This window comes from Marmota marmota, unplaced genomic scaffold (assembly GCF_001458135.2).
Source record: "Marmota marmota marmota unplaced genomic scaffold, marMar, whole genome shotgun sequence".
Classification (NCBI taxonomy): Eukaryota; Metazoa; Chordata; class Mammalia; order Rodentia; family Sciuridae; genus Marmota; species Marmota marmota.
Window position 1 is genome coordinate 14,598,233 of NW_025999960.1, and position 72,089 is coordinate 14,670,321.

At 37.8% G+C, this 72,089-nt stretch overlaps 3 protein-coding genes, 1 non-coding gene and 2 pseudogenes across 4 annotated transcripts; 5 read left to right on the top strand and 1 right to left on the bottom strand.

Moving 5' to 3' along the window:
* Positions 1-10,623: 10,623 nt before the first annotated feature.
* Positions 10,624-10,696, top strand: Trnat-agu. Its single transcript has one exon. It is a non-coding gene; the product is annotated as a tRNA-Thr (tRNA).
* A 16,063-nt stretch (positions 10,697-26,759) lies between these two features.
* On the top strand, positions 26,760-27,698 carry LOC107148717 (olfactory receptor 8S1-like). The gene has a single exon (XM_015493450.1). It carries the CDS (start codon positions 26,760-26,762, stop codon positions 27,696-27,698), a length of 939 nt encoding a protein of 312 aa, XP_015348936.1.
* Positions 27,699-30,009: 2,311 nt separating this feature from the next.
* LOC107148718 lies at positions 30,010-33,945 on the top strand (annotated as a pseudogene).
* A 26,962-nt stretch (positions 33,946-60,907) lies between these two features.
* Positions 60,908-64,243, top strand: LOC107148719 (olfactory receptor 8S1). Its single transcript, XM_015493451.1, has 2 exons — positions 60,908-61,680; positions 64,081-64,243. The coding sequence occupies exons 1-2, from the start codon at positions 60,908-60,910 to the stop codon at positions 64,241-64,243; spliced, it is 936 nt and encodes a 311-aa protein (XP_015348937.1).
* Positions 64,244-67,691: 3,448 nt separating this feature from the next.
* On the bottom strand, positions 67,692-69,693 carry Lalba (lactalbumin alpha). The gene is made up of 4 exons (XM_015493585.2): positions 69,561-69,693; positions 69,079-69,237; positions 68,529-68,604; positions 67,692-67,983 (listed from the first exon to the last, which is right to left on the bottom strand). The coding sequence occupies exons 1-4, from the start codon at positions 69,691-69,693 to the stop codon at positions 67,923-67,925; spliced, it is 429 nt and encodes a 142-aa protein (XP_015349071.1). The 3' UTR covers positions 67,692-67,922.
* Positions 69,694-71,070: 1,377 nt separating this feature from the next.
* The window catches only part of LOC107148720, a 12,451-nt pseudogene continuing 11,432 nt past the window's right edge, over positions 71,071-72,089 (top strand).

The following is a 72,089-nucleotide window of genomic DNA, read 5'->3' on the forward strand; positions in this document are numbered from 1 at the left end:
GACTTGTTAATGAAGTGCTCCTAGGCGGCTTTGTTCCCACTCTTGGATCACTTTACCTTTAGTCCACATTTTTGTCACTAGACATGTAAGAATGGGTGGGGGGAGAGCATGCTAAATATTGTGTATAATAATTATATCAAATGGGCCCTTTGTGCTGACCCCCACATGTTTTCTATTCCAAGAAGCAATTTACCTGCAGCCCTGCCTGGCCTCTGAGGACTGTATATGTCACATTACTTAGCAAACTACCAGTTCACTGCAGGTCAAATGCAGGTCCAAAATAATTTTGATAAGAGGAACAAGTTTCCCTGAAGGAGAAGTCTTATGACCAGATCCTGAAACTCTGGGAGATTCTCAAAATAGAGCTACCCTAGTTTTAAAATTAGACTACCTTCTCTAGGCTCTAATAAGACACATTTTCTCCTGTACTCCCCTCATCTGGCAGGAAAAAGGCCAAAAAAATTGTCTCAGTTAATTAGAGTAAAACTACCCCTCATCTGTCCTAGTTCAGGAATCCAAATTTATTTATTTTCTCTAATGGAGATATCACCCAGAGCACTAACAGACTTGCCTCCCACTTCAAATTGAGAAGCATAATATGGTACTAAAAGAGCTAAAAGGTTACTCTCAAGTTCCCCAAGAGTCACCCTCTGAGGGAGTTCAGCTGACTCTTAACAATAAATAGGAACAAGGTTAAATTGACCAGCTTGGTCTTAAACATCTAGCAAAAACAGTTATAATCAAAGTACAGCCATATCTGGGCATTTAAAAGAAAAAACAATAGTTCTTTTAATAGAATTAAAGACATACACTTATGTCAGCCCCACAGCCCTGGTGCCCACCAAATTCTGAGACATCTTTTCCTTAGTGAGGCTCATATTTATCCCTGCCTACCAAAAATTGGACTGGTCTCTGCACCTTTGACTTCCCTACTTCTCAAATTGATGTTTTATCTAACAACCAAAGTTTGTCCTTTCTGATAATGATGCACACCAGACACTAGAGAGCCCTTCAGTTTATTCTCTTACTCATAAGTCTAGAGATATCTGGACTAGAGATATCAAGAGCTACAGGATTAAGAACCTCTCCTTACTCCTTATAAAAAAAATCATCAGTACAAGTCATTGAAGATATCCAACAGGTCACCAATTCAATATTGACTTTACAAAATCAGTTGGAGTCCCTGGTATCTGTCATCCTGCAGAATCATCGGGGCCCATTTATCCTTACTGCCAAACAATATGGCCTGTGCCTCTCCCTCAGGAAAGAACGTTGCTTCCATATCAATCAATCAGGACTGGTAAGGGATATAAAGTTAAACAACTACAGGACCAATTGGAATAGCAGAGATGAGAACTATCTAATTCATAAAATGGCAGATTTTCTGGTTTCTCCCTCTTTTAACCCCTCCAATACTCAGTTTTCTTGTAATAACCTTTTCCCCTGCTTTGTTAACTTTATACAGAAGCAATTTCTTGACAAGGTGACCCGTCCAGCCCAGATCACCTCCCAATAACATGCAAAAGCCATTCTCATCCTAATGAATGACAGTAGAGGGGGTAGAGAGAGAAAAGGGGAGAGGAGGGGAGGGGAGGGGGGATAGTAGAGGATAGGAAAGGCAGCAGAATACAACAGACACTAGTATGGCAATATGTAAATCAGTGGATGTGTAACTGATGTGATTCTGCAATCTGTATACGGGGTAAAAATGGGAGTTCATAACCCACTTGAATCAAAGTGTGAAATATGATATATCAAGAACTATGTAATGTTTTGAACAACCAACAATAAAAATTTTTAAAAAAGCCATTCTCATCCTTCACTCACAAAGTGACTCTCCTGAGACCCATAAGGAAAGAATCACCCATGACAACACTGAAGTTCCCCCTCCCTCTCCACCCCCCTCACGCCACAACCACTAGGACTGTAGAGGAGCCTAAAATACCTCCTACCTCCTTATTCTCTTCCAGATATCTGACAGGGGATCCCCTACTCTTTCCCTCTCCAGCAGGAAATAGCTAGAAGTGATATCACCCAACTCATTATACCCCATTCAGAGTCTGAAATGAAAGATGTGGACAATAGGACCCAAGGCAGAAACTTCCCCTACTGTTCCCCTACCTGTCCTTCTGCCCCATCCTAAATTAATCCCACCACCCAAACTCCTTCCATGACCTGGCCCTGCCCACCAAAAGGCCTGCCAAGAGTAATTAACACCCACCATGACCTGGCTCTGCTAAGGCCCTATAAAACCCAGAGCCTCGTGGTGGCCCACCTCCATTTTCCCCCAAAGATGTGCCCCTTCAGTGCCAAATAAAGCATCACTGGTCCATGAGGTCTCCCTCCATTTCCTTTTTCTCTTTGTATTCTTTTTAATGTGCTTTCAATAAGTAATTTTGAGTATAATTTTTTTCAAATTTTAGGATAGGAATTCTATATGTAGAAATGTTCATGAGATCCTTTATCTCCTATGTATATATGATATCCTTTTATTTGGTATGCACAAGTATTTAAGTTTGGGGTTTAAAATTTTTGAAATTTACCTTTTTTGTTTACAAGTTATTCAACATTTCTAAAATATTATTGCTCATATTTGGCATATGCTTTGCAAAGTTTTATAGCAGAGCTTTGCTTGATATTCATCAGTAGTTAATTACTGAACATCTAAACTACCATAACTTCAGTTTTCCTTTCTTCACACAGCTTCGCTTTTTATCCAGGTCATCTTGTACATGTGAAGTAACAAATTCTGTGATGCCAATGAATATGTACAAGGTTCCACACAAGAAAAAAAAAAGCACTTCTATAACTAATTATGACTTCCTTTCTAAAGATGCAAATTTTACCCAGACATACAGTGGTATTAAAATCATATTCATCATGATAGATTCTTCTATTTGCATGTTCCAGGCTATGGGTTATACAAGCAAGGTTGGGGTAAAAGTCTAGGATCTTTTAAGCCATTGGTGGAAAACAAAAGAGAGTCTGGATGCAAAAGACACCTCATTCTGCAAAGGTTTCAAAAGGGGGCCTGATTTTGGATAAGGGTGACAGATGTGAAGGCACATACAAATTAAAATGTGTATTTTAATAAGAGGCTTAATTCTCCCAGTTGAAAAGAAAGGAAGAGAATTCTCCCCACTCCCTCTCCTTGGAGAATTTACTTTAGAAAATTTGTAAGTTTTTTTTTTAACTCTGAGTCTTTGAACTGTGTAACTCCCTTAAAAATCTAAATAATCCTCTTGCTAGCTTTAGGACCCAGACTTTGGGAGCCATCTCTTTGAAATGTAATCATCAAAAGAAGCAAGAGAATAAAATGTATGACATCCTCCAAAACTACCCCTGTCATAAAGATATGGGGTATTTGTTTTTCCTTTAGATATGAAATACTCTTCCTTGAGGTCAGTCACTATTTATTTTGAGAACATGTATTAATGAGTGCTTGACTATAAAAAGGGGTAAGATTTCCTTCTTCTTTGCCATCTCTCAGCAAACTGCCTGTGATACACATCACATTTGGGATAAATGATTATTCAACAATAAAATTGTTTTCTTTTGCTTCTACCCTTGTGGGGAAGTTCCAGTATGGAAGGAAATGATGAGTTGATCAACAAATTTAATTGAGTACTAGAAATGACTGTCACCATGGCTACAGTTTTGTCCACAAAAATAAGTATTTTATAACAGCTTCAGCAGAAGGTAACATATGACCACTAAGAAACTTTAAGGGTTTATGACTATCTCTTGCCTTACTGTTGCAGTGCACAAAATCATAATGAGAGTCAACATATTACAGAATGTTGAAAAGAATACATATTTGGATGAAGTAGCTCACCTGAGCAGATGCATTCAACACAAAGGAGAATGTTGTTACCTTGTTTTGAAAACAGTCTATATACACAAAATCATTTTGTCAAAGGTATCACATCATGCTCCTCTAGGGTACCAAATTTGTTTTTATTCAGTATTTTTAATAAACTTTAATGTACTTTGTATTTTGATACACACCCCCATATTGGGGATTGAACCCAGGGCTTTGCAAATGATATGCAGGAAAGCTACCACTGAGCTACATCCCTAGCCCAGTACTTTGATACTTTGTAATATGCTTGTATGCTTATGTACACACACACACACACACACACACACACACACACACATATATATATATATATATATATATATATATATATATATGCCATTGTACCAAATAATACATTTAAATGATATTAAGTTGTAAACTCTAGACTTTAAAAGACCCTAATTGAAAATACTATATGATATTATTTAGAGGAAGAGGAAGGGGGAGGAGAGAAAAGGAAATACTGGGGACTGAAATGGAATAAATTACATTCCATGCATGTGTGATTATGTCACAATAAACCCATTAATATGTGTAGATACAATGCACCAATAAAGCAAGCCTCTCTTCCCTCAGTAACACCAATGTGGATCCCGCTGGACCCAAACTTCTCTATGACTATTTCAGTCATATGAGCCAGGCACACTCTGGACCCCATGGCAGGCACTTGCTAGAACAGGCTGGCAATGCTTTTTATAAACTGTCAGGCTCCCAGTGCTCCAAGCTGCCATAGGTCCATTTATGAATGGCTCCCACCTCAATTCTCAGGTCAACAGCTAAGAGATTTGGACCACTTTTCAATCATCAGCTTGCAGAACTGTCTGGGTCTGTTAAAGTCAGCCTCCCTCTCTGTTCCACAGGTTCTCCCATGCCAAATCTATTCGTAGTGCTTTCTTCTCTGTGTTATCCTCTCTGCTATGAACTGGCTGATGACGCCACGCCCATCGCCTCTGCCATCACCAGCAAAGTTGGCATGTCTCTAATGCATTATTTCTTATTCTATATTCAAAGCTCCTTAATTTCCATCTCTATGATTATTTTACTGTCCAACGTTGAATTTCAGTGAATTTCCTCAGTCATCTACCTCACTGAGAAGCAATACTCCCACTGCTTGAATCTCAAGCCTGATAACTGGAAAGTACACCTTTCTCTAATCCACTATCTTCCAATCTATTAAGTTCTGTTGTTTGCTTCTGCTTCAATCTTCTTTTGAAATTGACCTGACTTTATTCTTCTTTTTCTAATTCCTTGACATGTAACATTAGGTTGATTATTTGAGGTCTTTATTCTTGCTAGAAACTTTCCTCTCAAGGCTGTTTTTCTGCCTCACATCACTTTTGATATGTTGTGTTTTCATGTTAATTTATGTTGAGATATTTGTAATTTCCTTTGTAATTTCCTTTTTAGTTTCTTCTTTGATCTATTGGTTGTTCAACAGCATGTTGTTTAATTTTCATGTTAGTGAATTTTCCAACATTCCTCTTATCATAGACCTCTTACCATACACAAGATTAACTCAAAGTGGATCAAAGACTTAAATATAAGATCCAAAACTATGAAACCATTAGGAGAAAATATAGGAAAAACACTTTAGTATATTGATCTTAGCAAAGACATTTTGAACATGATCCCAAAAACAAAAATTGAGAAATTGGATAACAACAAACAAAAAAACTTCTGTACAGCAAAGGAAACTATCAACAAAGTGAAGAGACAATTTATAGAATTGGAGAAAATATTTGCAAAACTATTCACCTGACAAGGAATTAAGTTTTAGAATATGTAAGGACTCAAAAAACTCAACAAAAAATCTGATTGTTTAAATAGGCAAATGACCATAATAGAAATTTCTCAAAAGAAGATATACAAATGGCCAAAAATTCTATGAAAAAAATGCTCAACAGTACTGATTATTAGGGAAATGAAAATCAAAACCACAATGAGATATTATCTCATCCCAGTTAGAATAATAATTATCAAAAATACAATGGTGGAAATGTAAATTAGTTTGACAATTACAGAAAGCAATATGGAAACTCCCCCACACACCACCATCCCCCTCAAAAAACACCATGTGATCTGGCGTTACCCTTATTGGAATTCCAAAGGAAGTAAAATGGTATGTTGAAGACATCTGCACTCACATGTTTATTGCAGCACTATTCACAAAGGCCAAGATACAAAAACCAACCTAGGTATCTATCAACAGGTGAATGTAAAAATAAAGTGTGGTATATATACACAATGGAATATCATTCAATCATAAAAAAGAATGAAATGTTTTCATTAGCCGCAAAATGGATAGAACTGGAGATTATTATGTTAAGTGAAATAAGTCAGACAATGAAGGAGAAATACTGCATGTTCTCTTTCTTATGTGGAAACTAAATATAGTCTACCTGGGCTGGGAGTGTAGCTCAGTGGTAGCCTAGCATGCATGAGTCCTGAGCCCCATTCCCAGTACAGAAAAAAAAAAAAAAGTCAACCTGAATAGTGATTACTAAAAATTGGAAAGGGTGTGGGGAAAGGGTGCAAAATGGTTGGTTGATCGATGAATTCTATATGCATGTATTTAAATATCACTCTACTAATATGTATAATTATACATGACAAAATTTTTTTTAATTTTTTTATTAGTTGTTCAAAACATTACAAAGTTCTTGACATATCATATTTCATACACTTGATTCAAGTGGATTATGAACTCCCATTTTTACCCTATATACATAATGCAGATTCACATTGGTTACACATCCACTTTTTTACCTACTGCCATACTAGTGTATGTTTTTTTTTTAATTTTTATTGTTGGNAATTGATTGTATGCATGACAAAATTTTTAAAAAATTATATTTAGAATTTTTAAAAAGAAGAAATCTCAGACCGTTCCACTAAGGGCATGAAATCATCCCTTTGTCCCATGTATCCACACTGTATACACTACCCATACATTAGTTATTTACTAGCTTACTTGCTTATCAAATCAGGTGTTTGTTATAGTATCACAGTGCTTATATTTAAATAATCCTTGTTTTACTAAATAAGTGCCCCAAAGCACAAGACTAGTGATTCATATATGACAAAGACTAGATATAAATTGCTTCTTTTAAGTTGAAAAGGTGAAAGTCCTAGATTTAATAAGTAAAAAAAAAGAATTATATGCTAAGATTGCTAAGCTCAATGATAGGAATATATCTTATATTCATGAAATTGAAAATTCTATTCATGAAAAATGAAAAACCTTACTCTAGTTTTTCTGTCACTCTTAACCTGCAAAATTTATAGCCACGGAATATGATAAGTACTTAATCATTTACTTCACTCCATCTCCTCACATAGACATGGTATCATCTCACCTTTTCACAAGAAGGGTGAACATAGTACAGTAAGATACTTTGAGAGACCATTTTCACATAACTTTTACTATAGTATATTATTGCAATTGTCCTATTTTATTAATGAGTATTATTTCTATCTTTTATCAAGCCTAAATTATAAGTTTAACTTTATCATAGGTATCATAGGGAAAAATAGTATATACACAGTTCAGCACTATGAGTAGTTTCAGACATCCACTAGGAGACTTAGAATACATCCCCTACAGACAAGTAGAGACTATTATACTTCCCCAGACCAACTATGCTGAAATTGACCCCCAGCTTTTATTCTAGAAGCTATTGGGGAGATGAGAAAGAACTCATCACATGGCATTTTCCTAGGGGAAAGCTTCTGCATGATCTCTCTATTAGTCATGAATCCGGTTATGCTATTGGATCTGCAAGTCTGAATTTTACAAAGCAAGCTGGCAGATTGAAAACCCTGGAAGGTTTCTACACTGCAGTCTTGGGGGAAACTCATTCTTCTTTGGTAAACCTCAATCTTTTCTCAAAGGACTTTTAACTGATTATATGAGTCCCACTCACATGTAAAGAGTAATCTACATTACTCATTGTTTATTGGTTTAAAGGTTAACCAAAGCTATAAAATAGCTGCATAGAAACAGGTGGACTGGTATTTGACCAAAAACAATACTTTATTCTTGCCAAATTAACAAATAAAATAAATCAGCGTCATCAGCAAAGATGAGTTGATATTATCCACCGAGGGCTAGTGGGCCCAATTCTGTGGACTGTTGATGGTTTAAGAGATTCAAGGCTTTCACATACTTCTGTCAAGATATCCCCAACCCAAATCTCAAAGTCCACCAGTTTTCCTATTAGGACCCTGAATTTTGCATAAGAGATTGGCTGAGTATGAGTTCAGCCTTGGTAATTCAGCCACTCATATATGATTCAGCAATCATATACTGGGCTTGATTTTAAGCAGTCTACCTATGGACCCAAGTAGGGAAGACCACCAATAATGCCCTAAAGTCTCCTGGTTCTCACATCATGCCCAAGGTTGCCAGTGAGTTAGCCCGAATTTGTCATCTCATTTCCCTAATTACCAGTTATATTTCAAAACAATAGACCAATTGCACACTTCCTATACTTGTCATGCCCTTATCTACCACTTGCTAAAGAGATTGCATATGCCCACATATTCCCTTCTACCTATTTTCATTCCAAATTCAGAACACACAAGGGTTATATAGTTATGATGCTGATGACCATGAAGGTTATAATAGCAATAGAAAGACCTCAGAAAAAGAAGTTCAAGATAGTATCTGGAATTGGGCCAGTGTGCATTGAGGTGATAAGGATGAGAACATATGGAAAGGTGCCAATAGCATCAGTTATGCTAAAAGAATACATGTGAGAACAATTAGTGTATAAGAATTCCAGAGATGATCAAGTTCAAAATTAGAAGTTAACAAATTATATGACAAAGAAGGTAGATAAATGTAGTGATATGGTAAAGAAAGTATAAGTTCCCTCTATCAACAATCAAAATAAAGATAATTTGAATATGTAGGAAAGAATAACTAAATCTATACAAGAAAGCAATGGCCAAACATAAATCATGTTAAATATAGCATGGCTTTTAGAAGTTGGTGGGATTAAAGAAAATAGTAATTTAAACTTAATTCTTAGAATATTTTCCTACAAGCAACACAAATGTAATGCTATTAACAGATCAAACCATACTACCACTTCTCAGTGTATTCCATTGCTCTCGATTTTCAATTTTTAAATTAATCCATAAACACAAAACATATCATTGAAGTTACAAAACTGAGGGTAAATATTAAAATCCTGAATGATATAAAATAATGAGAAAGCAGAAAAGAAATGATGTAGGAAGGAAAAGAAGAAAAAAAGAGAATACAGGAAATGATTTAATCATAGTTCACAGTAGGGATGAAAGGTAGCCTATCTAAAAGTAAGAAATAGAGATGCACCACATATTATCTCATGATTACTAGCACCATGTCTGCTCTTCTAAAAATTTCCTCAAATATGAGGGCTGGGAGCCTGAACACTCCGTCTCCCAGGTCTTTTCTAAGTGTCTCTCAGTTCAGATTCTGCAATTAGAAGCATCCACATACAGCCAGTAGAAACTGATATCATCATTTCCCTCAGATATTGGCGGGTAGATGTCTGGTGTTTTTGAAGAAAGTAAAGGTTAGTTCTTAAAGTTTCTGGACAAGATTAATAGAATATTAATTTAATTATTAAATAACTAATTTAGCCTGGCAGATCATAGCAAGATTCCTATCTGGACTGTGTTTTTTGGGAACAGGCCCTGTCATGTGAACTCTCTGCTCCCTCCTTCCTGATGGTGATCTTCCTGCTTGTGAAGTCTGCCTTCACATTTTGCAGAGAGCAAGAACTGTGCCTGTGCCTCAACCCTCAATTCAGAGACCCAGGGGGAGCTTCTTAGAAAAGGTATTTTACAGGATACTAAACATTATTCTTTTCTTCCCTGAGATTTGAAGAGAACCCAAATTGGCTAAGTAAATTAAATGAATATGTAAATATGGGGTCAACAAGAAAGTACTCTTTTTTCAAAAACAAGTTCAGGTGCTAGAAAACAAATAGGCTTATAATAATGTTGACATCTCTTCCAATAACCCTTAGTAAACAAACTCTTAAATTTTGGTCAGAATAGAGTCCTCTAACTCAATAATCACCTTCAGTTACACTTTAGAATATGCTGGAAGATCCTTAAAACAAGTCAATCCTTTATTCCAGGATGCATTAATGCAAAACTAAAAGGCCAACCGAAGCCCCAGCCTCTAGCATGGGCGCAAGACCTCAAGCTCTTAGAATTCTTGCCCTTGTGGCCTTCAAAAAGTCTTCCCGACAGCGTAGCATCTGAAAGTCCAAGTAAAGACGGTTGGGTTGGCACACTAGTCAGTAAGTCGTGCAGTACTTCATGATAGATTTTGAAAACAAATCCAAAAAAAATTCATCAGAGAATTAATTTGCTAAAAGGATGATCTAAAGGATTCCTAGCCTTTCTGTGTAACCCTAACTACTCCTGATATCTTCACAAACCTCAGATCCACAGAGGCAAACAAACAAAACCCAAGTCCCCCTTTAAGAATTTTCCTGTTTGGGGTAAGGGCAAACTCAAGAATGAAAAGGAAATAAGCCAGGGAATTGCTGTCTCATTCCCAGTTCAGCCATATCATTCGAACTGTGATACCAGTGGTCTAGGGACAAAATTCAGGGACCTTTCAGAAGACTCTGATTTTTTTCCACCTTAATTTTGATTATTAGATTAGACCTTGACATTGAGTGGTTGGAATAAACAATATTTGAAATTATTTAATTTTGGTATGTTTTCCTTCTGCCCAGAAAGTATCCTCGATGGGCTGGGGTTGTGGCTCAGTGGTAGAGCGCTTGCCTAGTATGCATGAGGCTCTGGGTTCGATCCTCAGCACCACATAAACACAAAATAATGTGTCCACGTAAAACTAAAGATACATAAATAAATAAATATTTAAAAAGAAAGTATCCGCAAACCCCCAAAGAGGAAAAGGTTGAATAGCTGAGATAACATGGCTAGCTATGATATGGTTTCTGTCTCTCCAACCCTTCTCAGTCTTTGGCCAAACCACCAGTCTCTCTCACATGCCCCACTATAGGGCATGAACAGAAAAAGAAGTGGACTTGGACAAAAAAATATGAATAGAGGAGCTGGCATGTCCAAAGCTTGCCCATTCTCCCACCATTCTAAAACTGGCTGTCCTCAATTGCATTTTGTTTGATTTGTGAGTTTTTTTATTTAGTTTGATTTATATCACAAAATTATCAACCACAATCAACACCACTTTCAGCCTTCCCAGCATTGTGAATTTATCTCTTCAGACCATTTTGGAACTTGGTCTGGGAATGTGGCTCAGTGGTAGAGCACTTACCTAACATGTAAGTGCATTGGTTTGATACCCAATACCCCAAAAAGAGAGAGAGAGGAGAGAGAGAGAGACTGAAAACCAGTCTGAAGAGATAAATATTTCCAAAAGAACACTAGAATTTCTTATCTATAAGAAAGGACAAGCTGGGTGCAACGGTGCATGCCTGTAATTTCAGTGACTCAGGAGGTTGAGGAAGGAGGACCACAAATTCAAGCCCAGCCTCAGCAACTTAGTGAGAACCTGTCTCAAAATTAAAAAATAAAAAAGGCTGAGGATGTAGCTCAGAGGTAAAGCACCTCTGGGTCTAATCCGCAGTACAAAAAAAAAAAAAACAAGATTTTACAAAAAAGGCAGTAACAAATAAAACAGAAGGGGCATAAGATTGGCTCACAAAATTTTATGAAGAGTAGGAAAATAAAATGGTATTTACATAATTTTAAATAAATGATAATTGGAGAAATAGAAATGAGCTTCTAGGTGAGTGGCCTGCATATGCATATAACACCTGCATATAACACCTGATATCACCATCTCAGAGCTCTGAGAGGGCCAGGTAACAAAGGACAAATGGATAACAGCCATGAGAGGATGTTATGGAAAGTACTAGTGGAATTGTGATATTTCTTCCCACTCTATGTTTTAGTCACTTATTCCCCAAATCTATTCCCATCTTCCAGCTACTGTGGAATCAGAGAACAAAGACACAAATATTCTTGGTTTCTAAGTTGAAAGACACAAAAATATGTTAGATAAAATATCAACCAACCATTCCCTTGCTAAACTGGGAAGGATAGATGGGAGAAAATTCAGGAGCTTTGGTTGTGAGCATATGGGACTCTGCCATTCTGCCTTTCAACCCATGATCCATATTTTTTGTATTTTTATTGATGCTAAAACTTCCTCCTCTCATTAAGTTTAGAGATGTGGCAGTAATGAAGAGTTGCTTCTTGCTTCCAGGTGTGGCTCATAATAAGAAACATAATAAGAAGATAATTACCCACCCCTAAAAAAATTATCTAACTACCAAAGACCAGGAAAGGTAATATATGGAAGTAGTAGACATTTCTCTTCAATTTCTTTGGCCTTAGAATGGCACAGGAGGACATCTGATCAATTCTGCATCTCTATTTAGAAATGAAAGAATATTAATTTACAGTGATAGAGCAAGTGACCTGCTAAGGGTTCTATGAGTAGAAGACGACACAGTTGAATGAGAAGATTCAGCAAGGCCAGTCTTGCCAGAAAGTGGATAAGAATGAGCCACATCATAATAGAACACTGAGTGCAGGAGAGGGGGCAGGGAAAGAGGGAGAAAGAGAGAACTGAGGTCAAGAAGGGATGATTTAACTATTGGGCAGGAGGTAAGGCAAGATACTATTGAGAAATAAATGCCTCTCCTTACCAATGCCTCAATTGGTGCCAACCCCAACCACAATGAAAGACAAGACAGTGGGGATTGTGATTGGAATAAGATTTACACCTTAAGTGACAGAAATTACTGATTATCACTTCATTTACTGTTTAGTGAGTGAGGTTTCCACATCAAACTTAAATGGTAGCTTGAAAGAAAGAAAGAATTGTCAGCTATAAAAATATATAAATAGGAAAAAAGGTGATTTTTTAATACTTCTGAGACTACAGATTAAAAAATCAATACATACAACCCACTAAGTAAAGATAAGATAGCAATGACATTATGATGAGTGTTATTGTTTGGATATGAAGTGTCTCCCAAAATCTCCTGTGTTAATGCAGAAATATTCAGAGGTGAAATGATAAGATCATGAGAGCTATAACCTAATCCATCCAAACTAGTTTGAATGGACTGACTGGGTGGTAATTGTTGGCAGATGGGGCATGGCTAGTGGAGGTGGGTTCCTGGGTGTGCTCCCTGGAAGCATGCATCTTCCCTGTGGCCCCTTTCTCCCCCCACCCCTCTCCCTCCTTCCTTGCTACTATGAGGGGAGCACTTCCCTCTGCAATGCCCTCCCCCATGATGTTCTGCCTCATCTTGTGCCCAGAGAAATGTAATTGGCCATCTATGGACTGAGAACTCTGAATCTGTGCCAAATAAATCTTTCCTCCACTAAGTTGTTCTTGTTAGGTATTTTGGTCACAACAATGCAAAAACTGACTAAAACACTGTGTCATACTGTATTTATGGCCAAGAGGAAAGACAGTGAACTCCATGCTGTGCCTACAACATATCCAAAGAAAATCTAGGCTAAAACTTACTCACTGATGCACCTCAGGAAATACCTGAAGACCACATGACTCTGAGTTACAGGAGGGACAAGTAGAGTGCATGTCTTTATGGATAAGACAAGTTTTATATTTTAACCAAAACCCATGGACCTTCATGTTCTTTGTTCTGCTATTTTTTTCTGTTTTGTTTTTAATTTATTTACTTGTTCATTTTGTGGTTCTAAGTATTGAACCCATGGGCTCTTTAGCACTAAACTATACCCCAGTTATTTTTATTTTATTTTATTTTTACTTTGAGATAGGCTCTCACTAAATTACTGAGACTGGCTTTGAACTTGTAATAACCCTTCCTCAGCCTCCAGAATCACTGAGATTACGAGTGTGTGCCACTGTGTCCAGCTGCTCTGTTTTTACTTGAATGACTGGCCAAGTTGCTATGCTTTTCTATGCCTTGGTTTCCTAATCTAGAAAACAGGGCTAATAGCTGAGTACAGTGGCACATGCATATAATCAAGCAGGAAAGCTGAAGCAGGAGGATCACAGGTTTGAGGCCATCCTAGGCAATTTAGCAAGACCCTGTTTCAAAATAAATAAATAAATAAAAATTACTGGGGGTGGTAAAGTGCTTGCCTAACATGCACAAGGCTCTGGGTTAAATCTATAGTACAAAAAATAGGGGTTAATAATACTAACTACATTGTAGGGTCATTGGTGGGTTAAATCATATCCCCACATTTTATAAACAAAACAGTGTTTGACCCATATTAATACCTAATAATTATTGGATTATTTTTCAAACTTCTTAAAAGAGTATTTGACATTCTTCTTTTCTCATTTTTTACTAATTGTATCTTAGATTTTTTTTTCATCAAATATTGACTGTTCCTTCCCTCTCTCTTTAGGATCAGAGTTTGCTTCCCCAGTCCTGAACTGGGCCTGACCATATGAATTGCTTTGATCAATGAAATGTGGATGCAAGTGGCAGTGTTCATGTTTTAGTAGAAATTTTAAGGTGTTGTGCCTTTCTGTCACTTCCCAAATGCTTATCCTTTGCCATAAAAAAAAGAAAAGAAAAAGAAAATGCTTCAGGCAACTACTAAACCTTCAACTGTGTCCCAGCAGGAGAGATACGTGAAGGAAGCCCAAAACTAATAAATGTAATACCTGCCTCCCACCTGACTCCAGGACCTAAAGCTTTTGTAGCTCCAAAATCTTTTAAGCACCAAATCCTACAGTCTTTTTCACATTGGTCTTGGAAATAACTTTTTGTATTTGACAAAAGTTATTTCCCAGAGTGCAGGAAACAAAACAGACAGGTAAAAAGTAATTGACAAAATTCAACATCCTTTTATAATAAAAACTCTGAACAAAACAGAAAGAGAAGGAAATTACCTCCACATAATAAAGGCCATACATGAAAAACCTATGGCAAACATCATACTCAGTGGTAAAAATTTAAATCTTTTCCTCTAAGATCATAAACAAGGGAAGGATGCCCATTCTTGCTCTTTCTATTCAATGAGATAATGGAAGTCCTAGCCAGAGCACACAAGGAGAAAAAGAAATAAAAGCATCCAAATAAGAAGAGAAGTAAAATTATCTCATTTTGCAGATGATATGATCTTACATTGAAACCCTAAAGAATCCAAAAAAAAATATTATAGAAGTAATAAATGAATTTAGTAAATTTGCAAGATGCAAAAATCAACATGTAAAATTCAATTTAATTTCTGTACACTAATAGTGAAACTATCCAAAAATAAAATTAAGCAAACAGTGCCATTTGTAATGGCATTAAGAATAAAATACATAGGAATTAATTTCATCAAAGAAATGAGAGCCTTGTATATTGAATAAAATAAAACATTGATGAAATAAATTACTGAAGACAAAAATAAATGAAAAGACATCCCATGTTCATGGATTAGAAGAATTAATATTATTAAAATGCCATTTACACATTTTACACTACACAAAATCATATACAGATTCAATGCAATCCTTACTAAAATACCAATGGCATTCTTTATAGAAATGGGAAAGCATAGCATAGTATAAAGACATATTGTGGCTATATTTATACTTTATAAAATTAATAACAGTCATGGGGCCCATACTAAATGTCACTTAGCAATATGAGGCAACCTGGCCTGGGGATTACTTGTTATGATAATTAATTATGACAATGAGACCTAAAAACCCTAGTTGCCCTAAAAACAAAACCATATCAGCACATATTCAACTTTAGTGAACTTAAGTTTACCCTTATAAGAATAGTTTAAAGTTCATTTATGAAAGAAATGTCTGGTAACTGGCTCAGACTGAATGCAGATAAAAGAAAGGGGTAAGGATTCCCCAAACTCTGATAATGATATAGAGATGGAGACTATCCCAATCAGGCAGTCACCTGACCCCTGACTATCTGGCCCATGCCACTGACCTCTTCTGCTATCCATCTTATAAAAGCACTGCCAGAATGTACTGCTTGAACACATGATAGTGCTCAAGACTCAGCTTTGATGTCAATCAGACTGAAGGTGAAATGTTGCCCCTAGAAAACTGGTTAACTAGGACCACATGGGAGCCCTGTGTGTGACCAAAAAAAAGCAATCCTAAAATTCAAACAAGACCACAAAAGACCTCAAAAGCCAAAATTTTGATCAAGAACAAAGCTAGAGTTACTTACTGATTTCAAGATATATTATAAATCTTCAGTAATCAAAACATAATATTACTGGCATAAAAAACTGACTAATGGAACAGACTAGAGAGCCCCAAAATAAGTCTGCACATACATGGCCAACTAATCTTTGACAAGGGTGTCAAGAACAAAATGGGAAAAAACTAGTCTCTTCAGTAGTGGTGTTGGGGAAACTGGATATCCACATGCAAAATAATAAAATGGGACTCTTACACCAATCACAAAAACTAACTTGAAACTCTTAGAAGAAACCATAAGGGAAAAGCTTCTTGACTTTGGCCAAGTCAATGAATTCTTGGATCTGATCAAAAAAAGCAGAGACAACAAAGGCAAAAATTAGCAAATGGGATTACCTCAAACTGAAAACCTTCTGCACATCGAAGGAAACGATTACAAAATGAAAATGCAGCCAGGCTCGGTGGCACATACTTGTAATTCCAGTGGCTTGGGAGGCTGAGGCAGGAGGATCGCCAAGTTCAAAGCCAGCCTCAGCAACTTAGCAAGACATTGTCTCAAAATAAAATATAAAAAAGGACTGGGGATGTGGTTGAGCACCCCTGAGTTCAATCCTTGTTACCAAAAAATGAAACTGCAATTTATACAATGTGAGAAAATGTTTGTAAACTGTGTATTTGAAAAAAAAAACTAATATTAAAAATATATCAGAAACTCCATCTTAATAGCAGTAAACCAAGTAACTCAATTTTAAAGTAAGCAAACAGCCTAAACAGACATTTCTCCAAAGAAAACACATGAATAACCAACTAGTATATGAAACAAAGTTCAAAGTCATTAATTATCAGAAAATGCAAATCAAAAGGACAATGTGGCATCACCTTACAACTTCTCAAATAACTATTATCAAAAAAAAAGTGGTACCTATGATATGAGGAAAAGGAACTCTTACACCCTGTTGATGCTTCTTTTGGAAGCACTGATCTCTAGGAGAATTAGATCTGGGTCAGGAATTAAAAGACTTAGTTAACTTTCCACTTGGCTTTGATTCATCAATTTTTTTAATAAGAAAAAGGGAGTTGTGGGGTTGTGGCTCAGCAATAGAATATTTGCCTAGCATGTGCAAGGCGCTGGGTTCGATCCTTAGCACCACATAAAAATAAATAAATAAAAGAAAGTTATTGTGTCTAACTGCAAATATATATATATAAGAAAAAGATTAGGCTATATTTATGCATGTAGAATAAAGGTAACAGGGAGATAGAAATGGTAAGAATTAAGAATTCAAGTAGAAAAACTGTCAAGGAAGTATTTTCTATTAGGCTAGTAAAATTTGATGTCTGCTCATAGGCTAATCACTGTCTCCAGGGGACTTGGGAACTATGATTATCTATACTGTCATGAGCCCATTAGAGGATGGAGATAGGGCTACTGAGATTCAGGTGCCCTTAAGCCCAGCAGCTGGGAGGTCATTCCTAAAACACGTCCTTTTTCACTTCCTGTTTTGATCAACCAGTGTTCTAGTTCCTACACCTATTTGTGCAGTACTTTGGTGTTGAGTTCACAATGTTCTTGTCTGTCATAGTTCCTGGTATCATAACAGCCAAAATCAGCATTAATGTTGATGAGTCATCCAGTAGCCTGATCTCAAGTTTCTCTAATGTCTAATTCTAACCACTGGCATTCAACTTGATTTCAACATCATACTAATTATAGCAGCCCTCAAAAACTGGTTATTCATCTTATCCAAATGGTACTCCCACTGTCATTTCTGCTTGTGTTCTTCTTTCCTCCCAGCTTCTCACTTTTTTCACTTGCACTATAACTATAAAATTCTAATTTTTTCTTCCCTCCTTTCACTGTATCACTTCCTCAGAGCTTCATATTATTTCTTTCTGTCCTGACTCCATGATGCATCATTTTATCAACTCATGTCTGTGCCTTCAAGGTCTTTGCCACCTTGTTCTTTCAATGGATTCACAAGACTGATGATCTACTTTCTACACTTGGATATCCAGAATGTAAACCTCTATCCAATTTTTGTTAGATTTCAAACATAGCTTGGCCCTCAGAACTATTATTTTTCTTTCTCTTTCTTTCTCCTCACATGAATTTCTCTTATACTCCACAGAGAAACTCTTAATCATTTTTTCATGCCCAAAATTCTATCTCTATCTGTTCATTCATAACTTTAGTACCTTTATTTCAGAATCACAGAAAAACTCTATCAGACTGATTCTATACCTGCAATGTGTGTGTGTGTGTGTGTGTGTGTGTGTTATGTGAATCTTTACCACCTCCTCCTGAAATTGGATTCATCAGTGTTTACCATTTTATCCTAACGTTTTAACTTCTCCCACTCTATAAGTATAGACTATACCTATAGGCATAGACATTTTTCTGTCAATATAAGCTTGCTATTTTGGTCCATCACAAAAATCAAAATAAAATACTGATCATTCCCCCAGTTCCATTGCTCTGAATTTTATCTCTCTATTATCTTTTAAATCATGCTTATAAATTCATGAACTACTGATTCACTGTCAAGGTACAGAGATAATTAAAGACATACCCTCTGCCTGCAAATAGATTGTCCAGAGTGAATGCCAAATTTATAAGCAGATTAGTATATTATAATAGTGTAATTCAGTTTCACACTGCACACAGGGTACTTTAAGACCTCAGAAGATGAAATTTAATGTGGGAAATATCAGAAGAAATTTACCCCAAAGCAATGGACTAATTCATAAGGGGTGATCCTTGAAGTAGTGATGCCCAGGTCCTTTAGTCTTTATCAACTATAACTTACCCAACATGGCACTCTTGATGATGTTTTACTTTTTCATTAGACTCTGTTATTTGTATTTCCTAGATGTCATTTCTGAATCTAAAGACAACTCCACCCCAGTCTATTTGCAGTTTCTACTTCTACCATTCACTTTAATGATGCTATTTCCACGATTCTGTCCTTAGGAATATTCTCTTCCCACTTTACATTCTTTCCTGGCATTATTTGATTACCTCCATGAATCATAACTACCCATATGGTAATGACTCCCTAATCAATGAAGTATATATTCAGCACATATCTCAAAAGCAATGCACATCAAATTTAGTACATTTTTCATACCTTCACAAAACAAATAGTTATTAAAATACCTCCAAGGTATCAAACACTGAATAAAACCTATATCCATTATGTCATATCCCATGCATTTTTCACATAAATAAATGTGAAACTCTCATAATCTTTATGTTTGTGCATGTGTCTAATGGCATAAATTAAATGATTAATATCATGAATATTTATTGCATGAAAATCATGCCTAGTCAATACCTCTCTTTATGCAAGTCATTTTTTACTTCCTTATTTAAAATAAGCAAAGGGCCAAACCAGAACAAATGTTTTCAAATGTTTTATCCCTGACTACATTATTTTTAAAAATCGTATATAAAAGCATAAACAAAAGTGATTAAAATGGACCTGCTCTGGATTAACTGGGGGCTTGAGAAGATATAGCCTATCCACCTAAGTCTCTCTTTTCCTCATCTCCCAATAAGGCAATAGGAAATCCTACTCCTCAATCAGCAAGTTGGCTCTTATTCCTCGCCAAATAATATCAAGTCCTAAAGTGCCTGAAATGTTAAAGGTGCTTGCCTTATTTACATGTTCTACGCACACACTGCCAGTCAAAGAACAACAAATACAAACACTGCCAAAATCATACCATATTGACCTTATTACAAGAAGTGTATTTGCTTCCTAGAACTAAGATATTTACTTATTGACAAGCCATCAAATATTCAGAAATCAGTTACATCTATATTTAACTTCTCTCCAAGATGACATTTAGAGATAATGCCTATTCCTACCTCAAAGGGCTTAAGGGAAAGATCCAGAACAGGTGCTGTTCATTTCTGGAATCTCTCTCACCTCACTCAGTGCCTGGCACTCACTTCTCACTAAAGAAATGGAGAATAAGTAAATGTTTTGTTGACCTCTGAATTACTTGAGTTAAATCAAAGGTAACATGTCATCTGTGTTTGATACTTACATGTAAACTTCATTAAAATGTTGCTAATTCTTCCTTGACTCAAATAATAAGTTAAAGTTTTTATTTTAGACATTATATGAATTATTTAAAATAATTCACTGTATGCCTGAATTATTACCTCCTTAACAAGTCTTTAAAAATTCAAGCCAGCTGGGTGCACTGGCACATACCTATAATCCCAGAAACTTGGAAGGCTGAGGCAGGGGGACCATAAATTTGAGGCCAGCCCCCAGCAACTTAGCAAGGCTCTAAGCAATTTAGCAAGACCCTGTCTCAAAATAAAAAACAAAAGGGCTGAGGGTGTGGCTCAGTGGTAAAGCATCCCAGGATTCAATCCCCAGTACCAAAAAAAATTTTTTTTAATGTATTATATGCTTGAAATATAAACTCAAAGCTCAATAATTTTCCAAGGGTAGAGCCATCTCCTCTCATTAAATTATTAAAATGGATGATCCTTTTGTAAAAATAAGGAAACCCCAAATGTACACTAGAAAATGACCTATATTCAGTAATATGTCACAATTCAACGTCCTGAACAGTTCCCAATAGATATTCTCAACCTTGCACTGCCATGAAGAGAATGTCCATTTCCCAACAGAGTAATTTTTCCTTAAATCTCTTTCTTTTTCTCCCCTTCTTCATCTCCACCCCAACCCTAATAAGAATTTTCTTTTAGCTGGGCATGATGGCAAGTTAGGAGGCTAAGGCAGGAGGATCATGAGTTCAAAGCCAGTCTCATCAACTTAGCTAGGTTCTAAGCAACTTAGTAAGATCCTGTCTCAAAATAAAATATAAAAAAGGGGCTGGGGGCTGGGGATGTAGTTCAGTGGTTAAGCGCCTCTGAGTTCAATTCTTAATACCAAAAAAAAAAAAAAGAGTTCTTTTAGGCTTTAAGTGATTATTTTAAATCAGAGACCTCAAATATGGCTAAAAAGTTAGTCTCCTGTGCCTCTAGCTAAGTTGAACTTTTCAGTTAACTGGAAACTGGTGAGTGAGTCCAGAGCTTGGCTTCAGGCTGAGACTTCAGGGAATCCATGGCATTGGCCCAGCTTCCCCTGGGTGCCTGACTCAGCTGTGGCTGCCTAAGCACAGATGGCCTTCTGATTGGTTCCACTAGAGAGTTTTTCCTTCAAGTGACTTGTAGAAGAGTATTCAGAATCTCAGAAGAAATAAACGAAGAAAAGGCATGTTGCCACACCTATAAGCGTAAGAGATGATTTTGAAGAAATGCATACCTGTTTTTCAGAACATGAGCTTTAGAGAAAATATCCTTATCTTTCTGCATAATATCCTGCATGGCAGAATGGCTCCACTCCAGATTAAGGTATTCAGGAGAATATTCCTGGTTCTGTGATATATCTAGTGCTTTCAGAGCTCATATTATTCTGTTCATTGCTCATATATCAAAGAGAAAAGCCTGGGCTAGGGATATAGCTCAGTTGGTACAGTGCTTGCCTTACATGCACAAGGCCCTGGGTTCAATCCCCAGTGCCACCAGAGAGAGAGAGAGAGAGAGAGAGAGAGAGAATAAGTCTAACTATACTGTAAGGAATCAGACTCCTGCAGTTGAGGTTCTTTGGTGGGAAGACTTTGCCTGTGATGTGTCTATCTCATAATGAGAAAGACAGAACATGTGCTCCTGCCTCCTCCAAGAAAAGCCAGGAGAATGGTAATGACCTCTGATTTCTCAATGTTCCCTCTGTGCTTCTGCCTACAAAGTTCTGTGTATTTTTGTTGGTTTGGGTTTTTTTAATATCTTTGTTTTATTTATTTATTTTATGTAGTGCTGAGAATCGAACCCAGTGCCTCACCTATGCAAGGCAAGGGCTCAACCACTAAGCTATAACCCCAGCCCCATGCATACATTTTTAATTCTGCTGCTGACCCCCTCCCTTCCCCACCTCCACCTCCCACAACTTCTGTTCCATTCATCCTGCTCCCCCCTTCCTTCATCCCTAAGCTAGGATAAGAAGCCTCCTAGTCCCTCTCAGGACATTTCCCCTTTAGGGGACCCATTTTTACCAGCTGCCTTGGACACTTTCTCAGAAGGGTCTTTATTCATTTTCTGCTTAACACTGAGAACAGTGAAGGTTAACCCTCAGCCCCCTGGATCCTCCACATGCTCCCACCCTCCACACACAGTCCTCGCGTGTTTCTTCATTCCAAGAATGTATTTAAGAACCAGTGTGAGAAAGTCACTTTGCCAGGCAGCTAAAACATCTCTCATTTCATAAAAGCCTGTTATTAAATAACTCATCCTTTAAGCAAGATCAGGTAAGTAAGATATTATCTCCATCAGAGTTGTTCTTCTTAACTTTGGCTTGATAGTTAAGTCAGTGAAAAGAATCCATGATTTTTCTCTATTAACAGCAGAACTTTAGTGAATGAACTTTCTGAGAGCCACAAAATCATAAACATACCCAATATTCTGTCTTATCTCTTTTTAAGAGAAACTGATCAAATGACCAGGTGTGCCATTGACACAGAGTGTCTGTGTTGGCAAGATGGTGATACAGGTGTTTCTCTAAGACCATCTGAAATCCTCTTTTACTTCTCCCACCCTTCTGTGATCAATCTTCTTTATCTTTCCCTATTTTCACCCCCTATTCAAATTTGTGCATCAGTCTTATATCTCAGGATCAAATCAGTCAATATCTTCACTTTTGAAAAATGACTGCAAGTTTGACTTGATTGCTTTTTTTTTAATCAAAAGAGCATGAAACAGAACTGTATTTGCAGCTAAATTCCATGATCTGTTCAATTTATCCTCAAATACTTTAATTTCATAAGGTTTCTGGAGAATCCTTTCTGTCCTGCCTAGTCATACTTTGTACGAAGGAAGGCAGTAACTATTTCTTGCATTTGATTTTCAAGTGATCACAAAGAAACGAGTTTCTTAAAATCTTAATTTTGCCTCAAATACGTTCAAATGGCTAAAATAAAACTGGTAGAATATCCAAATTCTAAAATTGCTAAAAAATCTATACAACCTCTTTGAATTTTGAGTAAATTTTTCTCTGTACATTTTGGTATTTTTACATTTTCTACAGTAAATGCCTTTTTAGTTTAAAAACAGAAATAGATGGGTAAATAGGTATAAAACTTTATAGTTATATGTCAGGGAGAAAAATGATTTTTAAAAATACAAGTACGTTTAAAATAAGTAAAATTTTAAAAGAAAAATTTATATACATATAAATACATAGAAATATATGATTGTATTTATAGTGAGACTAGTTTTAGGTTTTGACTTGCAAAATCAGTTTTATCAATATACCCTGTGTACATATGTAACTATACAACTGGTGGGATTCTACATCATGTATAACCAGAAGAATAAGGAATTATACGCCATCTATATATGATGTATCAAAGTGAATTCTACTGTCATGTATAATTAATTAAAACAAATTTTTAAAAATGTTTATGACAACCACATTATTATAAAAGAAAAGAGCATTTTAAAAACTATTTAAAAGATTATATAAAGATATTCTTATTTCAGAACTCAAACTGTGAAAAATGACTACTATAAACAGGAAGGTAAATTTTATTTTCTAGCCAAGAGTTTCTGTCTTAATATCAGCTATAAGAAAGACAATGTGACTTTAAATTTTTTATAAAGTGTTTTTATCATAAAAAACAATTACTTTGTCTTCTTCCACAAACATAGATTTTAAAACCATTCTTTCTTTTTGATAGTACTTATACAATATTCTAATACCTTGAAAATAAAGTTGTGGGCTGGGGATGTGGCTCAAGTGGTAATGCGCTCACCTGGCATGCACAGGGCACTGGGTTCGATCCTCAGCACCACATACAAATAAAATAAAGATGTTGTGTCCACCTAAAACTGAAAAATAAATATTAAAAAATTCTCTCTCTCTCTCTCTCTCTCTCTCTCTCTCTGAAAAAAAGAAAATAAAGTTGTTACAAAGAAATATTTAATTGATATTTGTTTACAAATAAATATTTAATTGGCTTGTTTTTATGCCTTCTTAATTTAGAATTCCAGGGAAATTGTTTGACACTGGCCACTCAAGAAATTTCAGACATTAGTTTTGAGTTGGAAGGTGGCAGAATAGGAAACTCCTTTCTTTGTGATCACTTGAAAATCAAATGCAAGAAATAGTTACTGCCTTCCTTCATACAAAGTATGACTAGGCAGGACAGAAAGGATTCTCCAGAAATCTTACAATGTTCTTAACATGAGAGCTTGAAGCCCCTGTGGACATCGTGGTCAGATCCACCTTGTGAAAGCAAGCGGAAGAATAGAAGGAATTTTTTAGGATAGTCTTATCCACAAACATCCTGAAATACCCAAATCTTTGGAGAGAATGGCTTCCATTTATCATTTGACTTTGCTTGTATGGATATCAAATAAAGTGTTTGCTTTCAACAGTATTTACGACTTTACCTATGCAGGGTTTTCAAGAGTAACTCCTTCAGCTGACTATGTCTCACCATCGCTGGATCTAAGCTCTCACCCTGTGGGCACACGAAGGTGAACATTGCCCTGTTTGTGCAGGCATACAGGTAACCTAGTCCAAGATGGACTTAAGTATGGGATGATGGATTAGTTAAAAGGATAAGAATTTAAGCTTCTATTGATAAGTCAGCACCAGGTTACAGATTGCGGATGAGACCAGAAGGGTGAGAATCAGGGCCATCTAGATCAGCAAGATTAAATATTTTTGTGATCATGGAAACCTCCTACCATAGAAATGGAATATGGAAGGCAAACAAAAACAGAATCCTAGTGAATTAAACTAAAAATGGCAACTAAAAGCAGCTTCTTCATATAAGATAATGAATTACTACATTGTCTCATAAATTAGGGTTCAAATTTTTTAGTATATTATCATAATTTTTAATACATGATCATAAACTGTACATTACCCTAGTCCTCTTGAACACACAGTTTATAACTAGAGTAAGAGAATGCAAGAAAGTTTTAAAAGAAAATTATAAGGCTTTTCATTCAGACCACCATGGGATAATAACGCATCCACAATGGATCCAGAAGTAACAGCAAGTGTTTATAGATTCTATAAAAAGAAAAAAAAATGAGAGCATCAGAGGACACTGCTACTGCATGAATGAAAGGACACATTCTGTACTGATAAAAAGCATCCTTGAATTCAGTAGTAGTGGCCCTTATGCAACATGGATAGCCAGCATGGCAACTCTGATGGACAACAAAATCAGCAATACTGAATACACCACAGTGAACATAGATATACTGTACTGTCGTGTATAACTCAAGGAAAAACAAATTAAAAAATTAAAAAGATTTTTTTAAAAAAGATCAGCAATACTTCTGCTGGGCACTAGTGCTATTGGGGCATTGGAGTAAAAGGATGTGATTGTGCCTGAAGGGGTCAAGAGTTCTTGTCTGCAGCACATGTGACATGCTATAGAGTCAATTCCAGAATAATCCGAAACACAGTATGAGTAGGGACAGAACAAAAAAAAAGTCCTGATTTATGATTGTTATTGTTTAGTTAGGGTCCATGTTCTCAAGGAGCTGACATTCTAGAATGGGAAAAAACTGGGGTACATGTTCAACATGAGAAAAGAAGCAGAATTCAGACTATAAATTGGGGCAAGAGAAGCTGTGGGCTAGAGAAGGGAGCTGTGAGAAGAGCTATTTGAAAAAGCAGGTTTAGAGGTGACATTGGAAAGCCCATGAAGGTTTGGATTAGTGAAATTAAGAGGAAAGTATTTAAAGTAGAGGAAAATGTGAGAACAGACACAGAAACAAATAGACTTTCTGGTATCAAAGGCAACCAAAATGACTGAAAAGTTAAGGGCGAATGAGGAAGAGCTCCAAATGTCAAAGTAAGAAAAATGTTATCGTGGACCAAGCCTAACACTGAAATGATAATTAGAAAAGAAAAACCATAAACTTTTTTATGGTTCCTCTACATGTCAACATAACATTACAAAATATCCCTGAATATCAGACTTCTCACAGGAAAAATCAGGATAAATCTTCTCCCAGAGATAAGAATTTCCTGACAGTTCTCACAGAATTACCTTGGAGCACGAGTACTTTTGCCTTTGTGGGCCCTCTTTCCACTAAAAAATTAAAATTTACCTGTTACGACTGCATAGTTAAAAAGATAAATACATTCTGATTATATTCAGTTTTCCCTTGTGGTCTTAAAAGAAATAAAGACATCTCCATCAGCCATAGAAGAATTGGAGCCCCAGGCAATGTGCCTGAAGGAGTCAGCCTGGTTAAGGAGTCATTGGATAATTTTTAACAAAAAATAAGGATTGAAAATTTGAGAAGAGAAGATGTGGAAGACCATTATAGATATGCTCTAGAATTTGCAGGATTTCTGAACTATAGAAAGAATGCAAAAAAAGCTAAATACCGTGAAAGTATAAGTAAGCCAGAGATACTCATTTTTCCAGAAGAACCCAGTGGAGAAGGAATAGGATTCTCTGAAACATGTGAAGACTGTGACCCAACATCACTGATAATGAAGCAGAATAAAAACTCTCACTGACATTCAAGTAAGGGTAGCTCTGAGATATCTGAGCCCAGAGAGAAGGCAAAGCAGAAAGGGATGTATGAGAAGAAGGAGTGATACTCTGAAGGAGAGAGGGACAATTATAGGAGATCTCACTCCTCTTTCTGTTTTTATTCCAAGGAAATATCATCCACAAATGGCCTTGAGGAACCACAGCACCATCACTGGGTTTATCCTCACTGGGCTGTCTGACAACCCCCAGACTGAGGCTTTGCTTTTCGTGCTATTCCTGGGGATTTACATCCTGACCATGATAGGCAACTTGACAATGCTGCTGGTGATCGGGGCTGACTCCCACCTCCACACACCTATGTACTTCTTCTTGAGCAACCTGTCATTCTTGGATCTGTGCTTCTCTTCTGTCACTGTGCCCAAGTTGCTGAAAGACCTCCTGTCTGAGAAGAAAACCATCTCAGTAGAGGGCTGCCTGACTCAGGTCTTTTTTGTGTTTATCACTGCAGGGACTGAAGCCTTTCTTCTTTCAATGATGGCTTATGACCGCTATGCCGCCATCTGCCACCCACTGCTTTATGGCCAGAAAATCAGCAATGAGCTCTGTGTGAAGCTGGTGCTGGTCTCATGGGGCCTGGCCTCTCTCAATTCAGTAGTCATTGTGCTCTTGGCCGTGAATCTGGACTTCTGTGACGCCCAAACCATACACCACTACACCTGTGAGCTTCCTTCTCTCTTCCCCCTGTCTTGCTCTGATATTTCCATCAATATCGACATCTTGATCTGCTCCACCTTGCTGCATGGGCTTGGGACCTTTCTCCCTATCTTCTTCTCTTACACCCGCATTGTGTCCACTATCCTGAGCATGAGTTCCACCACAGGCAGAAGCAAGGCATTTAACACCTGCTCCTCTCACCTTATTGCAGTGATCCTCTTCTTCGGGTCAGGTTTGGTTCGCTATCTTATGCCAACCTCTGGTTCATCCCTAGATTTGCTAGCCTCCTTGCAGTATAGCGCAGTCACACCCATGCTGAATCCCCTCATCTACAGCCTAAAAAACCAGGAGGTGAAGGCAGCTGTGAAAAGGACATTGAGGAAATGTCTTCATTATTTTGGGTCATGAACAAGAACACAGAATGGTGGGAAATGATTTTGTATTGCCAAGTGCTTGAACCTGAGGTAGATTTTTGACCACTAACTTGAAGGGAGCCCTGTACCACTCTTCCTAGCCACATTGATGATGGAAAATGAAATACACAAAATTATATCAAGTGTATACTATAGATCTGTGGTCTGTTTTTTCTTTGTTCTTCTCTTTTATACCACTTTCTTCCTAAGTTGCACCTCCTGAATTGATCATTTATGTCTTATTTTTCACCCATATTGTTTTGTCTTCCTGATCAACTGCTTTGATTTTTTTTCCCAATGTATTGTCTCCTACAACTGTTAGATGATTTTATTTCTTCTTTGTCCTTGTAAGCAATAGTGGTAAATCTGTATTTATGGATTTCAAGTTTTAAAACAAAATATGTTTACACTTCTTATGAAAGACTACAAATTTATTTCATTTTGATAATTTCCCTCTTCCCTCTGTCACTTGCATTCTTCAATTTTGTTCTACATTCTTGAATTTTTTCCCCTGGATATTTTTTTAAAAATCATTATTTTTACATTGTGTAACTTTTTTTTCAGTACTAGGGATTGTCAGGGGTGCTTAACCACTGACCTACATTCCCAGCCCTTTCTACCTTTTATTTTGAGATAGGCTTTCTCTAAGTTTCCCAGGCTGTACTTGAACTTGTGAGTCTCATGCCTCAGTCGGCTAGCTGGCATTACAGGTGTACCCCATCACATCTAGTTTACTATGTAATGATTGAATCAATTAATTCTGAGTCTAATCATAGTTTATAGCTTTTAGGCCTTATTCTATGTTTAAATTTATTTAATATTCACTGAAATCTCTTTCACAGCACATTTTTATTTTTTATTCTTTCGGTGCAGGGGATTGAACCCAGAATCTCATGAACATTCCCGTTAAGAATACCTGTGGAGAAAACCTGTGAAAAGGCAGAGAAAGGACAGACACACACACACACACACACACACACACACACAGTGTAGAAGCAGGCAGACAAAGGTGGCTGCTCCTCTCTGTGCCGTGTTTATTAACCCAAAAAAAGGTTACATATTACCCGTTACTATGACTACATTCTAACTATTATTCCTTTAACCCTGAGTGCTAGCTAACTGAGGTAGGTTCCAGGTTAATACAAACACAGAGCCCCTTCTCTCCAAGGATATCACCATGGAAACTAGATAGTGCGCCTGTATAGTTATCCTAATAGCTTCAAGGGGAAACTGCAGGGCATTCCAAGCCTGGGAAATAGGGTAATTCATGAAGAACATTGCTATAGCATCCAGGCATCCCATGCTTTTGCACAGGAGTTTCCCAGTAGCCAGGTATTCCATGTCTTGCACAGAAACTTCTAGCAGCCAAGCATTCTGTGTCTTTGCACAGAAACTTCCTAGTTACCAAACATGTCACAATCACAAAGTTAGACCCCAATTCCAAATACAGAACTCCCACATTCCTCTATTTTTACTTCCTCTTTTCCATAGTAGAGCACAAAGGTTAGATGCATTGTCATAGAAGACCAGTTGCCTTGGCTCTTAACCTTGGTCATGTAAGTTCATATCCTCAGTAAAGTACTTAACTCCTCTGTGCCTCAATTTGCTATATGTAAAGGGACAATAATAGCACCTACATCATATGGCTATTGTGAGGATTAAATGAAATGCTACATGTAAAGCACTACCACACTAAGAGCCACCATTTGAGTGTACTCACCATTATTAGTGAGTTTTTTATTCTGGTTTTATTTTTTTAATAAGTACTTATTTAAATTGGGGGGGGGTGATCATTATGACATATTCCTAAACCTTGCATATCCAAGAATATATATTTTTACTCTACATATGAATGAAAACTTGCCAGAGTATAGAATTTTAGGTTCCATCTTTTTTTCCTTAGTATATATTGTGTATTGTCATCTAATGCTCTTCAAAAGTATAAGGACAGCATGGCACTTTTGCCACAAACAAAAGATAAGAAACAAAAAATAGCACCAAGAAAGCACAAAAGTAGTAAAAATAAAGTTTAAAAATTATGACATCAACCAGGGTAGTAGTCACCACTGCTGGGCTGCTAGCCAGAAGCACCTGGGCACCAGATGGTGTTGACAGGGGAGCAGGAGCCGGACATGAGTGGGTGTATTCCAGAGAACAAGTCTTCAAATACCTTTGCGGTATTTGACCCTGAGCTGTTAGGGGACTCGGGCTTATGAAAAAGTACTGTCACACAAAGTAGTGGCTAATGAAAGCAACAAGAAAGAAAATAAAAGCAGGGAAAATAAGTAAAAGTACTAGATAAAACTATGAGATCTATTCAGTCTTTTGACAAAAATGATCCCATGTTATAATGCAACACTCAACAATCTCTCCACCTCTAGAGGAACTTGAGGCTGTTCAAAAACTGTGTCCACTGTTGAATGAGCTCTTTAACATGTCTCAGATCTTGCCTGGATGAAACAAATAAAGACACAAAAACAGGTGAGACAAAAGTAATGAAAGATAAGCCGAAGAATACTATTCCACAGTGGCCAGACATTGTGGGGTGTGATGAGGATTGGCTGGTTGCAAAAGCTTGCTGATTAAAGATGATATGGACTTGGAGCTGGTGTTAATGTGTAAAGCCAAACCCACAGAGACCCTGTTAAATACAAAGATAACCTTTCTACTCAGATTCAGAAACTCACCGAAAAGAAATATCATATGGGACAATATATAAATGAGGTAGCTATTATAGTTCAGAACACAAAAGAGCCTGGGCTTTGAAAGTGATAATTTCCTCCCATCTACTTAGGGATGAATTAGGAAGGTAGAATGGAAAAAATTCTGGGATGAAGATCCTATGGACTTACTGGAGAGAAATGCCTTAAAGGCTTCATGTTTTTTCCATGTGCCAAATGATTTCAGACAAGGACACATGGATTAAAAGCATGTGTGATTTTCCTCCCCATCCTGCATGGTTTATAACAAAGTCCCTACATGGGCACCATTAAAATGATGGCCCCTAGAACTTACATGTAGAAAGTCAACAGGTATATGTAACAGACTTTTGAGTGTTGGGCATGATACTGGTGGGATCTCCAGTTGAGATCCAGGATATTGCCATCCTGAACAAAGAATTGAGCAAATCATGCAGAAGTAACAGGAAGAGCAGAGATGTATGGGAAGTGAAAGTGAAAGTCACACTCTATAAAATAGAGAGGAGTGAACTAAGCAAGAGAGTGGCTCAAGGTCCGCATGTCTGGGTGAGCCTTATGTTGTATGCTAAGCTGTGCCTAGGTCCCCTCTCCACATGGACCTGATGGAAGACCTTGACCCATTCATTTCCACTGGTTACCTTATTTTCACCTAATTAGAATACAGAGCCTGTGGCATAACAGCCATGGGCGATACGCCCTCAGTGGCAGAGTGGTCATGGTAATGGGACTTATCATAAATAGGGACATAATGACTCATCTGTCTTGTACTCCAGCCAGCATTTTTCTTGTACTCTGCCTCCACCATCTTGATGTCCCTAAACTTCTACCACAGGGAGGTCTTGATACCAGTAATAGAGTGTTTGGCATCTACTTCCTGGGGGTCCTGGTCTCCATGATTCTTGTGAGAGAGACTCAGAAGATGCTCTGAGCTGTATAACCATCCTAACAAAAAGAAGACATACCCTCAGTGCACAGCTTGTGCTCAGATTATCAGCCTTTGGCCAGATTTATAAATTGCTGGAGATAAACCTTTTCAGAGTATTCCTGGTCAATTACTAATAGAAGGTACTAAGTCTTCAACTCTAAAGAAACCATTTGGAGATTTATTGGGCTCTTTATCTTTAAGGATGATAAATTCTGGGCACGGTGGCACATGCCTGTAATCCCAGTAGCTCGTGAGGCTGAGGCAGGAGGATCACAAATTCAAAGCCAGAGCCTCAGCAACTGAGAGGCACTAAGCAACTCAAATAAATAAAATACAAAATAGGATAACTGTAATTATGTGGATTAGTCTCTGTATCCTCTATTCTGTACCATTGGTCTACCAATCCATTTTGGTGCCGATACTATGCTGTTTTTGTTACTATTGCTATGTAGTATAGTTTAAGGTCTGGTATAGTGATGCCTCCTGCTTCACTCTTCTTGCTAAGGATTGCTTTAGCTATTCTGGGTCTCTTATTTTTCCAGATGAATTTCATGACTGCTTTTTTCTATTTCTATAAGGAATGCCATTGGGATTTTGATTGGAGTTGCATTAAATCTGTATAGTGCTTTTGGTAGTATGGTCATTTTGACAATATTAATTCTGCCTATCCAAGAACAAGGGAGATCTTTCCATCTTCTAAGGTATTCTTTAATTTCTTTCTTTAGCATTCTGTAGTTTTTGTTTTAGAGGTCTTTTACATCTTTTGTTGATTCCCAAGGGTTTTGTTTTGTTTTGTTTTGTTTTTGAGGTTATTGTGAATGGGGTAGTTTTCCTCATTTCCCTTTCAGAGGATTTGTCACTGATATACAGAAATGCCTTTGATTTATGGGTGTTGACTTTGTATCCTGCTACTTTGCTGAATTTATTCACTAGTTTTAGAAATTTTCTGGTGGAATTTTTTGGGTCTTCTAGGTATGGAATCATATCATTGGCAAATAGTGCTAATTTGAATTCTTCTTTTCTGATTCGTATCCCTTTAATTTCTTTCATCTGTCTAATTGCTCTGGCAGCATACTACAGGGACACAGCCACATCAATGTTTCTAGCAGCATGATTCACAATAGCTAAACTGTGGAATCAACCTAGATGCCCTTCAGTAGATGAATAGATAAAGAAAATGTGGTATATAGACACAATGGAATATTACTCAGCAAGAAAAGAGAATAAAATCATGGCATTTGCAGGTAAATGGATGGAGTTGGAGAATATAATGCTAAGTGGAGTTAGCCATTCCCAGAAAACCAAATGCCAAATGTTTTCTCTGATATAAAGAGGCTGATTCATAGTGGGCTTGGGAGGAGGAGCATGGGAGGATTAGATGAAAATAGATAGGGCAAAGGGGTAGGAGGGGAAGGGAGGGGGAATGAGGGTAAAAAAGATGGTGGAATGAGATGGATATCATTACCCTAAGTACATGTACAAAGACACCAATGGTGTGAATATACTTTATATACAACCAGAGTTATGAAAAATTGTGCTCTATATATGTAACATGAATTGTAATGCATTGTGCTGTCATATATAACAAATTAAAATAAAAAATAAATTTTTTAAAAATACAAAATAGGGCTGGAGATGTGGCTCTGTGGTTAAATGCCTCTGAGTTCAAGCCCTAGTACCTACCCCAATCCCAAAAAAATTATCTCCATAAAAAGATGAAACAAATTTTAAGGAAAATCCTAGATAATAAAGCAGTAGATCTTATGAATGTATTCACGAGGCTAAGTCAGATCAGACCTGGGCTTCAGCATAAGCTCCTGTCTCAGTCTGCCCCTGTCCATGCCCCAGTCTTCACAATGTCTGTAGGTGTGGATGGCTCAACATATGAAGCCTCAGGACCATTTAAGAAAACAGCCACACTTCAGATAGCAGTGAAGGCATTATAGGCCATGGGATACCCAGCAGGATTTGATAAAGCTGCTGAATGTATGGATTCCAATGAAAAATCAGATAATGAAAGAAAAAATGAAAGTGACTTCAAACTCAAGCAATAATACTAGAAATTCTACAACTGAAACGTCCAGTACCTTAGAGGTAAGAACCCAGGTCTCTGTCCTCACAGCAAGTGACAAAAATCATACAGTGGAACTCTATGAAAAAAGAAGAGGTCTCAAGTGTGTGCTCCTCTCAGAGACCAGTGGGAGCCTTGTCAAGCACTTCATGATGGAGTAAAAGTAGATGTACAAAAGTTCAGAGGCGCAGGTCCAAATAAGAAAGGGGCAAAGGCAAGTGCCATTTTAGCTGACCTGGACAAGCTGTTTTTTGGATTCAATGTGGCAAATAATAAAAGAAAAAGATTATTCCTCAGGCAAAAAAATGTTGTGAATGCAGCCATGTCCACAGTAGTTGAAGAGTTGGGGGTAGAGAAAGAGGAACTCAGGACCCCAGGGAGCTTGCCTTGGGGCTGCAGTGGCTCCTGGCTGCACAGCTCCAGTCTATGGAACACTATGGGTTACAGCACAGCCACCCCTGCCTGTGGTTTGCCCAAGAAAATGGCTCTGTTATCCATTAGGAAATTTCCAACTATCCATTCCCCACCCCTCATTTTTGGCAAATGACAAAAGATCTTTCTTATTGAACAATACAATATAGTACAATGAGTTAGACAAAAAGCATTTTTCTTTCTTTGATCATATACTTGACCAAAATTATTTGTAAAGATCATCTTTCCCACCTTTTTATTTTAACAAGTACAGATTTAGTTCTCTAAAACTTGAAAACAAACAAAAATGAAACCAGTTCTATGAAATAGCACTTCACCTCCAAAAATCAATGTATATCAGCCCTTCTGTTCTAGAGAAATAAATGTCTAGCAGTTTAAAGTTTAAGTTTTAAGAAAGTATCCACTTATGTAAAATTAAATTTGTGAAAGATGTAGTCTCAAACACTGTTCACAAATAAATTGCTTTATAATAAAAAAATAACATCGCAGAAAAGGCAATAAGCATATTATAGTAATAGTAGAAACACAAACTCACCAGTTAAAAGGAAAATACTAATTTTAAAAAACTAACTAAATAACTAATTTTAAAAAATTAGTTCCCCAAAAAAAGTACTACATGCTATATACAAAATGGTTCATAAAGGCTTTTGAGAAAGGAGTTACCGGGGGTTGAACTCAGAGGCACTAGACCAATGACCCATATCCCCAGTAATATTTTTTGTATTTTATCTAGAGATTGGGTCTCACTGAGTTGTTTAGTGCCTCGTTTATTGCTGAGGCTGGCTTTGAACTCGTGATTCTCCTGTCTCAGCCTCCTGAGCCACTGGGATTACAGGTGTGCGCCACCATGCCCGGCTGAAAGGTTTTTTTTAATTGTACTAAGATCTAAACTGAAAATGCATTCAAAGAAAGCAGTTGTCAGAAATGAATTTAAAGGAAAAAAATAGGTAGGTAAAGGGCCTAGCATACATGCAGTGTATGCTCAACAAATATCTGCTGGTTGAACTAATAACAATTTCAAATTTTGAAATCAATAATTCACAATGATGTCTACAAGCCAAAGAAGATATAATAACCAAGAACCTTTACTGTTTACATCACAGCATAAAATACCATTGAAAACAACAAGGGAGTTGGACGCAATGACATATGCCTGTAATTCCAGCGGCTCAGGAGCCTGAGGCAGGAGGATGGTGAGTTCAAAGCCAGCTTCAGCAACTTATCAAGACCCTGTCTCTAAATAAAAAAATATATATATATAAAGGGCTAGGGATGTGGTTCAGTGGTTAAGCACCACTGAGTTCAATCCCTGGTACCAAAAAAAAGAAAGAAAAGAAAACAACAAGGGAAATGAACAAGTTAACAATAATTATGAAAGATATTAATACATCTTTTACAGTTTTTACCAATTAAAAGGACAAGACAAAAGCAATGGCAAAAAAAATGGACAACACAATAATAGTGTTCTAATAACAATACATACAACTGTATAAATCCATATACCTTGATAAATTTACAAAACATAATCAAATAAAAACCTTCATAGAATTCCAAAAAATAAAAATGTGACAAATTAAATTCTCTTTGTAATGTGATAAAATAACATATATATGTGTATATATATATATATAGATATAGATATTTAGATGCACATTGAATAAATAGTAACCAAAAGAAGCAAAATCATTTGCAATTTCTTGAACATTCTAATAAAAAATATTTAGATGAGATTGGGAATGTAGCTCAATAGTAGAGCACTTGCCCACCATGAATGAGGCCTTGGGTTCAATCCCCAGCACCACAATAAATATAAATAAGCAAATATTTATATATACACACACACACACACACACACACACACTTAGATCAAAGAAACCACAAAGCTGGAGATGAAAACTAACCAGAAATAAAAATAATGAAACACTACATATCAAAACATATAATAGAAACGAAGTAATTGAACATAAAATGCATTGTCTTAACTATTCATATTGCTGACAGTATATTGAAAAATAAAGTAACAACGAATAAATGGATCCAGTTGACAAGGCCAAAAAAATTAAATTAAGATAAGCAGAAGAGGGGGAAGGAGAAGTACTGGAGACTGAATTAGAACATTAGAATATTCCATGCTTTTATAATTATGTCAAAATGGGTTCTACTCTCATATATAACTAAAAAGAACCAATAAAAAAATTATAATTAAAAATAAAAGAAAGAAAAGTAGGCCAGACATGGTGTAATCCCAGTAGCTCAGAAGGCTGAGACAAGAGGATTATGAGTTCAAAGCCAGCCTCCGCAACAGTGAGGCATTAAGACCCTGTCTCTAAATAAAATACAAAATAGGGCTGGGGATATGGCTCAGTGGTCGAGTGTCCCTGATGGTCAATCGCTGGTATACAACCCCCACCCAAAAAAAAAAAAAAAAAAAAAGAAAGAAAAAGGGAAAATCTGAGAGTGATGTCAGAAAGAGAGTACAATAGGACTATAGGACTTTCAGTGCTCATCCCTTAATAAAAACACCAATTGGAATAACATTCCAAGCACAAAAACATCTTCACAAGAGCTAAGGAAACCAGGTGAGAGGGTAGAGTACCTGGGTGTATCAGAGAAATAAGAAAGGACCCACTGAAGAGAATAGGAAGGACAGTTTCATAAGGCAGACTCAGAGTAAATATCACATGTTGTCTCTCCTATTTGGGATCCTGCGGGGAGGGAAGACAACATGAAAGCAGAAAGGAAGGGGAAGCCCACCAGGGAGTAAGAAAGGGTAATAGGATAGATATGATCAAAGTACATGTAGGTATAAAATTGTCACAATGAAACCCATTATTTTCTACAATTAACATATACTAATAATTATAATTTCTTTAAAAGGAAGGACAGTTTCACATTACCAAGGTCACCCCTCCCCAAGCCCAGGTAGCACATACTAAAAAGAGAAGAACACTCCCCATGGGGAAAGAGAAATGAGAACCAAACTTTGCCTCAGACCCCAACACTGGATCTACCCTAGTAAACCACATTTCAGGAATGCTCCCAAAGACCCAGATTCCAGGTCATACCTTCAGACTGAGCATTGTGCTGGCCTCCAAGGCCCTCCTATTCAGTCCTGCCCCAGTGCCAGACCAGCCCCCTTACCCCTAATCATCAGATCAGCACTTACAGATCCAGCCTCCAGGCCAGCCTAATGCCAGTCCATGTCCCAGACTCACACTCCAGACCTAGCAGAAGCTCAGGCGCAGCCCCAGTGACCACAGGATCCAGGCCACACCCATCAGCACACTTGCCTCAGCAGCTCCAGACCCGCATGTACAGATCCAGCTTTCAGGCTTTCCCCAGCCTCAGACCAGTAACCATAGACCCCAAGTCCATATCAGCCTCTGCTCTCCCAGGAGGAAGTCTACCCCAGCACTAGACCTGTAAGACTGGAAGACGCCGCACTGCATTACACTACTGGACACAGATCACCAAAGAGGTTCGGCTTTATTACAAAAGGCTGTGTGTTTATATAGGTCTAAGGAGAGGTAGCAGGGCTGAGGTAGATAACGGGTCGCCCATTTATTGGCAAGCTCTTCCATATGTCAGTTCTGGAGCCCACGAAGTTAATTCTTATTGAGGCTAAGGCTTCCCATCAGCAGGATTTGAACATTGGCGCCGACAGGAACGTTTCGCGCCACTGAAAGAAACAAAGAGGAGAAAGAGGGTCGTTAGACGCCATGTTGGGGTTTTTCTCTGGGGTGCTGCTGCCGTTGTATGTTTCATAACAAGACCAGTTTCTGCAGCCCAAGACTTCAGGTCTGTTCCAACACTAGGCCATCCCAGCAGCCCCAGAATCCATTCAAGTCAGGCCCAAGGATCCAGGTAGATCCTGGGCTCCAGACCATATCAGACCCAGACCAACCACACAACCCTTGACTTCAGGCCCACCCAGCACCAGGTCAGCAATCCTGACCTCAGGCAGCAGACTAGCACCTATCGACATAGGTCCAGGCCTGCCAAGTACCAAGCTGATCCCTGTAGACCCACACTTTAGCAGACCTAGGACCCAAGCCTATTTCAGAGCACCCAGCATCCAGGTGCAGCTCAGTAGGCCCTGGCACTGGGCCAGAATCCACAAGCCCAGGTTCCAAATCAGTCCCTACAGCCCCAAGTCCCAGGCCAGCTCCTATGGACCTAGGTTATGGACCAGCACTCCAAGACCCAAAACATCCTCCCTGGACCCAAGCTCCACACTTGCTCCAGCACCAAGAACTGAACACAGACTTCCTGGGAACATTAGCTTTCAGGTGATGCACATATATCTGAAAGACTGATGTTACCACATGCAAATATATCTCTGACTCCCGAGCATCTGAGGAAGAACTAAAACAGAGCCAAGTTTTCCTTGTTTTTAGCATGGGATGGCACAAAGAGACCAGAGTGCAGAAGTGGGTACTTGGAAGTGGACCTGGCAATTTGCCTGCTGCCACACTACAGGCACACAGGGCGGAGATATCCTTCTCTCAGGAGACTGTTAACCACTTAAGGAGGCTTTTGCCACAATGAGCAAGCCAAAATGCTAGTACAAACAGGCAATGAAAAAGAGAACCATTAAACAGAATAACCAAAGCAACCCTTTAAAACTGTTGAAGGAGATAGACATGGGCCTAAACAACTACTCCAGAAAAAAAATAAGAGTGAAGGTACTTAGTGAGATTCAAATAAAACAAAACACATGGGGCTGGGATTATGGCTCAGCGGTAAAGCACTCGTCTAGCATGTGCAAGGCCCTGGGTTCGATCCTCAGCACCACATAAAAGTAAAATAAAGATACTGTGTCCAACTACAACTGAAAAAAATATATTTAAAAAAAAAATCCCAAAACCAAGAGCTTCAATCTCATTATTTACAAACTCAGACTTCCAGTGTTAGCTTAGAAGTATAGAGAGCTGGAAAGATCACTCTCACTCTTAAAACAAGGAAAAGGCTTTTCTTGAACCATCAGAGAACTGGGACCATAGAGCAGATGGCAATATAGAAACCAATCTGGAGGCCAAGCATGGTGACACATGCCTGTAATCCCAGAGACTTGGGAGGCTGGGGCAAGTTCAGGGACAGCCTCAACAACTTAGGGAGGCCCTCAGCAACTTGGTGAGACCCTCTCTTAAAATAAAAAATAAAAAGGCTTGGGACATAGCTCAGTGGTAAAGTGCCCCTGGGTGGAATCCCCAGTTCCAAAAAGAAATCAATCAATCTGGAGAGAGGCAGGAGCCTTCAGAGAGACACAGAACCTGAGCATTTTCTTACCTAGGACAGAAACGTCTGCATGTCACATAAAACTTTTGAGAAATTTCTGGAGGCTCCAGAAAATTCTGTGAAGCTCCAAAGGGCCATAGTTATGGGAGTGCCCCACCTTCTTACAGTCTTTTCCTTCAGGAACCCTAACTTGGTCTCCCAGAAAGGAGGAAAGAGGAGCCAAAGAAAGCTCTCCCCATGATGCTGGCTGGGCAGGGCAACAGCAATTCTGCCAAATTCTCCCAGACTCCTCTGTTTCCCCTGGGGAACAAAAGAATTATTCTACAGCATGAATGAATCAAATCCTATACCCTAAGGGTATAATGCAATCCCCCTGAAATTCAAAACCCTAGCCTGAGGAAAATGGAGCCTATGGAAAGGTAAATGTACTAGAAGGATCAAAACAGTTCTGAGAAATAAGAATGAAATCAGAGAACTCACAATACTCAATTCCAAGAATTATTACACAGAGTCATCAAGACAGTGATGGATCAGCCAAAAAGTAGCAAAAGAATAGACAAGAGATCAGTGAAACTAAATAGAGTCTAGAAAAAAATCCACACAAATCCAAATGGTTTTAAAAGGTACAAAGGCAACTCTAAGGAGAAAGGACATTCTTTTCAATAAGATCATGGCATTTTCAGAGAAATGGATTGTATTAGAGAAGATTATGCTAAGTGAAGTTAGCCAATCCCCAAAAAACAAATGCCAAATGTTTTCTCTGATATAATAGAAGAAAAAGTTGTCCCTAATCTCCATCATGTGGGGTCAGGCCCCAAATTCCTTAATAAGACACCTATAGCACAAGAGTTAAAACCAAAAATCAACAAATGGGACGAATTCAAACTAAAAAGTTTTTTCTCAGCAAGAGAAATAATATGTGAAGTGAATAGGGAGCCTACATCCTGGGAACAAATTTTTACCCCTCACACATCAGATAGAGCTCTAATCTCTAGGGTATACAAAGAACTCAAAAAGTTAAACAACAAAAAAACAAATAACCCAATCAACAAATGGGCCAAGGACCTGAACAGACACTTCTCAGAAGAGGATACACAATCAATCAACAAATACACAAAAAAATGCTCACCATCTCTAGCAATCAGAGAAATTCAAATTAACCCTTAAGATACATTGCTGGTGGGACTGCAGGAAGAATAGCAGCCAATTTGAAATCAAACAAAAGAAGTGCTGGAGAAGATGCAGGGGAAAAGGTACACTCATACATTGCTGGTGGGACTGCAAATTGGTGCAGCCAGTTTGGAAAGCAGTATGGAGATTCCTGGGAAAGCTGGGAATGGAACCACCATTTGACCCAGCTATTCCTCTTCTCGGATTATACCCAAAAGACCTAAAAACAGCATACTGCAGGAACACAGCCACATTAATGTTTATAACAGCACAATTCACAATAGCTAGACTATGGAACCAACCTAGATGCCCTTCAATGGATAAATGGATTTAAAAAATGTGGCATTTATACACAATGGAATATTACTCAGCACTAAAAAATTACAAGATCATGGCATTTGCAGGGAAATGGATGGCATTAGAGCAGATTATGCTAAATGAAGTTAGCCAATCCCTAAAAAACAAATGCCGAATGTCTTCTCTGATGTAAGCGGGGTGACTCAAAATGGGGTAGGGAGGAAGAGCATGAGAAGAAGATTACCACTAAATAGGGAAGAGAGATGGGAGGGAAAGAGAGGGAGGAGGGGAATTGCACGGAAGATGGAAGGAGACCCTCATCATTATACAGAATACATGTATGCCGATGTGAGGGAAAAAAAAAAGAAGAGTGTCACATTAGATTGGGTAGAGAGAAGTGATGGGAGGGGAGGGGAAGGGGGGAAGAAAGGGCAGCAGAATAAAATAGACATTATTATTTCTGTATGTATATATGTGACTGCATGACCAATGTGATTCTGCAACCTGTACACTCAGAAAAATGAGAAATTATACCCCATCTGATTCAAATGTATGATATGTCAAGATCATTGTACTGTCATGTGTAACTAATTAAAACAATAAAAAAAAAGACATCCCGAAAATAAATAAATAAGAGGCTAATTTTTCGTGTTGAAATAAGGGAAGAGACTTCTTCCCCCTCCCTTTTTCTTAGAACATTTTTTTAAACCAAATAAATCCTTTGCCTCTTTGAAATGTATGTAAATCTATTTAGAAGCCAAAGAGTCCTCTTGCCAGCTTTAAGTACCTATAATGTCTTTTTCATGGAGCTGGGATCTCTGTCTTTAAAAGGAAAATGATACCCCTTTCTCCTAGTTTTGGGCTCTGAAGGAAGCCTAACTCAATAGGAGCCTCACTCCAACTTTCAAAACCAGTTTTGTCATAATAGCATAAGAAATTTGCTTTCCCTTTGGATAAAGTCAATTAACAAATACAGAAAGATGCCCCAATTACCAGGTGAATCTAGGATGAGTATATAACAAATGGTGCTTAGCAAGAAGAGTGAAGCAGGAGGCATAAAAATACCAGACCTTAAACTACTATAGAGCAATAGTAACAAAAACAGCATAATATTGGCACCAAAATAGAAATGTACAAAATAGAAGACACAGAGACAAATCCACATAAATATGGTTATCTCATACTAGACAAAGGCACGAAAAACATACATTGGAGAAAATGACAGCCTATTCAACAAATGTTGGGAAAATGTGTTGTGTTGGGAAAATGGGAAATCCATATGTACCAAATGAAATTAAACCACTATCTCTCACTCTGCACAAAAATCAACTCAAAGTGAATCAAAGACTTAGGCACTAGAACAGAGACCCTGTGCCTAATAGAAGAAAAAGTAGGCCCAAATCTTCATCATGTTGGCTTAGGACCTGAGTTCCTTAACGAGACTTCTAAAGCACAAGAAGTAAAATTAAGAATTGATAAGTGGGATGTATTCAAACTAAAAAGCTTCTTCTCAGCAAAGAAAACAATCAATAATGTGAAGAAAGAGTCTATGGAATGGGAAAAAAATCTTTACCACATGCACCTCAAATAGAGCACTAATTTCTAGGATACGTAAAGAACTCAAAAAAACTTAACATCAAAAAAAAAAAAAACAAATAACTCAATCAATAAATGAGCTAAAAACCTGAACAGACACTTCACAGAATCTTCACAGAATAAATACAATCAGTCAACAAACATGAAAAAGTGGAGCACAGCTTATCAGCATCATGTATAGCCAGAGAAATGAGAAGTTGTGTTCCATTTGTGTTTCATCATCTCTAACAATTAGAGAAATGCAAATCAAATTTACTCTAATATTTCATCTCACTTCAGTAACAATGGCAATTAACAAGAACAAAGCAATAATAAGCATTAGTGAGGATGTTGGGGGAAAGGTACATTCATACATTGCTGGTGGGACTGCAAATTGGTACAATCACTCTTAAAAGCAGTATGGAGATACCTTAGAAAACTTGGAATGGAACCACCATTTGACTATCCCACCTCAATTTATACCCAAAGGACTTAAAATTAGCATACTACAGTGACACGGCTACATCAATGTTTAGAGCAGCTCAATTCACAATTGATAAACTATGGAACCAACCTAAATGCCCTTCAACAGATAAATGGGTAAAGAAAATGTGGTACATATACAAAAAGAAGAATGAAATTATGGCATCTGCAGGTAAATGGATGGAGTTGGAGAATACCATGCTAAGTGAAGTTAGCCAATCCCAAAAAAACAAAAACTGAATATTTTCTCTGATAGGTTAGGGAATAATGAAGAAACTTTGGTTTGTGTAGAGGGGAGAGAGGATAGATGTGGGGTTGTGGGGATGGGAAGGATGGTAGAATGAAACAGACATTATTACCCTATATACACATATGTTTACACTACTGTAGTGACTCAGCACAGTGTATAGCCAGAGAAATGAGTTTTCATAAATGAGTGAACTTCCAGTAACTTTGAGATTGTGTTCGGAGATTTGTTGTGCTCTATTTGTATACAATGTGTCAAAATGCATTCTAATATCATGTATAACTAACTAGAGCAAAGTTTTAAAATGGTGCTTTTACCTAAGGACTAGTTACTGCTTATTATGAAAATATGTATGGAATGGGTTGCATCTGCTTGGCTATTGTGATATAATAAGAAAATCTATTTCCCCAGTTTCTGGCACAGAGCTCGTAAAATCTTTGTTACTTCCTAAGTGACAGGAACATCTTTTATTACTTTATTTCATTAACAATATTAACCATTATTTCAATATTAACAATTATTACATGAACAATATTCTTTCTGTGATAGAATAGAAAAAACTAAAGATAGGGCATAGGGAGACAGGAGAAGGAAAAGAGGACTGTAAGTTGAACCTGAAAGCCCTAAGCTAAAGTTCTTCGTTCCCTTCTCTCTAAGCCAGTCTTCCTCCCAGGCCCGCCACTCTCCACGCCAGGTTTTCCCCAGACCTGTCACTCCTAAATTCTGGGAAATCTACAAATCTCCAAATAAAATCTCAAAGTTACTGGAAGTTCACACATCTACGAAAACTGCTCTGTGCAATGTACTAACACATGTTTTCAGAACAGATTGAGCAAAGGGAAATACAATATTTTAAGGAACCTATAAATTTGGGTACATTCCAAACACTATCTATTAATCAGATAACAGACAACATCAAAGATTCTGAAAACAGCCAGGCCACCATAAACCATCTTGTGATCACCAGATTAATTTAATGACCACGTCATACCTTCCCGTGATGACTCCTCACAAAGTTTGCTTCAAAGAAGAGCTCAAGACCCCAAAAATGCTTCTCACCCTGAAGACAAGCTGGATTCTGCCCTGAGAACGTACATCGTCACCTTTTACTGTCTAATAAAGCTCTTCCTTTTTGCTAAAACCAGATGTGACCTTAAATTCTTTTCTGTGACATGTCACAAGCCCAGAAATTCTGAGCTTCCCCAGCTCTGGAGAGACATCATTGAACCCCCTTGTAGTGACAGGTCCACTATACCTGAGTTTATGCTAATGCAGCAATTTAAGAATGAGCCCCTTAATAGCTTCAAGATGAAAGATAGTCACCAGAAAGACCCAATATGTGATTAGGGGGTGAGAACTTCCAACTCTGGGGAGGGCTGGAGAGGTTTAAAAACTCTGGAACAGCGAGATTGGGAAAGCATCTAAATTGGTAAACACCTTCGGGGAAGGGAGAGTGTCTCACCCTGGGAGGACAGGGAATCTCAGTGCACCTTCCCTATGCCTCACCCTATATATCTTATATTTGGCTGTTTCTGGATTGTATCTTTTATAATAAACTAGTGATAAGAAAGAATTCTGAGCTGTCCTAAATTTCATTAATTTGAACTCTTTGAGACAACTAGAACCAAGATGAGGGTCCCCCTCTGATCACTTCAAGGTCCTTGAACCAAGCACCCATGTTTTCTGACACTGAGACTTTATTAGGCTTCTCTGTTTGGGTTTCTGAGTAATCTGTAAGTGGCTGTGCTGGACATCTGTGGCAGAGTTGCAGGTCTGGAGCCGATGAGTTATTTGAAAGAATGCTCTCAAGTCTAGAGCTACACTTTTTTTGAATCTGCAAGTTTTGCCTAACTGTTTTTTTCCTCTCTTTGTTCTCAGTTGCTTTTGGTTTGTCTAAAATAATTGAGTATACAGTGACATCTTGTGGTTCTTGATATAATTTCTTTTTTTTAACTTTTTTTTTATTGGTTGTTCAAAACATTACATAGCTCTTGACATATCATATTTCATACATTTGATTCAAGTGGGTTATGAACTCCCAATTTTAACCCTGTATACAGATTGCAGAATCATATCAGTTACACATCCACTTTTTTACATACTGCCATACTATTGTCTGTTGTATTCTGCTGCCTTTCCTATCCTCTACTATCCCCCCCTCCCCTCCCCTCCCCTCCCATCTTCTCTCTCTACCCCATCTACTGTACTTCATTTCTCCCCCTTGTTTTCCCCCCTTTCCCTTCACCTCCTCTTATATGTAATTTTGTATAACGATGAGGGTCTCCTTCCATTTACATGCAATTTCCCTTCTCTCTCCCTTTCCCTCCCACCTCTCGTCCGTTTAATGTTAATCTTCTTCTCATGCTCTTCCTCCCTTCTCTGTTCTTAGTTGCTCTCCTTATATCAAAGATGACATTTGGCATTTATTTTTTAGGGATTGGCTAGCTTCACTTAGCATAATCTGCTCTAGTGCCATCCATTTCCCTGCAAATGCCATGATTTTGTCATTTTTTAGTGCTGAGTAGTACTCCATTGTGTATAAATGCCACATTTTTTTATCCATTCATCTATTGAAGGGCATCTAGGTTGGTTCCACAGTCTAGCTATTGTGAATTGTGCTGCTATGAACATCAATGTAGCAGTATTATTTATTTTATGCGGTGCTGAGGATCGAACCCAGTGCCTCACATGGGCTAGGTAAGTGCTCTACCACTCAGCTACAACCCCAGAACCCCCTTGATATAATTTCAATAATTACAATTTAGATTTTGATAATTCTCAGACTGTTCAACACTATTACCTATGTAATTATTTGAATGACAATGAATTAAAATTTGGCTGGAGAAAAAATATCAACCCTGTATGAGAACCACCTTTTCAGACACACAGGAAAGTTTCCCAATAACCGGCATCAGTTGTACTATTTAAATAAAAAATAAATTCAATTAAATTCAAAATTTTCTTCCTCAGTAGATCCTAGAGCACACTTCAAGGGCACAATAGCCATGTGTTACTAATAGCTACTAAATTAGTGCAAATTTAGACTTTCTAAGATCTCTGCATGGATATTCAGTCCCTACTGTCCAACAATTCAATCAAACCAACCCATTCTAAGTATTGTCTCATTATGTCTTATCACAAATTCAATGATCTAGTCAAATTTCTGAAGACCAAGACTGATAACTGAAGAAACTGGGACGTTAATATGGCAGAGAGCAGAAGTCAGGAAAAGCATCTATTTGCCTGATTTGAGATTGAGCCCAGGAGTGCTTAACCACTGAGCCCTATCCCCAGACTTTTTTTTTATGTTTTATTTTGAAACAGGGTCTCACTACGTTGGTCAGGCACTCACTAAATTGCTGAAACTGGCTTTGAATTTGCAATCCTCCTGCCTCAGCCTCCCTAGCCACTGGGATTACAGGCATGTGCCACTGCACCTGGCTGATAAACTGTTTTCTTAAGGTAAGTAGATGAATCCTGGGAAGAAAAGGATGTTCACCCACCTCCAGATCACAGGGTTCTCATCACTGGCAACACTGCAAACATTTATTTCTCTGGCCATAGTGTTAGAAAAGGGTCACGAGTTTCTCTCCTTTCACTTTCCTGTTGTGTTTTTCAAACTAAAGGCCTCACGTGTTTGGCAAACACCTTTCCCCATATCCTGCACCTTGAATGACCTCATATTCTTTGTCCTGATGCTAACTAGAATTCCATAGATTCCTGATAGCTCGGCTACCTCTAGGAACTGCAGGTTGCAAATTAGAATTACATTTAATCCAATGACCATTGTTTGTGTTTCTGATTTTTACTTTTAGGATCTCTTTCCAGAAGAGCTGCTGCCTAACAAGCTAAAAAAAGAAGCACAGTTTTGTGAAGTTTCTCTTGTTGAACCCTCTACTTCCAATCAGGGCACAATGAAAATCATGGCAAACTTCTTGGTTTGATTTTATGTTGTTTTGTTTTGTTTTGTTTTCCTTCAAATTTTATTTTCATACCATGGTTAAATGAAAGATCAATGGAACTAAAACAAAAAATGGTACATTTTAGATTGTAACTTGGCAATGTTTATCAGGGTTTTTTTAAGTGTGCTTTTGAACCACAAACTTCATCCTTCAGAATCCATTGTTACAAATATTGAAACAAGAAAGAAATATTTACACAAATATGTATTGTATATTATTGCCAAAAAAAAAGTTCAGCAACCTAAATATCTGTCTCTAATTAACTTACTGTTACATCTATTCTGCCACTGTACAAAGAATGAGATGAATGGAATAGACTAACTGGAAGGATATCTATAGAATAGAAATAATCAAGGTATGGATTGATGAGTATTATATAATTAAAATTTACTTTTAGATATATTTATACAACAAAATGTTGAGTGATACTATTCTCTTGCCTTAAAATTTCAGCTAACTCCCAAATGGTTATGTTATTAAGAGATAAGTATTTCAATATCCTGAAAAGAGAACAGCAAGGCACTACCAGGCACCATATTCAGGATTTAACAAAAGATAGAAAATGTTGGGAAAAGTATAAACGGCAGCCATACCCCAGAAAAAAAACCCAACATGGCGCCTAAGCACCTCTTCTTCCTACCTTCTTCTTTTCTGCAGTGGCGCGAAAAGTTCCCGCCCGTGTGAACTCTCCCGCCGGCGCCAATTTCAAATCTTGCTGGCGGGGAACCTTAGCCCCAATGAGAACTAATTCCTGGGCTCCGGAGCTGATATCTGAAAGAACTTGCCAATAAACGGGTTGCCTGCCATTTATCTAAACCCTACCATCCCCCCCTTAGTTCTATATAAGCACACTGCTTTTTGCAATAAAATTGGAATTCTCCCGGCGAAGTGTCTTTGCGTGGGGAATTCTTTCAGAAAACAGTCCTGAGACACTGAACCCTCAAATCTCCAATAAGTTTGTGTTAAAAAGAAGACTAGAAATGTAATTGGGAAAAAAAAGAAATTTAATGAGTTGCTGACAGAAATAGAAAGAAATCTTGGGGGGCTGGGGCTGTAGCTCAGTGGCAAAGCCCTTCCCTAGCATGTGTGAGGCACTAGGTTTGATCCTAGCACTGTATTAAAATAAAATAAAATCATGCTGTCCATCTACAACTACAAAAAACAAAATAAAAAGAATTCTTGGAGTAGAATATCCATATATGTAGAGAAAATTTGAGAGAAGATCAATAAAACAGAAATTTATCAAAACTGATCAAGAAATAATAAAATGCAAATATTTAAATATAAAACAGAAACAAAATTTAAACATTATAAAGCACATAATTAAAAGAACTATATGCTAAAAATTGAAAACCTAAAGGGGCAGGGGTGTAGCTCAGTGGTGTACTGCTTGCTTGGTATCACAGGGCCCTGGATTCGAACCCCAACACTGGAGAGGAAAAAAAAAAGACTTAAGGGGCTGGGGTAGTGGCTCAGTGGTAGAGCGCTTGCCTGGCATGTGTGAGGCCCTGGGTTTGATCCCCAGCACTCCATAAAAATAAATAAATAAAATAAAGGTATTGTGTCCATCTGCAACTAAAAAATATTTTTAAAAAAAGACTTAAGAATTGAAAACCTAAGCCAAGCATGATAATGCATACCTGTAATCATAGCTACTAGGGAGGCTGAGATAGGAGGTTCACAAATTTGAGGACAGCCTCAGCAACTTACTGAGACCCTGTCTCAAAACAAAACAAAATAAAATTTTAGCTGTGGATCTGGCTTAGTGGTAGAGTGTCCCTGGGTTGAATCCTCAATACTCCCATATATACACATACATACACACACACACTTTTTTTAACTTAGATGAATACACTTTGGAACAAAAATAAATAGACATTTTAGTAGACTAACAACTATTAAAGAAATAGAGTTAAAGACTATTCCCTTCCAAAAGTACAAACACAGATGGCTATACAGATGAATTCAACCAGACTTAAAGAAAAGTGGCAATTGTCCTTATTATCCAAGGTTATTCCAGAAAGTAGGGGAGAAAAACAACTTCCAGTATCATTTTAAGAAACTGCAGTATAATCTTGATTTCAAAACCAGATAAATAAAATATAGAGAAAGAAAATACAGTTCCATTTCACTCATGAATGTAGGTACAATAATCCTAAATAAAATATTAGTTAACTGATATGTCATTATATTAAGAAAACAATACACAGAACCATGTAGTGTTTATCTCAGGAATACAAGGGAAATTCAGCATCCGATTATCTATCACTGAAATTCACCCTAAAGGAGAAATGTCATTATCTCAATCTGTACTCTAAATACTTTTGATAAGGTTTGATAGCTATTATTTTTTAACTCTTAAGAAACTAGAAATAGAGGAAATTTTAATTTGAAAAGATTATATACCAAACCTTATGGTAATCATTGTGCTTCATAGAGAAACCTTACAGTGACTATCTTAAAGACGGAGAATAAGGAAATCTTGCCAAATACCCCCCTTACTGTTTTAATAATAATATTATTATTACCATTATTATTGATATTATTATTGTCTGACAGTGTTGAGAACTGCCACAAGGGAATCAAGTGCCCCTTAGCTTTGAGCGATGAGAGTGTGGAGATGTGGCGAACCAGCCATGGGCTGTGTGTGTGTGAACTATGAGCACTGAGCATACAGGGTGGACTGAACCAACGTTGTCCCTCTATTTGGGTGGGCAATGGAAGGGTCTTTTCGCTCACTCTGCCTTTGATCCCCTCACAGCACATGAGATGGGCATGGCCTTCCTAGATGTCAGTCAACCTGCTGAGAGCAAGACATCACAAAGCCAGACACAACCCCCTGAAACCTGACCCCTTGCCTCATTTGAATGCCCCAATAAAAGGGTAGCATGTGCTCCTGGCTCTCTTTCTTGCCTGCCTTGCCCCCCTTGTGGGAGCTGAAGCTGAGAGCAGTCCCTGAACCCAAAGAAAAGGTATTTTCTGTGTCTATGTCTTTATTTAGTCCCCAAATTCACTTGGAGCCTGATCAGTTTAATCATGTGATGGGACATTATTGTCAACTTCCTTGGAAAATCATTATTGTCTCAGCATCAATAAAGTTAATATGTATAAAATGTGGAAAGATGGCCGGAAATGAGGTAGGCAGCAAGTTCCAGTCTCCTCACAACACAGAAAGGAGGCAGCAAAGAAAAAGCAGAACTGAGAGGTGGTTGTTTCCAAAAGCTCCGTCCTTTTCTCTGATGTAAATCCAATAATGAGGACATGGTTTTGAGAAAAAAGAAAAAGAAGTTTTATTCCTTTGTTAGCAAAGGAGAAATACAGGGGACTCCTGTCCCAAAGGCTGTGATTCTGCCCATCAGCAGGAACAGGGGGCCTTTAAATGGGCCTTTAAAGCTTCATAGACCAGTGACAGGACAGTCCCAGGGTGGGGTGGGGTGGGGGGTAAACCTCATCCAGTGGTAAGACAATCCCTGGAAAGGCAATATCCATCAAGCCTAGAATGGCCATCTCTGGGAGGAAGCCAAAACAGTGATCCTTCCCAAAATAAATCCTTTCCCAGTGACAATACAATGAGACCCTGGAGGGAAAGAGATAAATACTGAATGCTGACCCCAGACCCTTCACTCTTCTCCAAGTAAAAACATTACCCAGTAAAAAAAAAATCTCAAATTCTCACAAACCTGTTTCCTGAATGCTCAAACTGACATGCTCTGCCAATAATTAAGTCACTCAGTGCAACCTATATAAGCATAGACTCCCCCTTTGGTCAGTGGCTCATTTTCCACCAGGATGGTGGGTCCATCAGACATGTTATTTCATCGCTGAATAAAGGCTGTGCTGATCTGTGAAGTTTGCACCCAGCTCAGTCATTTTGTGCTAACACTGGTACCATCCCCAAAGTCTGGATTCCTTCCTTCCAATCGTGTCTTTAAGATAGTCATTGTCCTATTTTTTTTACCCCACTTGAATCAAATGTATGAAATATGATATTGCCACAGTCTGGCTGGGCAAATAACTGGGAGGTGACAAGCAACTTGAAGGTTGAAGCGGGAACTGCTTTATTGCAGGGCAACAGTGGTATATATAATCAACTGATTACACACAGCTTGATTCAATTAGTATCATCTAGATACAGCAATCAGCCAATAAGGAATTTCTACCATCTTAATGGCTCGGTGGCATTGGCTCACAAACCACTCCTCCTGGCAAACTGCCAGGTGCCATCTTAATTTGGTTGTGGCCCTCAACACGATATGTCAAGATCATTGTAATGTTTTGAGCAACCAATAAAAAAAAGAAATAATAATAAAAAAAGATCATGTTTTTATTGAAAAAAAAAAAGATGGTCACTGTCCTGATTCATCTATTTACACTAACTGCCTGACCTTTGTTCTTGGTTCAAAAGCACAAAGTGGACCACTGTTACAGTTGGCTGAGGGCTCACAGGGTGGCTGTGAACCTCTGGCTCAATTTTCTTTTCACAATTTGGTTTTAAGCTGTTTGCTCTGTTTTAAGAACTCTGCTGTTATCTCACACTTTAAATTTTGTATTCTTTCCAAATGTTTTTAAGTGGCTGAACTTAAGAGGTTTTTCACTCACCCCTCTCTCTTTGTTGGTCCTCCCCCTTCCTGTGTAAGGTCAGGTGCTGGTAATCAAAAGGAGGTAGATTAAAAGCAGCTGAATGAGGCTTTATTGAGATCCACTTCCAGGCAAGACCCTTCAGACCAACAGAGCAGGTCCGGAGAATCACACCCAGGCTCAGCCGAATTGGAATTTTATTGGGCTTAGGGCAGGAAGAAAGGGCTTGGGGCAGGAAAGGGATATATATAAACAAAATAAAGGTATCGTGTTCACCTACAACTAAAAAATAATAATAAATAAATAAATAAATAAAGCTGCCTGGGCTGTAGAAAGATGGCCAAAGAGAGCCTGGCCTCTGCCCTGCCTTCCAACCCATTTGCCTGGGCGGGGGGTGGGGGGTGGAGAGAGATGTAGCAATAAGTTCCAGCACTGTCAGTTTACGACCTGGGGACAGGAATAGTCTCCCCCATTTTAAGATCTCACAGGAGACCCCATTTGGACAGGGAATATTCATCACTGGGGCAAAGCAATTCTTACTATGACAGAATCCCATCAAACTAAATGCCTGGGGGGGAGACTGGCAGAATAAATAACTGAACCCAGAAAAGAAAAAAACAGAAACTAAGGCCAACCTGTGTTTTGTAGGCAGCCTCTGCAAAGGGATATTCAAGGAATCCTAAAGAAAAGGGTGGAAAGTTCCTCCTCCATTGCATATCGTATGTGTAGTATAAGAAAAAGTCCCAAAAAGGAGCCTCTGAGTACAACTGACAGTGGGGACCTCACTTAAAGTTGATGGCATTATGATAATGATAATAAAGACAGATCAGGCTCAAAAATATCCTGTGCTCCAACCCCTTGAATGCAACCTGGCAGAAAAAGATTAAGGCACAGTTTTTGTATATGCTGGAGAGTTCAACCCTCTCCTGAGATTAAATTTGTTGTGTAAATTACATGCACAGATAGCATAAGGTCTGTTTCAGAATATTAATTTAAGAAAGATTCCAAAACTAGAAAAGATACAAAAAAGTTATAGTTGTGGAAATATATTTTATTACAGAAAACTGGAAGGTAAAAGAAATATTTCTGGAATGAGAAAGTATTTTGTCTGGTAAAGTAATCTTCTTGGACTAAATTCTAAGATGAAAGAGGACAAAACCAGGATGTAAAGTTGTGAATGTCTAAGTAAGTCACAGAAGGTTTGTGAAAGGTAAATCTCAAAAAAAAAAATTGTGTTTGTGATTAAATTGGCTGTTATTAAATGTATGAAATATGATATGTCAAGAGCTTTGTAATGTTTTGAACAACCAATAAAAAAAATAATTCCAAAAAAAAATTGGCTGTAATTAGCCAATTTAAAGTTAAAGTTACTTGAATCTTAATGTACTGATATGAGGCAAAGTCTGAAACATCTGCTCTGATCAAGATAATTTTCTAGTATTTTTTAGGTTTTATTACTTGGGAAACCTAAGTCTTAAAGGAATTAGGGTTTGTACCTGTTTTACTTTGTAACTGGTTAAGCAAACAACTGTTATTTAGGTTATAACAAAATTATTCCACATCCAAAATATATGTGACTAGGTATATGTATGCACCTGAGAACTATATGTCTAAGTCTTGTCTAAGTATTATGTAAGAGTTTATAAAATGAAATTTTATGTAAGTTTACTGGCAAGGTAACAAATAAGTGCTCTTTTTATACATTGTATCTGACACAGAAGGGCCACACTGTCATTTGAACACCTGTGTTGTATCTGTTTGCTTTGACTAAGCCAATTTCTGATCATTAACACTGTTTCCTAAATGTGTAAGAGATTTAATGCTATCCTTTGATGTTTGTTAACCCATGAAGAACTATACACTCTGGATTCTAAATTGTATTTTAAAAGTTAAACTTAGTTAAAATGTAAAGCTTAGAACAGCACCTTGTCAAATTGTTATTCTCTAACTAAAATGTGTAGCCAATCTCAGATTTGTATAAACATAACAAATTTTGTTTGTATTTATTCATGTCATTTGATGTTTTATAGCTGGATAAAGTGACCTTTTGTCAATAAGTTCTATATAAAATTTTTTATTACTCTTCATACTGGAATTGGAATTTAAATGCATTTTTGGAAGATAATAAGGACAGCTGATCTGTTTAAAGGTGACATTGTAAAACATAGAAGCATTCTGCTCCTTTTTCCACAAAAATAACTTAAAAGCTCTTTTATCCTTTCTTTGATTTGTGTTTCAGATATAATGTTGAATTGGGTTATTTGTGAAGAGTCCCAACTTACCTGAAATAAGGTTCTGCCTCCACCTTACTCCATATTATAATGACTACAAAATAGGCTAGAATTTGCTTATTTAAAGTTGTGTTTTAAAAGATTGGTTTTTGCTGTAAAAATTACTCTGATCTCAAACAGGAAGTATGTAACTAAGTAAATGTTCAAAATTATAAAAGTTATTTTTATGGTTTATACTTATTACATAAACTGAATATGTTTTTGCTCTATTAATTTCATTTTGTATTTTCTTTGTGAACTTAATAACTGTTGCCTGTTTTGCAGAGGTATTGCTTTAAAAAAATACACAATGTGGGTTAATTTGAGATAATAACAAATCACATATAGAGCAGATAGTATATAAAGCTGACTTCCAGTAGTAATACTGACCCCCAACTAAATAAAAAAGGGTAACTATAAAATTACAGATATTGAAGTTATAACCTGTTATTCCCTCTTTAAGACTGTTGAAACTGGTTTGCTGGGTTTTAAAACCCAAAACTTGGAGACCAAAGTCAAGGAAGTAAAAGGGTCAAGGAAAAAGCAGCCAAAATTTTGGTTCTTGCCTTCTAAGGTCAGAATTATGGGACCCTTGAGCTGGGGATGTGGCTCAAGCGGTAGTGCGCTCACCTGGCATGCGTGCGGCCTGGGTTCGATCCTCAGCACCACATACAGATGTTGTGTCCACCGAAAACTAGAAAATAAATATTGAAAAACTCTCTCTCTCTCTCTCTCTATATATATATATATATATATATAGAGAGAGAGAGAGAGAGAGAGAGAAATATATAAAATAGAAATATATATATATATATATTTAAAATAAAAAATATATATATATATATATATATATACATATTTTTTTTTTAAAGAATTATTGGACCCCTCTCTGGGCCCTGCTACTCTTTGGTGGGTCACCTGATATGCTGATGGAAGATGGAGAGGACCCTAGAGAACAGGAAGCCAACCTGTGCACATTCTTTAAAGAGGAGGGTCACTGGAGATGGAAATGTCCCTGATGCTTCCAAGAGAAGTCACATATGGACAGCTGGGCCCCAACCCATCCTGGCAAGTGGCACCACTGGTAGAGTAAGGCTAAAGAAGCCAAGAGGCTTCACACATGTCCCCAAGAGTGATCTATGAGGAATCTTGCCGCCCCTGGCCTGTGAGGACAGCTGAACTTAAGATCACTTGTGTGAATTTCCAGGGACACCAAATAAAATGCAAATACACACACTTTACCTTTAAACAAGCTTCAGGATAGCTCCTTCACTCTCGGCCTCAAGCTTCCCAAACGGGAGAGTGAGAGACTGGAGAGAGAAAAAGAGAGAGAGAGAGAGAGAGAGAGAGCGCACAATCATGCTGGGAAGCAGGCTTTAATTTGGAGGACCCTCATTCTTAGAAAGTTCCATCCAAAAAAGGTAAGAAGGGGCGGAGTTACAAGGGACATGAGAGTGTAATTGGACCCTAGGGCTGAAGACGCACATCCTCAAACTTTCGGAACTATCCAAGTCACTACAAGATGTAGTGACTGTCAAAGCCTCTCTGCTCCGGGACTGAAGACACGAATTATTCAGAGTGGCTCCCCACAGAATCTCAGCTGACTCTTAAGAATAGATAGGAACAAGGTCAGTGTTGACCAACTTTGTCTTAAATACTTGGCAGGAGAGTACAGCCTGAGCACAGTCTTACATGGACATTCAAAAGGGAAAATAGTGGTTTATTTAAGTGAAACTTAAAATGTATACTTGTGTCAGCCCGACCAAAAGTAAGTAAAGCTGGAGGCTATAAAGGAAGGATTCCTGTAGGAGTGCCCAATAATAATGATCACAAATAACTCAAGACAAGTTTGTAGTTATTTTTTAATATTTTTTCTTTTTTAGTTGTTGATAGACCTTTATTTTATTTATTTATATGTGATTCTGAGAAGTGAATCCAATGCCTCACACATGCCAGGCAAGTGCGCTACCACTGAGTTACAGTCCCAGCCCTATCCTGTGTTAATTTGAGCCTGACCTCACAGACTTACAAATCTTCCTAACTTCCTATATTGATAAGCTCAATCTGTTTTTCACTGATATGATTATGAGTTACTGTCTTCATGGTTTTCAGAGACTGGCTTAAATACTAATTGCTTTTGTGCTAATTGTTTATGAAAAAAATGCTGTCTTATTTATCATTATATTAGCATGATCTCTGCCTTATGAATGCCTCGTCCAGTCACCTGCCATCTACCACTGTAGGCCTCTGGACTGCTCTGATGCTGAATACCCTTAACTGTCCATGCCCCACCTGATAGAAAACAAGGACTTTGGGTTACTTCCCACAACTTGGTCCCCTTTCAGCCATAGAGCTGCAAAATTAAATCAGAGGGAAGTCCCCTGCCAATAGACCTCTTAAGAATCCAACCAGAAATAATTTCTACTGAAAGTCTGAAAGCCCCTCTCAATCTCTGTCACCATGAACAAGGGGAATGAGCTGGCAGGGACCTGTGCTGGAAGTCATACCTAAACCTGCTCAATGACCCAGGCAAGGGCAGAAAGCTTTGCACAGCATCTGCCCTCATGACTCAGACAGAGATAGCAATAAAGCAGCTTTGGCCCCAAAGAGAAGAACGTAAATTAACCATGTTGCCAAAAACTTGGTCCTTGTCCCCAGTGCCAATCCAATAACAAGGACACAGTTTTGAAAATAAAGTTAAAAATAGAGTTGACCACAGCCTTGAACAGAACTTCCAAGAATTATGGGATAACATTAAAAGACCAAAAATAAGATTTGTTGTGATAGACAAAGGGATGGAAGTACAAACCAAAGGAATGCACAATCATTTCCATGACATAGTATCAGAAAATTTCCCAAATCTAAAGAATGAAAGGGAAAATCAACTACAAGAGGCTTACAGGATGCTAAATGTATAAAATTACAACAGACCAACACGAAGGCATATTATAATGAAATGACTAACATACAGAAAAAGGATAGAATTTTAAAGCCTGCAAGATAAAAAAATCAAATTAAGTAAAGGGGGAAACCAATTCTGATCTCAAATGATTTCTCAATCCAGACCCTCAATGCTAGGAGGTCCTGGAATAATATATATCAAGCTATGAAAGAAAATGGATGTCAATCAAGAATTTTATATCCAGCAAAATTAAGCTTCAGATCTGAAGATGAAATAAAGCCTTCTATGGTAAACAAAGTTTAAAAAGAATTCATAACTAGAAAGCCTTCACCACAGAACATTCTCAGCAAAATATTCCATGAGGAGGAAATGTTCAAAAAAAAAATGAAAACCAGCAAAGGGAGGAACTATACTAAAGGAAAAGTCAATAAAAGAAGAAACTAAATCAAGTTAAAAATGAAATATAAACCAAAATGACCAGGAATACAAATCATATCTCAATAATAACCCTAATGTTAATGGCCTAAATACATAATCAAAAGACATAGACTTCCAAGCGCAGTGGCACATATCAAAAAGACATCACACAAAAAGACATAACAATTGTATGTATGTATATATGTATATATATATATATATATATATATATATATATATATATGCCCCAAACAATGAAGCATCTATGTACATCAAAAAAAAAAAAAACCCTTCTCAATTTCAAGAATCAAATAGACCACAACACAATAATACTGGGTGACTTTAACAAATCTCTCTCACCACTAGATAGATCTTCAAAAAAAAACTATAAAATTAAATAATACAATCAATAATTTAGATTTAACAGACATATAGAGTATGTCATCCATCCAGAAGCTGATACACTTTCTTCTCAGAAGCACATGGATCCTTCTCTAAAGGAGACCATATCTTATGCCACAAAGAAACTCTTATAAAAATACAAAAAAAAAGAGAGAAATACTATCCTGCATTCTATCAGATCATAATGGAATGAAAATAGAAATCAATAATAAAATAAAAAATAGAAGTTACTCCAACACCTGGAGACTAAATAACATGCTATTAAATGATGAATGGATAGCGGAAGAAAATAAAAAAATACTTAGAGGTAAATGAGAACACCAATACAACATTTCAAATTCTCTGGGAAACCATGAAGGCAAGGCTAAGAGGAAACTTCATTGCGTTGAGCTCATTCATTAAAAGAATAAAAAGTCAACAAATAAATGACCTAACATTATGTCTCAAGCCCTAGAAAAAGAAGAACAAATCAACCCCAAAAGCAGTTGAAAATAGGAAATAATTAAAATCAGAGCTGAAATTAATGAAATTGAAACAAAAGAAACAATTCAAAAAATTGGCAAAATGAAAAGTTTGTTATTTGAAAAAAATAGATAAAATTGATAAACCCTTAGCTATACTAACAAAGAGAGAGAAAACTCAAATTACTAAAATTTGTGATGAAAAAGGAAACCGCATGACAGATACTACTGAAATACAGAAAATAATTAGAAGCTATTTTGAAAATGTATACTCCAATAAAATAGAAAATCTCAAAGACATTGACAATTTCTAAAGACATACAATCTGTTCAAACTGAGTCAGGAGGACATACACAATTTAAACAGATCAATCTCTAGCAATGAAATAGAAGATGCCATCAAAAGCCTACCAACCAAGAAAAGCTCAGCACCAGACAGATTCTCAATCGAGTTCTAACAGACCTTCAAAGAAGAACTAACACAAATACTCCTCAAATAATTCCATGAAATAGAAAAGGAGAGAACCCTTCGAACTCATTCTATGAGGCTATTATCACCCTGATACCAAAACCAGACAAAAACACATCAAGGAAAGAAAACTTCAGACCAATATACCTGACAAACATAGATGCAAAAATCCTCAATAAAATTCTCTCATACAAAAACATATTAAAAATATAGTGCACCACATCCAAGTGAAGTTCATCCCAGGGATGCAAAGTTGGTTCAACACACAGACATCAATAAACATAATTCATCACATCAATAGACTTAAAGACAAGAATCATATGATCGATCATCTCAATAGATGCAGAAAAAAACATTTGACAAAATACAGCATCCCTTCATGATCAAAACTCTAGGAAAACCAGGGATACTAGGAACATACCTCAACATTGCAAATACTATCTATGCTAAGCCTAAGGCCAATGTCATTCTAAATGGAGAAAAATTGAAAACATTTCCTCCAAAAACTGGAACAAGACAGGATGCCCTCTTTCACCACTTCTATTAAACATAGTCCTGGAAACTCTAGCCAGAGCAATTAGACAGATGAAAGAAATTAAATGAATATGAATAGAAAAAGAAGAACTCAAACTATCACTATGACATGATTCTATATTTAGAAGATCCAAAAAATTCCACCTGAAAACTTCTAGAATAAAGTAATCAAATTAATATCCTGTTACTTTGATTAAACAAATTAATCAAAGTAACAGGATGTAAAATCAATACAATTATAAATCAAATGCATTTCTATACATCAGTGATGAAGCCACTGCAAGAGAAATTAAGAAAACTACCCCATTCACAATAGTTTTTAGCCTCAAAAAAAAATAAAATCTTGGGAATCAATCTATCAAAAGAGGTGAAAATGAAAACTACAGAAGACTAAAGAATGAAATTGAAAAAGATCTTAGAAGATTGTCCTTGATTTGTTACCCATCATGACAATAGTCTACAATGAAACTTTCATTCTAACAAAACTAGAATGATTTTGACTTCTCGAACTTCATATTTGAGTAGGTTAAGCTGACATGTGTGTTCAGCAGGAATAGTGTTTAAGTTGATAATATTGTAAAAAAAAATTAAAAACCTTTAAAACTTATAGTAGAACTAAAAAATAAATTATTGGCCACTAGAGCCCTCTTGTATGATATAACCCACTGGAATGAGAGTAATACAAAGGAGAAGTAGTTGACCATAGAGAACCCATTCAGAATCAGAGCAGGGCCTCTTGCTTAAGGGTCTCTCCAGGGACCTCCCTCATTCTCCAAGGCTCAGATCAAGTCCCTCTGGCCATTGTTATTTAGAAGACAGAGTCAAAATTCTTCCCTTTGGACAGAAAGACTGTGGGAATAGTTCCTTTCTCAGAAGATCCTCCCCTACATCCTCTAAAGGAAGAACAAAGTCAAGGGAAGCCCATCGAACACTCATCATAATTGTAGCTTTTGTTCCCATGTTGGAAAGGATGCCATATAGGTATCTTCCACTGAGGTCAACTGTTGTTGGCCAAGAGAGTCCAGGTGAAGAAAAATTCCATTCAAATCCATCTTCTCCTCAAACTACTCAATATGGGAAGTTGTGAGTGTCCTTGTCATAAATAGAGATTAGATCCTCATTTATAACTATATCCATCTAGTCTAGACTAAATCTTGTAACTATTCATTTACCAGGTATTCCTTTATCTGTTTCCCCCCCCCCCTTAAGTGAGCCATGATCTCTGCACAGAACTTGGTCTAAGTCTGATTTGGCTCTATTCACAGTTCCTGGCACCAATCCAGAGAATAGTCCCATATTTGTTACCTCTTAGGTTAAGCCCCAGTATTACAGTGAAAATAGGACATCATACATTCACAGAATCCTGGAATGGGAAGACCTTGGAATAACTGATGCACACAGCCCTTACCTTCATTTGGAGGATTTCCTCCTGTGTGGCTTTTATGAAACCAACACAATGTTGTGCCATTTCTGCCTGAGTTGGCACAGAAGAGAAGAGGGGTTTTCTTTTTTTTTTTTTTGTACCAGTGACATACAAGAAGAGCATTCCCCATCTTTAGAATTTCTAAAGTGGAGTGAACTTTGGAAACTATCTAGTTTTCAAAGAACAATTTTTCAAATGAAAAACTTTAGTGACTTACTCATGAGCAAGTTTTCAGGAACAGAGAAAGGACTTGCACCATAATCAGGTGTCACACCATCTCTACTATTCAAAAATCCATCATGGTCTGTCAGGCAGATGGTTTGACCTCAGTTCCCTTTGGAACCAAAGAATGGCCTTCTAGGTATCCTTGAGTCTATCCTCCCTTTTTTTCTCATCCATTTGGAGTCATCCTTCTCTTTCCTTTCTAGGTCTGATTCTCCGCACTTTTCCTCCACACCTTTTCCACTTTGGCCAGAGTAGATTACTGCCCTGGGCTAGGAAGAGCTGAAAATGTCTGACATGGCAGGGCTGCCTCTGCTGCACGATCTGTCCAGGTTAGCGCTGCAGCTTTGCTCATAATGCCTGAGACTTATAGTCCATTTGAGCATTCTTTTCAGTTTTCATCCCTCTAAATGGACCCTTAATGCTCCATGGAAGTTAACAATGCGACCATAGTCACTGCGTTTGTTCTCCTGGGACTATCCAACAATCCTCAGATCCAGGTACCACTCTTTGTGCTGTTCTTGGTGATTTACCTCTTGACCCTCATGGTGAACCTGCTGATACTGCTCGTGATCAATACTGATTCTCATCTCCAAACCCCCATGTATTTCTTTCTAAGACACCTCTCCTTCCTGGATGCTTTTTATTCCTCAATCATTGTGCCTAAACTGCTGGAGAATCTTCTTTCTAAGTGGAAAACAGTGTCCTTTCTTGAGTGTTTCACCCAGATTTCCCTGGTCATATTTTCTGGGGCCACTGAGGCCTGCCTCCTTTCTATCATGGCCTATGACCGGTTCCAGGCTGTGTGCCACCCATTGTTGTATGCAGTGGCTATGAACAGTAGAGTATGTACTGGCCTGGTAGGTGCATCCTGGGTGATAGTAATAAGTACCAGCCTAATTAACACCCTCCTCCTAGCTCAGCAGCACTTCTGTGGCCCCAATCTCATCCACAGTTTTGCCTGTGAGCTTCCCCCATTGCTCTTATTGGCCTGTTCTGACCCCTATAGTAGTATTGCCTCCATCCTGACCACCATGGTAGTCCTGGGCTTTGGCACCCTTGTTCTACTTCTGGGTTCCTACAGCCGAATCATCATGACAGCCCTAGAGATCAACTCAGCCATGGGTCGAAGCAAGATCTTTTCCACCTGCTCTTCTCATTTCCTTGTGGTCACCATCTTTTATGGTTCAGGAATATTCAGGTATGTCATAGTATATTTCCTAAATGTAAAATGTGGCCTATTCCTTACCCTAAATGCCCTTGATCTATAGAACAGAGCATTGCAAGGTGGCAGGAAAAGAATCATATAGGAATTCAGAAGGCTTGGGCTCTAGTTCTGCTGTGGACTAGCTGTGTGGTTTATAAAGAATCCATTTTCTTTCTGAGGCTCAATTGTTTATTCTGAAAAAATGAGCTTAGAGAAAGACTAAATATTTTTCTATTTTAGAAAAAGATTTTTCTATTAACCTATGGTTTGAGAGTTATCAAAAGGAAACTACAGAACCTTTAGTAGATTTTCATTCAGTACTAAACAAAAATAAATAAATAAACAAAACACAGAATCCTTGAAACAGATACCATCTTCCTTTCCTGCTGGAAGATGTCATCTTCAAAGCTTTTTATGTTATAACTATTTTTTGGCACCTACTATACACCAATTCTTCACATGGTCAAGTTCAATTTTAGCATGCATCATACCACAAGAGATATTATTAAACTCTATTTTCAGGTAAAGAACTTGAGTTTGGAAAGTAACCAGAGAATTTCCCAAAATAGTCCCAGAATGAGCTAGTTATGGAGCCAGTTGAACCAAGTTTCATGTTCTTTCATACCATGCTTCTCTCAAACATAAACAAGTCTTCCTTCTCCAAGAGACAGAGTAAATAATGTTGTTCTCTCTACTAAGGAACTGGACAAGGACTTTCACAAATTCCTCAATACTTTTTTCTCACTTTCTGTGACTTGAAGAGAAGTAAGAAGGTGGAAATGGATGATAAGGAATAGTTCAGGAGAGTTCTCCTGAACCTGAGGACAAAATCTCATCTCCCTTGATCCCAGTTTCTTCATATGCCTTAAAGGAACAATAAGATTTCTCCTTCCAACTTCACAGAAATATTAGAAGGGATAAATTAGAAGAGTTTTTAAAGTGAGTATAATGAATATCATTTTTAGCCATATATACCAGAATCTACAAGTAACATTCTTGGTATACTCTATTTATTCCAGTAATAATGTTACCATTGAAAAATAACAATAAATAATGGCATGAATCTGGCCAAACTTTTCTATGCAGATATATAAATATACCACAGTGAATTTCACTTTTATGTATATCCATAAAGCCCTAATTTAAAAATATAAATAGATAAATACATAGAAGAAAAATAAGTAGAGTAGAGGAAGAAAGAAGCAAGGAAAGGAGTAGTACTGTAGACTGAATTGGAACAAATCATATTCCATGCTTATATAATCATATCAAAATGAACCCCAATATTATGTATAACTATTTTGAAATAACAAAAAACAAAACAGATTAGCACTAAAAAAATTCCAAAACATAGGGCTGGGATTATAGTTCAGTGGTAGAGCACTTGCCTAGCATGTTTGAGACACTGGGTTCAATTCTCAGCACTGCATGTAAGTAAATAAAAATAAAGGTCCATAGACAGCTAAAAAAAATTTTTTAAAGTAAAAAAAAATAGTAGCCATGATTCTTTGGGAAATAGCCCTAATGATATTAATCAGGGTATTCCCAAAATTAAAATTTTGTAATCATACTTTTTGCTTAACATATTTTTATCTCCAACTTCATTTACCAGTCTTGGTTTCTTTTCCAAACCAAAGAAAATGCAACTAAAAGAATAAATGTCTGTTCCACTTAGCATTATAAAAGTAATATGCCATGACTGTGAGGGTAATTCTCAGAGCCATAAGTGTTGGATATGATGGCAGCATTTAAACTAAACATACAGTTTTACAAGGAACAGTCCCACAAAGTTAGAACATAGTGTGTTTGCGCATATAAAGGAAAAAAGAAAAACTCATATCTCATCATCATAACTATTAAGCAATATGATTTGAAGAGAATAATTCCTATGGAAATGCATGGAATTATTTTATTCTATTCTAACCTGTGGTCCTTGATATGCTGCAGAACTTTTTATCCTCTTGGGCAACTCCAATAACTTTCTGTTTGGGATCCACCATATTTAGAGGCATTTGAATTCAGAAATAACTGACTCTCCCAGTAGCTTGGGAAGCTAATGCAGGAGGATCACAAGTTCAATACCAGCTTCAACAACAGTGAGGCACTAAGCAACTCAGACCTTGTCTCTAAATAAAATACAAAATAGGGCTGGGGATGTGGCTCAATGTTCAAGTGCCCCTGGGTTCAGTCCTTGGTACATCCCCCCCTCAAAAACAAATGACTGACTCTTCATTGATCAAACAGTCATCTGTAGGTGCTACCACCAATAATAGCTGGCTCAGCACTGCAGACTCCTTTTGAAGAATTGGAAGGGATGAGAAGAACCATTGCTGCCAAGTGTGTTATGGCCATTGTCCTGAGCTGAGTTTGCTCTTTTGTGCAATTCCCTACAAGGTATATGACTCCAGCATCTGGCTCAACCCTGGAGCAAGTGCTATCCTTGCAGTACAGTGTGGTGACCCCTCTGCTAAACCCCCTCATCTACAGCCTGAAGAACAAGGAGGTGAAGGCAGCTCTTAAGAGGACACTGGCCAGGAAGTCCAGGCTGACCTTCTAACCCAGACTCCCCTACTTCACCAGGAGAAAACGTTATGGGAGGAAGATGAAGGCAGGAAGAACTGTCACCACTGAGCTATCTCAGCATTCATCATTTTCTAAAACAGAAGACTTAGCTTCTCTTCCTCTATTGCCCTGTCCCTAATGAAGATATATGAGGAAACCCCCACAACGGAGCAGGTGACATCATCCAAGGGGGCCCACTCACTGCACAAGAAAATCCTCGGGGCATCATTGACCTTTTTGACAGCTATTGATCTTTCCTCATATTTATTGTCCTCTCTATCATTTCCCTTTTTCCTCCTCCCTTTCCTCCTTTACCTTTCTCTATGCACAAAGTGAAAATCAATATATCAGGTCACCAGCAAATATCCCACTGCATTCTAGGAAAGTCCCATCTTGGCGTGGAAAATCTAACTCTCCTTCTATTCCCATCCCTAAAGATCCCTGTGCAAGAACTACATATCCATAATAATGTGGCAGGAAATAGAACAAAGTATGTATGTGTCTTCTTACCTTCATTTCTAAGAAAAAGTAGCACCTAAGGTAGAACTTAGAAAATCCTTAATAACGATTTGTGGACAACTTAAGGAATAAATGAAGGAATGAGTGATGGATTCATCTGAAGAGACCTTTTTCTTGCGGGATCCTAGGAAATGGGTGGAGGTGAATAACCCCCTGGAAATTATAAGTGTCCTGAGAGCAGAACCTCTGTCCAGTAGCTCTGGTCCACAATTTCTAGTGCATCTATCCACCTAATAAGTTGTGTTAGATAAATGGTGTGGGGGCAGTGAATGAGAGAGAAGGGGGAATGAGATAGATCCCTCTGCTAAACCCCCTCATCTACAGCCTGAAGAACAAGGAGGTGAAGGCAGCTGTCATCCACAGACCTTACCAGAGGCCAAACCAATTGGTGCCCCCAATCTTGGACTTTGAACCTCCAAAATTGTGAGCTAAATAAAACTTTTCTCTTTGTAAGTGAGGTGCTTCAGATATTTTGAATAGTAACACAAAATTGACTTATACAGCCAGGACTATGGTGCTGGCTGGCACAATCCCAGCTTTAGTGGCAATCTTACCCCAACCACTTGGTGGACTTGGTCCCTCATGTTTCCAGAGATAGTCTTCTGAGGCAATAGCTGTGGCCCACCAACAAGTAAGAAGTACATGTGTGAACTCAGTGGGCAGAATGTTCATCCAACTCTGCCACTTCACATACATCACATTATTCAGTCTGTTGACACTGTGACCAAAATAACTGACAAGAACAACTTAGAGGAGGAAAAATTTATTTTGGGCTCACAGTTTCAGAGATTCAGTTCATGATTGGCCAACATTTGAGTCCAGTTGCTCCCAGCCTGAGGTGAGGCAGAACATCCTGGTGGGAGAAAGCTTCTCAGCAGAGCATAAGAGAGGAGCTAGGGACAATATAAAGTTCAAAGGTATACCCCCAGTGACCTACTTCCTCCAATCACATCCCACCTTCCTACAGTTGCCATCTAGTCATCCATTCAAATTATTAATCCGTCAAATGGATTAACCCACTAATGAGCCTATATCTCTCACAAGCTAATTAATCATTTCACTTCTGAACATTGCTACACTGAATATCATGTTTCCAACATATAGCCTTTTGGAGGATACTTCATATCCAAACCACAACACATTGCATGCCTGAAACCCTGAAGACCTGGGAAAACATTTCATCTCATAATTAGGTAGAAAACATGAAATATATCACATTGTGTTTAAAGTCACACTAAAATAATATGACTAATATCAAACTATTTCCTGAGAGTTTGTTTTCATTAGATATAGAGAGAATGGCCTCCCCACCCCTTGTATAGAACTACAGGTTCCCTAAACAAGGGGGCTTCATTTGGGAGCTGATGGTTCTAACACAAAGAAAATATGATCTGATTGCCTAAAGCCCCGAAGGGCATTAGGGTGGAAAAAGTGTAATGAGCAACATAAGATATCTTAGGAAGGCAAGGAGGAGGGAAAGAAGATGTGATCCTTATTCCCTACTAATTCATAAAAGGGGTAAAATGAATTGTAGTTGGAATACTGGATTGTCAAAACAGAAAGAGATCTCAGAAAGGCATCTAGACCAGAACCCTCATTTTCAGAAGAGGAAATTGTGACACAGAAGACTGAGATGACCTGCCCATGTTCAGACCATCAGTGAGTAGCACAAACTGTAAGAATCAAATCTCCTGATTTTTCTTCCATACATCCCATAATCATTAGCATAAATGATAAAGTTCTATAGACATTCCCTTTAAAATGCGTGAAGTACAAGGGAGAGAAATGGAGTGGAAGGATCAATCCAAAAAGCTCCAAATATATAAGTTTCAAGAATTGTTGAGCTGCCCATAATTCTGCCACGCGACAAGCACTGGCTTCATGAAAGAAGGTTCGGTTCATAAGAAATTACTAGGGAGTTTTAAATTAAAGAGACCGACTCTCATTACCTTTAATACCAGCCAGAGACGGCTTCTCCTAGCTCCCGCCTCCAGCCACCTAATGCGGCGGCAAGGTTTACAGAAGAGACCATCGAGAGAGAGAACATGCCAGGGAGTGGGCTTTTATTGGGGAACAAAAAAATTCCAGGGAAAATCTCATCCAATGAAGGATAAGGGGGGCAGCATCCCAAGGTCAGGAGAGATGATTGGGTTTTCAGGTCAGTGGCCAGGCACGCCTCTGCACGGACAAGCCCTCAGACCTGGGAAAGGGTGGGGAAGGCTTTAACACCGCTGTGTCTAAGCACCTCTCACCCAGCCAGGGAGGTAACTCAAATCCCAGGCGAGGATGGCCTCCCACACATAATGATCTCCATTATAACTTTGATCTCTAGATCAAAGGAAGCTCCTTTCACAGCTCTTTTTGAAAGATAAGTAAAACCCTCAACCTCCTCAATCTATCCATTTCAGAATCTCAGAGCCCTGCCATTCTTTTTTTCCACAAAAATCTCCATCTGTCAAAAGCCCACCTGCACTTCAAAACCAGCTCAAATTCCATGCCTTCCATGAATCCTTTCTTGATCCCTTTTTCCTGCATTCCCCCAAATATAAGCTCTTTCCTCTTTTGAATACCCAGGGCACACTTTTAATCTCCCTTGTGATGTTTATAACATATTATTTCTTATATTATAACTATTTAATAATGTTTATCTTGTCTCTCCTATTAGAGAGATGAGACACAGCAACTCAGAATCCTGCTGTGGTTCCTTGAAATATTATATGACTAATTAAATTTTGTTGAATTGGTACAGAAAGTATCAATTTCTGTGGTAAATAAAGGCTACTTCTTCAGTAGAGATGGAAATTGGCTCTGACTTATGCTTCAATATGCCCTCACTCACCCTATTTTCTCCCTTTTCCTGTAGGAAGAAAATACAACAAGGCATTCCAAATCAGGCCCTTTATTCAGGACAGAGGCAGGATCTGTTGCTGTAGTGAACATGCCATCAGGGGAACAGAGCAAGGATCTAAAGTCCAGTGCACCAGTCAGGCATCCCTGAAGAATAGTCCTCAAGAGTACAGTGGTGTCACAACAGGGTCCAGGGCTCAGAAACAAATCAGCTTCAGGAGGGTAGAAAGAGGTGACCTGAGGTAGCATTAGGGAAGAGGAGTTCCAGGAGCATAGAAAGGGTGGAACATGGCAAAGACAGCAGATTCTCACAACTTCTTACAGCTCCACTGTTCCAGATTATCAGAGCAGAGTGGTTTATGGGCCAACCTGGCAATGAAGAAAGGGACAAGGTGAGTTGACTCAAAATTCCATTTAGCCAAAAAGCTCCAGATATATAATCACTGAGCTGACCATATCTTGGCTCAAATTTCCTCAGGAGTACTGAGGTAGAAGAATATGCATGAGAATTACAGAATGACTTTCCTAGACAGATAGCAAGGGGTGCTATACCATCTTAGTGGGTAGGGTTCATTTGTTAAACCCAAGAGAACTGTAAGATTAGAAAAAAATATGCAATGATAACAGGGATTAATTTATGATATAGGATTAAAAAAGTGGAATAGAAATCCAAGGCCAGGTAAAGGGAGGCCAGGGTATCAACTTTCCACTAGGGAGACCCCTTATTAGGAAAGCTGTTAGAAGTGCAGCAAAGGAAGCTTAAAAAGTGAAACTTGAGTCTGTTAGATGAGTTTTGTTTAGGAGACTATATTCTAGATTAAATGACCAGGAGATCTAGAATGAAGAAAGTGGCAATGGGCTAAAAGGGAAGAGGAAGGGGGTAGAAGGAGGCAAAAAATAGAATGGGGATTCACCAATAGTCAATTCCTTTTTGATCCAGGATCTTCTTGGCACACATTTTGTCATCAGTAAGGTCATCATCCAGGAACTCTGGCAGGAATTGGAAGGAAAGAATGAGAGAGATGAGAAGTACTACCCAGGAAAGTAATGAGTTCCTCTTTTCCTTGGATCCAGTGGATCTTGTTCTATGAACTGAAGGCTTGTGCCTGACTTTGTATATGAAAAGGCCAATACAGTAATGCCTCTCCATGGGTAGGGATTTCCTTCATTTCCCTGGGACATCTCTAGAGAAATCATCAATTTCATTAACTGATACCCTGAGAATGCAGAATATAAAACTTTAAAACTCCCAGACAGCTTAGATTTTCTATCCCCTGGACTATCTTGGGACTTCGTGATCATGAAAAATGCAAACAACCTCTTACTTATCATCATCACTTTAAGTCACACAGTTTTTGTGAATTCCAACCAAGGCAGTGAAGCCAAAGGTATAGTTAACACCAACAAGGTTATCCCAGGGGCAGGCTCCAGAAAAACAGAGGAACAGGGTAAAAGGCTACTCACTGTCACAGGAGATGTCACAGAAGTTCCTTGACTGAGAATTCTGGCTACTCCCACACCAAAATTTATTACTGATTTGGAAGAGTCCATATTCTGTGCTGTCATTGTTTTTTACTATGGTTTGTGTATCATAACCACTGCTATGAAATATGATACAGACCCCTGAGGGAAATATGAGAAAGAGATATCACAGAAATGTTTAATATCAACATAATAAGACCTGTTCCAGATGGAAAAAAAAGACCTTCCAGCCAATCTCCAAAGATGGCAAAGCATAGGGTATCCTGATTAGATGAGAAAGAGAGTTCCTAAAAGGATCAGATAATAGGAGAAAAGAAGGATAGAAGAACAAATTGAATAAAATAAGACACAAATAATAAAGAATATAATAAATTTTAGTTAATTAATCAAAAGTGGAGGATAAAAAAGTGGATGGAGGAGAGACAAATGAAAACTAGGATGAAGAAAGGAAATGGGGAACTCACATTCAGGCATAGTGATGCCTCCATAGCCATCCATGTCTTTCAGAACCTCGGACAGCTCACATTTTGTATATAGCTTGGCCTGCATGGCAGGGAACAAGATGCTCATCAAGAACAGAGAGACAAAGGACTTCATTTTGGCTGCCCTCAAGAACCTGAAATAGGGGCACCACTTAGCTTCACCTCCTTTTATGTATGTAGAAAATCTCAGGAGCCCTGGCACCAAGCCCTGTATCCAGGAAGAGGATGAAGAGAGATTAGTCATGCCAAGACCAGAAACACTGAACCTGCCAGCTTCCTTCCATAATTTTATCCTTTTCCTTCCCTTCCCCCAATATCTAGTCAATACCAAGTATTGTTCTCTGCCAACAGAGAGTTCCAAACATGATCCTGTTTCCTATTTGGCTGTGTTTATCCCTTTGTTTCTTGTAGGGTTAGTTCTAGGAAGCAGGATATCCATGGCCTACTTTAAAAACAGAGAGGGATTCAGGGTCAATACAAGTGAGGCAATCAGAAAATGCAGCTCCTCTCTTCCAACTAAAGGCACACAGAATTGGAAATGTAGTATATGCTATCACATTCCAGGCACTTGTCTGGTCAACATAGCCACGGAATAAGGAATCCTTTGATATGTTGGTTGATGGATGAGAGCTCAGAAATAAGGATAGAACATAAGAACATAGACTATGAGAATAAAACATAATTTGGTGTCCAAGACTTCCTATTTAGGAAGGTGAATAATTTGAAAAGCATGTATGAAAATATCATCCCATGAGTTATCATCAGGTTCTCCACCCCCAATCACCACTGCCATAAATAAATAGATACCACACTTCTATTAATTAAGACAATGTGTCAAGCCAAGACTAATAGCTTGTTATAGTTTTACTCATAGATATGGATAGAAGTTATAGATAACCTCAGAGTTGGTCATAGAAAGTTAGAAAGAGGTGAACCCAAGACAGTGAGGAGATTGGACTTTACGCACTTTAAGACTGGACAAAGAATTATCTGAAGGCTGTAAAACAAGTTCCTAAATCTAAGCTATAAAGTGAATATCCCCGAGGAAGTAGAGTGGAGGTATTAGTTTTGAATAATTCTTTAAATTTACTGATATCAAGCTTTATGCTGTGGTGGCAGTCCCCTCCTTCATACCAGGGCTTATATTCTTTATCCCAATTTTTTACATTTTAGGGGGGATTCATCCCAGCCATACTATTTAAGATTTACAAACTGTAAGTCTTCCATACTTCTATCATTTACAAGTCTTCAGAGTCAGAAAAATTCTTTTCCATTTCATCCCATCTTCTATACTCTGGATAATCAGCGTCTGAAGTGGCATGAGTGAAACTAGTGCAGAGGATGTGAGATAAGAGATAAGCAGGAAAAACTGATAGAAAAGAGATGCATGTTCAGAAATGCAGCGAAAGTGCTGCCTCTGCTTTTCTCCTCCATTCCACCCCAAACATTGAAAGGGTGGATGACAATAACAGAAAAAAGTTTTGTCAGGAATATGGCTACAGATGAGAGGATGACCTTCAGCCACATGGGAGAGGGTCAGTTAAGAAATGCTAGTCCTGAGGACTTGTCAATAATGGAGTCTGGTGTAAAACACCTCTTTCCCTGGCTTATGGACTAAGTACCTATGACAGAATAAACCAGGGGCTCAGGGTATCAGTAATCACAGGGCCTTTCTACACTTTCTGTCAAGTCAAGACCTAAGGCAACTACCTGCTTGCCTATAATTTGATTATATCTCTGCCCTTCCCTGTAAGCAATAAAAGGCAGCATACAGGCCAGAAAAGAAAACAAATGTACCTCAGGCAAGAGGAACCATTATTTCTCTAGAAATGTTTGTCAAACAGGGTATCTGGGTCATCTAAAAAAGAGGCTAGAAGATGTCTAATAGGAATAGTTGCAAACATTCAGAAAAAGATTTAGATTCTTGGAGATAGTCCAAAGGAGAACAACAAACAATGATCATAGCACTGAAAGAGGAAGTATAGAGAAAGACGTCAGCACAGCTAATGGAGAAATGTTCCTGCCCAAATCTCCCTCCCTTTAGAGGTTTAGTTAGGGTCCTCTGCTTGGAGGATGAAATCTAAATCAAAATAATGAAGAGGTGTTTACAACATCCTTTCCTAGCTTTTCTCAAAAATACATTAGTAGAATAGGTTCATTCTCTCAAGTGCTGTGATAAAAATCAGGTTTCTAAAAACAGTAATCATCTTTTGGGAGGACTTCTAGAAATCAAGGAAACAGAAGCTTCTGCTTCAAAATATATTGCCGTCTACAACCTGTTTATAGGAGAGTGGTAGCTTATTGACAGAGCCTAGGGCTATCATTTGGAGGGAGCATCTTGAGGACCATGATAATATGGATAACTACTTCTTACAGTCAGTATACTTACCATGTTCTACTTCATCCCACAACTCAGGAAAACTATCACTAGGTAGACGAAAAGGTTAGATCTTGGACTTGAAACCCAAATTTTACACAAATGCTTAATTGTACTAGAGTTAAATCAATTAA

Bases quoted from the DNA above. Each gene is read 5' to 3' on its own strand.
- LOC107148717 (XM_015493450.1), top strand. From the start codon at position 26,760: ATGGCCTTGAGGAACCACAGCACCATCACTGGGTTTATCCTCACTGGG.
- LOC107148719 (XM_015493451.1), top strand. From the start codon at position 60,908: ATGGAAGTTAACAATGCGACCATAGTCACTGCGTTTGTTCTCCTGGGA. The intron at 61,681-64,080 runs GTATGTCATAGT...ATTCCCTACAAG, and splicing joins TATGGTTCAGGAATATTCAG to GTATATGACTCCAGCATCTG.
- Lalba (XM_015493585.2), bottom strand. From the start codon at position 69,693: ATGAAGTCCTTTGTCTCTCTGTTCTTGATGAGCATCTTGTTCCCTGCC. The intron at 69,238-69,560 runs GTGAGTTCCCCA...TATTTCCCTCAG, and splicing joins AGGCATCACTATGCCTGAAT to GGGTCTGTATCATATTTCAT. The intron at 67,984-68,528 runs GTGAATCCCCAT...CTTCATTGCCAG, and splicing joins CAAAAAGGAATTGACTATTG to GTTGGCCCATAAACCACTCT.